This window comes from Archocentrus centrarchus, chromosome 19 (genome assembly GCF_007364275.1).
Source record: "Archocentrus centrarchus isolate MPI-CPG fArcCen1 chromosome 19, fArcCen1, whole genome shotgun sequence".
Taxonomy (NCBI): domain Eukaryota; kingdom Metazoa; phylum Chordata; class Actinopteri; order Cichliformes; family Cichlidae; genus Archocentrus; species Archocentrus centrarchus.
The window spans coordinates 3,730,992-3,802,075 of NC_044364.1; the positions used below are offsets into that span (position 1 = coordinate 3,730,992).

A 71,084-nucleotide genomic window follows, 5' to 3' on the forward strand; every position below is an offset into this window, starting at 1 on the left:
TATGCAGAGTTGAAAGCTGAACTCTGACGTGGATCAGCCACTAGGCTTAAGGAGAGGGGGGAAGGGAGCTAAAATAGCTTGTTTCAGACAGAGCGTGGACTGAGGGGCTGCACCAAGGCCCAGTATGAGACAAATGACAATTTTTAACTGTGGATCATCCAAAGCTCCAAGTCCGAGAATAAAAGTTGTAAGGGCGCTCTAAGTCCTCTTTAAATATTGCTTCTTTTTTTTCTAATCACGATTCTGACATTAAGCTACACTGTGTGTTTCCGTTTGCTTTGTTTTGATGCAGTGAGCAGGGATGCAGAGCATATATGTATGTATGAATGCTGTTTGAGGGTTTTCCCCCTAACTCCTTACCAGACCTCGACGCTGTCTGCACACTGTGGGCCCGGGTAATATAAAGAAACTGCACTCGTGTTTTTGTACATGCATGAGCAAAAGTCATGAGCCAAGTCAATATTTGGTGTGACAACTTTTATTCTTCAGCACAGCCTGAACTCTCTGAGGCAGCTTTCCTGTAATTTCTTTAAGCAGTCTCCAGGAAAAGTTCTCCAGGCTCCTTGAAGGACATCCAGAGCTCTTCTTTGGATCTTGGCTGCCTTTTGTTCTGTTCACTGTCAGGACGATCCCACAGTGCTTCAATAAAGTTGAGGTCTGGGCTCTGGGGAGTCCAATCCATGGCTGATAGTGTTCCATTGTGTGTTTTTCTATTTCTATACTTTTACTGCACTGGCAGTGCATTTGGGATCATTGTCGCGCTGAAAAGCGAAGCTGCTGCCAATCAGATGGAAGATCTCCAACAACACTGCAGCCTCAGACCATGACTGAGCCTCCGCCATGTTTTACAGACAACTGTAGGCCCTCACTGTTACACCGCTCTCCTGACCTCCTCTGGGAATTACCTCAGTGGTGTAAAAACGCTGCTGTCAGACTGGGTTTCTTTCTTTTACGTTTAAAAGTTCATCTGTTCCTACTTACCATCTTTAACAACATTTCTCCATTATTTTTCATTTAAGACTTTGGTGCAGATTAGGTCAGATCTTTTGCTTTCACTGTGACTCAGCATGGAGCCAAGTCGTCATTGTGCCAGCTCTTCCTCATATTTGGCTTCTTCGTTTCTCTCACAGCGACTTGCATTTAGATATTTTACATACAGATGTAAAATAAGTGGAAGTTGATTACGGCTCACTGGCTCAAGCATGCTCCTGTAGTTTGAATCCTAATGATGAAGTTGTTAATATGCATTTTTAGTGGCCACATTTCATGTTTTTATTTATCTAGACAGTGGCAGGTGGGGAGCTTGACTGGGGCGGTACACCTGTTAAACCTTAACACAGGTGTCCTAAGGCGAGCTCAGGGAGGACAGAAACCTCCCGTAGAGCAGAAGGACAAAAGTTCGCTTGATCTCGATTTTCAGTATGAAAGCGTGGCCTCACGATCCTTCTGACTGTTTGGGTTTTTAGCAGGAGGTGTTTAGATGCTTCCTGTTTTATTTATCTAAATGTAGCCATTAATTTGCTTTGGTCTTGATAAATATCTTGTTTCACCAACATGGCTCTGGTGCAGAAGTTCTGTTTGGTGCCTTTTGAAAGCAATCAGAGCTTCTGCAGACTCGTGAATGTTGTGATTGTCAAACTGACTTTATTTCTGATTTAAGACCAGTTTACAGCGGTGAACCAAAGATGAAGGTCCTGTGTTTGAGTCCACCGGCCGACTGGGGCCTTTTCTGTGTGGCGTTCCCAGCCCCCCTCCTGGCTGTGTGGGTTCTCTCTGGGTGCTCGGGCTTCCTCACACAGTCACGCCGATACGATAAAGTGGCGACATGACAGCTGAGATAGGCTCCGGCGCTCCGTGACCCTGGGAAGTGTTTAAGAAAATGGACGGATGGATGTTGATTATCCCGACTGCACCTGTTGTTTTCTGGGGGCAGTGAACTCCTTGTGCTTCTTACTGTATCAGAAAGAAGAACTAAAGGAGAGCGCTTTAAAACAAAACTAACACCTTTTAATAACATGTCACCACATAATTTCCGTTATCTTCTTACAGCTGCTCAACAGATCCTCTCTGAAAATCTCAGACTCATATCTGAAACTATTTATCCCCCCCCCCCCCCCCCCCCCCCCCACACACACACACACACACACACACACACAATTTATCATTGTCTTTCTAAGTGACAGTTTAGTTCTATGCTTATCAAAGTCTCCCTCTTTACTGTTGTCAGTTTGATTAAATCTAATGCCAACTGTGACTTTTATAAAATATTGCTGGCACCTTTATTTTGAGCGTCAGATCACAAAGAGGAAATTACAGCGACCAAACTGAGATAAAGCTGCTCAGGGCTCGAAATATTTAAATCTCTGAGTCAAGTGTGCATTTTTACCAATTTTTTTCAGTTTTAGATAAAGCTGCAAGCAAATCCTTGTTCATGCGAGAACTGAAGCAGAGATAAGAGGCTACAATGACGTTTCGTGCTCAGTGTGGCGTAAAACACACGGTGTGGAACTGCCCAGCAGTTTCACACTGATGCTGAGAAAGTTTAGTCACGTCTTCCCAACAAGTGTCAGGCGCTGTCGGCAGTGCATTAATATCTGTCAACACTGAGTCAGTGTGGGAGCGCCATGTGTGAATACTGGAACTCAGGGCTGCACAAATCTAACTTTTTTTTTTAATGGTTTATTTAATATGTTTAAATTGGCACATTTTTCTAGTTCAAATAAATAAAACAGTCTAATCTGTAGTATCAGAATTTCTGCATTTCACACTGCAGCCCATCAACACACTAAACCCCTAACAGGCAGGCTGGTTACATCCTAGGCCATAAATCTTTTTTTTTTTTTAAATATATAAAAAAAAGTTGTAAAGTGGTGTGTCATATTTTAATGATACAACCTTTCGGTGTATCTTAGTTTAAGTCTGGGATGTCAAACTAATCGTACATTGTGGGCCACATTCAGCCCACTTTGGTCTTAAGTGGGCCGGACCAGTTAAATTCCCCTTTCTGTCAGTGTAAAGAAGTTTAACTACATATTGTATCCCTGTGATATCTTTGTCAGTTCAAAGAAAATGTACTTTTTCTACTACAGACCCACTGTAAAATACCCCAGAAATTTCCAAGTAGATAGGCTCCTGTTTTTTCCACTTTCTCTCATTTAATTGTTTGTGTCTTACTTTATTTGGTGTAGTATGAATGGCCAGAGGGAAGGTCTTTATCAGCAGGAAAAGCTGTAAAACTTAAGACAGATGATGTCCAAAATTTATGTCCATCTTTTTCCAAAGCTGTCCATTGGGCCGGATTAGAGTCTTTGCTGGGCCGAGTGTGCCCCCCGAGGCCTATGTTTGACATCCCCCTTCACCTTCAGAACTGCTTTAATTCTACGTATCATGTGCTGGAAACGCTCCTCGGAGATTTGGGTCCATATTGACACCATCGGGTCACATCTGCTGCAGATTTATCAGCTGCACATCCACGATGTAAATCTGTCTTTCCCCCACATCCCAGGGGTGCTCTCTTGGTTGAGAGCTGGTGACTGTGGTCACACATGGTCAAGAGGACCCTCAGTATCAAACATCCTGTTTACCGCATGGGCTTTGTTCAGCCTCGTAAAAAATACAGACCAAGGGAAAGTGACTGCAGTTTGACCTCCGTGTGTGTGTGTGTGTGTGTGTGTGTGTGTGTGTGTTTTTGGGTGGGAGGATCCTCCTCATGCACAGGGGGGGGAAGTCCCAAATCAGGCACCAAGTTTTATATTTAAATTAGCTTCCATGCTGAAGTACAGACCTGTCTCACACTCATCTTCAAATCAAGGATTCTCCCTCTGCGTCTTCATCTCACTTGGTAAGTGATCTCTACACTCATTATTAACCGCCTATAGCAGAGACCGCAGGAGAATGGACGTGTTTTCTTAGTATTTGTAGCGCAGGTGAGAGTCAGCCAGGTCATGTTTGTAAATGAAAACTGGTTCTCAAACATTTTACCTGGTAAAATAAAGTTTTAGTTTTTTTTCTAAGTCAAATCCATTTAACCAGCGCTGTTCCTAATGAGCATCTTAGTAATAAGCCAAGAACAGATTGTTAGAAGGCTCGCTGAGTTTTCATATTGGTTTAAATGCAGTTTGCTTCCTTCTACAGATTATAAACATCAAAACAACAACAATAACAACAAACCTCCCTAAGTAAACACAAAAATGCCCAAATACGTTTAAAAAGTGCTGGTACTCCTGAAATTAGCCACCGCAGACACACGTGTTTATGACACTTAGAGAGGGAACATATTGTACATTAATTCTGAATCAGACACAGAGCGCTGCTCACTGGGGTGTGACGCTCATACTCGAGAATCAGTCGCGCCACTCTCCGTGAAAGCGGTGCAGGGCGGAGGAGGTGTGGATCTGAGCGCTTTTCGCACTTGATTGACTCAGTGCTCGCTGGAGCATCGAAAAGTGAGAAAAAAGTAAATGATGTCTGAAAGCAAGGGCGTAGGAAACCTGAGAGATCCGTAAATACTCGGAGCAATTGATCTTTTTACTTTCTTCCTTTTTCAAATGTTGCTTGGAAAAATAGGGTTGTGCACACCTATATTATTGCATGTATAATTTACATATGTATATGTTTTATACTCGTAGACGTGGGCACACCACTAAACACAATGGCTTGAGTCTTTTATCAAGCATAATGACCATGCCATTCCAGGGCTGCACGCCTTCTTTATCAGATGGCCGCACTGGTACTAGCAAGCTAAATATTTCAGTAGCACAAAAATAATTTAGTAGCGCACACAAGTGCAAAGTTTGATATGTTTTATTGGTCAAAAACATTTAATACTGGTCAAAAATGCATTTATGTAGGTTGACTGGCAACAGAAGTGGTTCTTTAATTAAAGAACGTTCTGACACTAAAGAACCCTCACAGGTAATGTAATGAACAAATTAATCACTTTGTAATATCAACCTTAAGTTAAAACAAACAAACAAACAAAAAAAACAGCCATTAAAATATGTCTATTCAGTCTGAAACTCTGTTTGGCCACCAAAAATAAAATCTAATAAATAAAAATAATAATCAACAGAAATAAATAAAAGTGATACCTCTCGCCTCTCACAAGCTGTGTGCCTCAATGACAGCACAGTGTCCTGTTGCTCTTCACAGCCCTGCATTCAATAATTGGCCAAACATGTGCAGGAGCACACAAAGGGTTAAAAAACACTGGCCTAGGCAAAAGAGCCAAAATGTTTCTTTTTTCCCTCTCGCAGTGACATGATGCTATGTTGTGCCTTCAAAATAAAAGATTAAAGATTTCAAAATCAAGAATTTCTCTCCTCAGCGGTGAATACCAGACCACCTAAACCGAACTGTGCCTCCAGCTGGCAAACATTTGGCTATAAAGACATGTGCCCCACATATATTTTAGTTTTCACATGGTATCATAACAGAACAGCAGTAACAGACAGTATAGTCGAATAGAGCTTTAAAGAAAGAAAATAAGATGATTTTTTTTGTTGTCCTTGTGTGTGTGTGTGTGTCAGTGTGAGGGTTTTCAGTGCTGATGGGTGGAAGCTGCGCTGAAGGTCAGTACCGGGATGCCTTGGTGGGGTGTATGGACTGTCAGGGGACATGTCAGAAACCACATTTAATCAGCACATGCAGAAATTTCTGTGGTGAGAACACACGTGCATTCACAGACACATGGGCAGATTTATGAGGGTGTTTTTAATGCAAGCTTCCAGAGATTGTGATTTGAAATCTAGCTAGAATTAAATAATCAAGTATGCATGTAACTAAGTAACTACGTAGCTAATTCACCATAACAGCAAAAATTATTACAGAAATACCCTTAAACACACAGTTCAGTTTATCGTGTCTTCTGCTTCTCCTGTCTGCTTTCACATGATGATGTGTCCTCCTACGTCAGAGGCTGTAAATTGTAAGATTCAGCCTGGCCACTACTACGATAAGCTGCTAAACAAATGTATAGCGTGCAAAGACATCTGTGGCACGCATCCACCAGAATGCAACGTGCAGTGCCAGAGTGAGTACTGACCCCTCAGTGACCTTTGCCCTTTGTATCTAGAAGCAGCCAGTCATAAGATCTGCCCTCTTTCTTTCCTAGCTGAATTTACCGTGGGACCCTCCACACTGAAAGACTCTGATCTCATCATCTACTCAGTGCTGGCTGTGTGCCTGGCGCTGCTGCTTTCTAGCTTGTTTCTAGCCCTTGTAGCCTTTCTTAGGGGAGGCAAGGCTAAAACCTCTACCCCAGGATCCACACAGGGCAATAAATCCAAGAAGAAGAGTGAGGGCAGGCCAGTCAAGGAGACCGTCTTCCCAGCTAAACAACTGGGAAAAATCTCTAAAGGTTAGTGTGGAATGACCCAAAAAGCCCCTGGAAACACTGAGCAGTTTAAAAAGGGTCTGAATTCTTCATTTACAGATCTTCTAACATCTCCAAGCTGCTCCGTTAACCTCGAGCCATCAGATGACTCCCTGCCAACAGAGACCTGCGTGTGCGTCCACTGTTTCCCCGACATGAACATGCGAGGCCAGGCCACGAGCAGGCCGCTCAGAGACTCTTCCTTGTTCTACCAGCAAGCTGTCCTCCAAAGAGCCCAAAACCAATACGGGGGGCCTTGCTGGACCGAGCCGAGCTTCCAAACCTACGGCATGAAGGTCCAGGAAGAGGCAGCGGTGGGATGACGTTATCTGGGCTCACTTAAAGAAAAGTGTCTTGCAAGGAAACTGGAATTCATAAATGTGTCCCTGACACATTAGAGAAGGTTGTCGGTTTACTGAATTTTTGTTGGGAGAAGGGAAAAAAAAAAAAAAAAAAAAAAGATTGCTGCAAATACATCACAATATGCAACAAAGTACTTGTAACTGAAATGTGGTCAGTCCATGAAAATGAATCAGTCAGTCTTTCAGCAGTATAAAAGATGGGTTTGAAAATACTTCACTGACCACCAGGGTGCAAAATCGATAAGGAAAAGGCCCTCAGCCCCGACCTCATTAAACACTTTTAATCACTTTCCTGATAATTTTATAAACTCATCACTCATTTGGGATCACATTTAAAAATATTAAGTCCTTTTTGGTGATTCTAAGAGTCACAAAGGAGGATTATCCAGGGCGTGATCACTGGCTAACGACCTGCTGCCCCTCCCCTCATCACACAGGGCTTCTCGAGGCTTCTTAAGGGGACTTCACGAGCTAGTTTTTGACCTCTCGGTGGCTACGCCCATCTTTTATACTGAATCATTTTTACTATGTTTAATAAGACCATGACAAATTTGACCTTTGCCCCTGAACTACATAAGCCTGTCAAAAATTGTCGTTTTTTTAAAGGACTCCTCATTACCTACATTTTGATAGCTGGCTCATCTTCATACTATAAAAATCATCTGATTCTGAAGGAGTCAGTTGGGAATGTTAATTTTTGATTTTTTTCAGATTTTTATACAGATAGACCCAGTTGTGAAAACAGCGAATTAAAGCGAAGTAACAGCAGGATGTTCAGGTTTCCCTTGAGTGCAGGAAGCATCACTGAAAAAACACACTTTAACATGAAATACATCATTATGCTTCGCTCCATATTTTTGCTTATGAAACATGCTTTTTGATTTTTTTTTTGTTGCTTTGCTTTTGTTTAATGACATGAACGTAAAAAATTCATCAGGCTCCATATTGCAATCGCTATAATGAAGAAATATTGACTGTTTTTTTTTCTTTAAAGTCAGCCTCAGAGCTCTTTCTAACAGTAACACAAACAGCTGTGGTGTAGTCGCCGACTGTCCAACCATCTGCTTGGCTTATAAGACCAAAAAGCTGTGGTTCTTCACAGGAAGATAATATTTTTATGCTCCACTCTGGAGACATTTGTTTGTTGCTTAAAACATGGCATGCATAAAAAAAAAAAAAATGTTACAGATTAATCAAACTTTGTATTTCTGTTTGCAGTAACAAGTATTGCAGTTAAAATTTAATGAAATTATATATATATATAAAAAATATATCTTCTGCTGCCACCTCCAAATCATCAGCAGTGTGTCGAGCACGAGTTCTTTCTGAACTGCTGCTGTAACTGGTTAGATGATGGGCTGCAGCTGCTTCTCTATCTCATTATATTTAACACTTACAAGTGCAACTTTGTGACATCACAACCTGTTTTCAATACAATTGTCGATGTTCAGAAGCAAAAAATGCTACCATCTAATAAATCGAGTCTCTGCATGTGTCTCTCACTTATCTTGACAACTGTTCATTCACTTCTGCCAAGACGCAACAACCAGAGCTAAAAAAACCAGTAAACGGTAATGTGGAAAAACTGCAGTTCCTTAAGTGGCCACTTGAGACTGACTCCAAGAGTGAGTCAATCCCCATAGATTTCTATATTAAAATGATAAATTTTACTCTCTTAAAAAGCATGTTTAGAGCCTGGTTAAAGAAAATGTTTTGGCCTCTATGGATCATAACAACTGTATTTTATTTTTATATAACTCATTCATCTGGACACTTGAATTAGGCTTGGATGGATTGCTGTGTGGTACAAACCATCCAAGAAGTCTGTGCTTCAGTTTTGGTGAAATTCTATTTTATTAGTCTGTTAACATTAAATAAGCAGTTTTGGTGAGTCAGTGCATTAACCTGTACAGTTTTTGGAAGCAGCTTGCTAACCAATTATTAATATTTGCTGATAATTTAGTGCTTTTCCCCCCAAATATGGTCACTTCTCGCTCACAAATACAAACTGAAGTGATCCAAACACTAATGCTGAGGCTTCAAAATTTGCAGTTCAAAATCAATGGGTGATGTCACAGTAGCTACATCCCTCTTTTATATACAGTCTATGCTTCAAACCTCCCAGGTGTGATTGCTGTAAGTAACCCCAGGAAAATGGGTCTCAGTGCAGTGTTATTCTGCTGCAGTGCACCCTGGGAACATTTCAGAAGAGTATTCACTCCGCTCTGGGTTTTCTAATAAGGAAATGGAGCACTTGCTGTACGCCAGTCATGTCTGACTGTTGGCCCTGTGCGGCCTGATGTGACCTCTGTCAAAAGCAAAACTGGAACATGTTTTTAGAAATGCAGAGAGCCACTCGGTGACCGTTTTCCCTCCTGTGGGATTCAAGGATCGTCAGCGAGGTTTCTCCCTGTTCTGCTACGACTCGCCGTTACAGCCAGATACCAAACTGCACAAATATGATCCCACTTTTAAAATGTCAAGCAAGTAAAGGCCTTTTTTAAGCTTGTACACAGACAGCAGTTGCAGACAAACTATAATAGCTTTCAGGAATCACAGGGTGCAGTCACGGAGAAACTGCACTCTTGTTCACTTACACTCCTGCATCCATGTTTACTCTTAATTTAATTTAGACACAAATAAATGACAGCTGGGATAGATATTTGTAATTTCAGCATTTAAAAACATTAAGGGATTTAAAGATGATGTGTTTGGGAATTATTTTGTTGATATTTTTGCCGCCTCCTGACAACCATGCTCTTTTTCAAACTGTAGTGCCACGAACTGCTAACTGAGGCCTGCAGAGTCTGATCTGCAGCGCCTGTGTTCCTTGCAATGAGCACTGCACAGTCTAAGCTCGATTCTTTCACAGGAAACTCTCCAAACAGCAACATCAAATTTAACTGTAGCAACTGAAATGCAATAAAAAATATAATATTACATAATTAATGACAATAAGCAGCACACAAGGGTTTTACAGATATAGATTCTTCTTTATTTGAGTGTCTTTCCATCACTGTGTCCAGTTCTTGCAGCAGTTACATGTGTTTGTTTTTTGCGGAATGACTGACTGGCTCAAGACAAGTATTTATTCATTTTATTATGATTTTTTTTTTCTGATTATGACCCCGTGGCTGGATCCAGCAATATAGAAGAACAAGTCAACTTTGAGGTTTCACCATTTTGTCGCTTACATACAAACTGTACATGTATACTTTTACACACGTCATCAACATGTGGAACCAAAAAAAACAAAAAAAAAACCCTATCAAACTGTGATACCCAGCTCAGACGGCATGCTAAATGCAAGTACTGATTCAGTACACGAACATACGCTACATACGCACGCGCACGACACACGTGCATACAAACAGGACACATACGTGCTTTTTTTTTTTTTTTTTTTTTTGTCTCTTTACACTCAATAACACATTTTATATAAACGCACCTATGTTGAGTTATTTTTAATTTTTTTTTAAACCTCCCCTTTCTCGGGCATATTCACGTGCACACATTCACACACATATAAACACACTGAAGTAGAGCAACATGCGGCCGACAGTTAACACTGCAGGACTGAGCCCGTGACCCACTACACAGACTCACTACCCTCCTTTTTTGTTTCATGTACTTTTTCTTTTTTTTTTTTTGCCATTTACCTGAAATAGCATCATTACGACGTGGAGAAAAAATTAAATTAAGCTTTATTAAAAAAAAAAAAAAAAAAAGCAGCAGTGTCGTGAAAATCATCAGCATTATTTTGCCTTTTGTGTTCAAAGAAAAAAAAAAAAAATATATATATATATGATTGACAGCACAATGTAAGACAGACAAACAATGTGAGAGTTCAGGGAGAATGCAAAACCGTAAACAAATGCTTTTAACTGCAGTATGTATAAAAATATATCTACTGTATTTTCCCCTTTGACGAGACAGGCAGAAAATAACTGATCCTTCGTGTCCTTTTCAGGGAAATTAACAACAAACTCACAAGTAATAAAAATGGAATCGACTTCAGACAGAATACTTATTCATCGGGTGGTACTTGTTTCTTTCCCAGTCGTTGCACTCTGAACTAAAATGCATAAGAAAACTTCGATTCTTGAAATATTTGGTCTTTTGGAGGAGTGTAGGTGTGTCAGACGAGTGTGCTTGTGTCCAGAAGGTTGCCCTTGCAGGTTAAGTGAATAAAAAAGAAGAAAAAGAAAGAAAAGAAAAAAAAAAATCACAGCAGAGATTTTTTAGCTCTGCTGAAAGCTGTTGCTTCACTTCTTCCCCTACACGGTACTTTATGCAGCTGTGCAAGGAGCATGTAGCGAGACATTGGTGAAGGTCAGCGTTTGTGATCAAGTGAAGCTTCTCTTCAGTTTGTGTCTGATAAGAGAAAAATGTCGAGACACGAGACTTTTCTTCTAGTATCTGAAAACAGACTTTTAAAGCTGCTTTCTTCTTCATCCCCTGAATTCAAGTGAAAACAAGCACATAAAGTTCCTTTAGGGCCCATCCATTCAGATTTCTCCTGCACAGCAGACACTGTCCTTGAATGTCACACAGAGGAACTAGACTGGCATGTAAGTAAGGGTGGTTCTGTGACAGAGTGAGTGTTGCCAATGAGAGTGAATAAGATAGGCTTGTGTTTCTTTGCCTTTCTCATCACTCCATTACCTTTTCCCGTGCAACTAATCCCTGCATCCTCCCTCAGCTCCTCCTGCAGGCGGTGCTGATGGAGGGACCTATTCGTACTCCAGGAACTGTTTGTGGTAAAACAAAAGGTACCTGAGGAGATGAAAGCACCACAGGATCAGTTAGTGGAAACACAAAAGCAAAAGGTGTAAAGTACAGTTCGGCCCAGTGCTTTGACTTTCTCACCCTTCACTATCCAGTACGTCCTTGATGCTAGCCTTGGTGATGATTGCATCATCACATTTGAACCACTGGTCCTTGTGCTGTCGGATGAAAGTGGTGTAATGGCCGCTCTCTAGTGTCCCCTGGTGGTTCACCACTGCAAACAAACTATATCTGAAACAGGAAGAAAGAAGACCAGGCTGGAGTTTGGCTTATACTGTCCTGCAGCAGTTTCATTTACAGTAAGAATTCAGTGCAGCAGAAGAAAGTTGAACTTTTATTACTCAGTTTTTTGTCATGCAGGACACCAGTGTTGCACTAACCTCCCCCTGAGATGTTCTAACTTTCTACACAGAGCATTTTCGGCCACTTTGACAAATCTCCCGACACCTTTTTCACTAATGCGGCCCCACATCATAACATTTCCACCGTTTCCCTTTCTGGATCCAGCCTGTCTGCTGTGAACTTACAACAGTGAATGCATAGTTCCATCTGAGCTGAAGCTAAATTTACCTTACACCTGTATGACCCAAGAATGTACTCTCAATATTCATCATTTTCTTGTTCTGTAGCAAAATGTTGTGCCAAAGAGCAACTATTTGTTTTTCTAGGTTGCAGTCCATAGAAGTTGTCATCATGCAAAATCTGTCCCTCAGAAACGCAGGTTTCCACTGATAACCCCCGAGAGAAACCTGAAGACCTGCCTGTGTGTGTGTGTGTGTGTGTGTGTGTGTGTGTGTGTGTGTGTGTGTGTGTGTGTGTGTTTGGCAACTTTTTTTTTTTTCTTCAAAAAAGCGATTACTGACAAATCTAATGACTTTTCTGGTGTTATTGGAGACTTTTGGAGACTGCGTGGAAAAAAAGTTACTGTCCTCAGCAAACAGCCAAAAGCTACTTTTCTTTCTGAGGAGTTGGCAACACTGCGTGCTGCCTCAGGAGCTTGTTGCCTTTCTTACTTGTTGTCATTGTTGAAAGGGTCCACAGTCTGCTGGTACTGTCCATTCATTCGGCTTTCTTTACTGAAACATATGGCAGAACAGTGGAGACTCTGTAACAACATACCAGCTGGTTTTTCCCCTCTATGCATCCTATAAATAAACACACACTGCAAAGTGACTGACTTTGACCTGTGTTTAGTCTACATATATAGTACATGTATGTTCATTAAGGATGATATGAGCAGATAATCCACTCTGAAATAATACATGGCAACTATATTGTTCCAGATGATTGACAGGCCCAAAAATGCAGGCACTGTGTCGACTCCGCTACAACGATCAGTCATTAGGGACAGACATGGTTTATGATTGATTTAAAAATCATATGCATACAAATTCATATGAACACAGATATTACTATCAGTGAGGCTGAGCATGCAGACAGCAGCATTTAATTTCAGCTTAGATTATGCTCACCTAGAGGCCATGAATGGGGTCATGTCCAGCTCCAGAGGGAAGGAGACATAAGTCGTGATCTTCCGCCGTAGTTTGGCTGAATGCTCAAATCTCTGAGTGCACACGCACATACACAAGCGTTAGAACAGGTAATAAATGTCGCCTACACTGGCTGTCAAACAAGACCTCTCTTACTTTGAGGTGAAAGCAGGCCACGATGGGCAGCTTCTTCATCGTCAGCTGTTTGGTAGACTCCTGGTAACTATGGCAGCCACTGCACTTGATCTTCGCGCTGCTCCCGAGGTGTTCTGGTCTGGTGAACCTGGACAGGAGAGGAAGGGGTTTGGATCCTGTCATTTTGTGATGATGTCACCAGTGCTGCTGCTTCCTTAGTACATTCAGGAAGGGCAGGAAATCGTCTCAGAGTATGTGATGATTTTGGGCTGACGTTTGAGACTTGTGTGTCTGAGTTTTGTGTGCATGTAGGATTGTGCTGATTAAAAAAGCTGCCATGGTTCCTTTCATTTTAGGACCACATGACAGACAAAAACACCCATTTATCCTTTGATAAAGCTTAATGCTGATATTTCAGATTGTGTCTCTCTGTTATGTCAGTTACCTGCGCAGACAGTCCGTCAGTGTTGTGGCTCCAGTGGTGTGACTCTCTCCATTAAGTGCTGATCCATCTCCTCCGGGGCTGAGAGGCCAGAATGGTGTAGAAGAGCCTGGCAGGTCCAAGCTGATGTCCCAAAACGGGTCTATAGTTGTTGAAACGCCACTAGGAACAAATGTCATGTGACAGGGTCACTTCCAACTCTATATTGTTATTCTTGAACTCTACTAAACTAGCTTTGCATGATTCATAGTTCAAAATAATCAGCATCTTAAAATGGGCCGTCCCAACCCTTCGCTTTACAGCATCTTTCTTTGGATAAGGTGCCCCTCAAAAACGGCAGGTTTGAACAGCGGGTGGGCGGGGCTGACTGAGACGACCACATTAAGTAGATCCACTCTTACTGACGTCATACAGAGAAAAGGGTCAAGAAAAACAAAGCAAAACAAAACAAAAAAGCTGTTTAGAGCAGTGTGAAGTCAGCGTTGACTCATTTGAATGACTTATTCATGTGCTGACCTCATTATTTGAAACTTTGGCCACATTTAATATGAGAATCCACTATGTAACCGTCTAGATATGGTTTAAAAAAAATGAATATGTCCACTTTAACATGAAAAATCTGTCACTGTCTTGAAAGGAGGTAAAAGATAGATTTTAGAAGAGTTTAAGATAAAAGACAGCAAAACTTAAAAATCACAGAGCCAAATAATTCCACTGAAATAATCCGACTTCTGAATGAAGTCTGCAAAACGGTTTATTTATATCTGCAGAACTAAGAAAACAGGGTCTCAAATATTAGTTACCTGTTAGAGTGAAAGACAAAATAACACTGGCAGTAACTATCAGTACCTGCTCAGATTACATTTTTCTGCTGATGAACATTAATTGGAAGTACTTTGGCTCATGTTATACTCGTGACTTTTTTGTACCTTGAACAGATGGATTAAAACCAAAGAGTTTCTTGCTGGAAATGCTAACAGTTATTCTCACAGTGACCAAAAAAGCCCAACACTGATTAATTAATATCTATTTTCCAAAGTACAGCTCTTGCGAACTCTCTAAGAGCTCCACTAAATCATCCGTTGTTCTGCCTATGTTCTCTGTAATGCGCAGTATTCTTGTTAAGCCAAGGGGGCCATCGCACAATCACCAGATGTATCACTGCAGGACTAACTTTGTTACTCCAGCTTTCTGTCAAATTTAGCTCAGTTCCTTTGCTGTAACAATTTCAGTTCCCGGTGCCATAAATCTCCACTCAGCCACCCATGTCATCAGAACAAGCGCTGTATCAAAGGCATGTCAATAGTCTTGACAAGAGCTTTAATAAAATTTGATGGCTGTTTAAGATGACTCTTACATCCAGGAGATCCACATTTGGGAAGCAGCAATCCGGGATCCTGGTTTGAATTGACTTAATCAGTCGATTTAGGTTTGTAGAGAGGGAGGGAAAGTGCACTGCAACATCACTGCAAAAATGAATATATGCTCTATACTGATTATCACAATGTGAAAAGGCAAATCTTCATAAAAAAAAAAAAATATTTAGGTTAAACGATTAACAGCCCAGCTGTACAGGACTTAGAAAGGTTACACCAGGTGAAAAGGTCAGTTCAGCACGTAGCAGATGGACTGCAAAAAGACAGCTGCAGGAAGTTAGTTATTATCAAAAATAAACAAACCAAAACTAAAGACCTATAACTACTTCTGAATGTGAATACGACCAGAGAGGTGGTGATTGCCGCGTCTACCCAGGCACAGGATGTTGATGGGATGGAAAAGTACCTGGGCGTCTACATTGACAACAGGAAGACCGACACTGAGGCCGTACACAAAATGAGGGATGAGCAGGCTCCCATTTTCTAAGGAAGCTGAGATCCTTTCAATGTATGCAGAAAAATGCTTTCTCACTCACACAGTGGATTTGCTGTGGTTCACTGGGGGTGGCATCGGAGCTGGTGGTACCAGCAGGTTAAATAAACTGATCAGGAAAGGTTGGCTTTGTGGCTGGCTGCAAATTTGACACTTGTCATGCTGTAGTGGAGAGGAAGCCACTGAACAAAGCTATCTATCATGGATAATCCTGATCATCCTCTGGACCATTTACCGAACAGGCAGCGGAGCACCTTCTCTAACAGACTGAGTCAGCTCCGCTGCCACAAGCACAGGTAGATGAAATCTTTCATATCACATGATAAAACGCTCTTTAATACAACATAATAATATTACCGCCATATATTATTACTACTACATATTATTATTAAAAATGCCCCTAAAAAAATAAAGTATTTATGTGAAAGTATTTCTTATATGAAAATAAGATGCACAGCAAGTACTGTAGGTGGAGCCACAGGTCCACATCTGAAGGTCTTCCCAGGAGCTAAGAGCATAAACGTTTCTAAGTAAATTAGCAGCTAAATACGTTTTGTGCAACCACAACTTCTTTGACAGCGTTTTGTGTTCAAATAATAGATAAAAGGAAAAAAATGCTGGTCTTGAATATGAAACTCCAGGTCTCGACTTGCTTCCATTTAAGTGTCAACTGTATCAACAAACCACCAGGTGGAACTAGAGACCAACTTTACAGATGGCATGCCATGAAAGGCTTTTCCTGTTGCTGCAGTGTAGCAGTTCACCAAGTGTGTGATTGATGGTGCAATATGTGAATGATGGAGGAGAGTGGAGGCGTTAGGGAGGGGGGAGGAGAGTGGAGGTGTTAGGGAGGGAGGGAGGGGGAGGAGAGTGGAGGTGTTAGGGAGGGAGGGAGGGGGAGAAGGGTCACCTCAAGGCAGGGCATTAGAGATTCTGATGCAGACAAGTGAGGCCTGTTCTGTGTGACTGCATGATGGAACTACAGAATTTAATCTCTTAATACAGATTTTAGTGAGGCATCACACACACACACACACACACACACACACACACACACACACACACACACACACACACACACACACACACTTACTGGCAGACTTGACAGGTGACGTCAGACTGCAGGCCCCCTGTGAAGATTTGGTCAATGATGCAGTTACAGTGGTTCGGGTTGTTGGCTTTTTTCCCGTTGTCATCTGTAGGGATGCAACACACACACACACACACACACACACAAATTAATTAAATAAAAAAAAAAAAAAAAAAAAAAAAAAAACTTAACCTCCTAACTCACAACTATGTGTCTAAGGTCAAACATTCACTAAGCGCACTCTCTCTTCAGCACACCTAGCTCAAAGTCTCATCTCTCAGTTTTGGTGTCCTTTTCAGCTTGTTCATCATATCGTCCTTGTGTGTCTGACCTTTGCAGTGTCTGTGCAGGACGTCCAGTGCTGCGATGAGGAACTCGTGGGCGTCCTGCTGCTCGTAACCGGCCAGGTGACGGGCGTGGGTCCAGACAAGGTGAAGGAGACGGAACGGGATGTGAGGTGAGCGGTGGCCTGAGTAGAACTGAAGGAGTGTGGGGGGGGCAAAAGGTATTTTTAATTGCACTTTTTAATTATCTTCTTTCCAAGTTCTTGAAATAAAAAATAAAAGATGAAGTCACCTCCTGGAAGAGCTGCGACATCTCACACACCAAGCAGGAGTTGCTCTGCATCTCGCATTTGTGGCGGTCGGAGAGGAAAAAGTCCCGCAGCAGTGGAGTGTGTGTCAGCGCCTGGACGATGCAGTTCATAAAGCATGTGTTGCCCAGATTTATCAGCCCGCGCAGGCCTGTGAGTGGAAGGAAAGAAAAACAGACATAAAAGCAGTTACAGAAAACCAAGATTGTGTGGAGGGGAGAAAAAGAAAGGAAAAAAAAAGAGAGAGCTGAAGAGAGCCAGATCGTTCTTCTTGGCTGCTGCAGTGGGGTAACTAAGCTGCAATGCTCTTAACGGCAGACACACACACGTTGCAACGTCCCTAAGGCAACATTGGACTGCATGCAGGGAAACCCTTGTCTGATTAAAGCAGACCCAGCCACGTGCTGAAAACGAGGTGGGGGGAGAGGAAGAAGGAAGCAGGAGAAAAGGCTGAAGAAAGACAGGAAGCAGAAAAGAAGAAAGGTGGTAATGTTTTCATGGCTGAACAACCAGGCCTGTAATAAGACAGCGCCAGGGATGTTACTGGCACTAGAGCACATCCCTGCAGGTTGCTACAAGGTGTTAAACGTATGCCAGCTCTCCTCACTCCCACATGCTGCCAGTTCCCACCACTGCCTCACTCTAATATTCCTCATTACTACAATAAATACCTCTTATACAGCCTGCTGTGTATCACCTCGGGCTGTGACTAATAGCTTCTTATTGTTGACTACTTTTACAAAACAGTAAAAAACCTAAATGCATGTTTAGCTCAACCAAAGACATAATATTCACAACATTATACAAGAGTCAAAACATAAGAGTTTAATTCACAGATATGGGGAAAATCCTCAAATATTAGCTGCTGGAAACAGTGCCTGTTGTTCTATCATTAAATACTGGATGAGAATAAGCTACGTGCACACTTGCTGCAAGGTAACACTAGTGTCACCTCACAGCAAGAAGGTCGTAGGTTCAGACACTCTGGTTGGCTGAGGCCTTTCAATAAACCAATCAGGAAGCCACTGCTCAGCACAAATGTGTAAAACTTTTTTTCCCTTTTTGTGGTTCAGAGAAAAAAAGGTTCAGGCTGATTTCTGTTACTAGCTTGAATAAAATATTTTATGAGAGAACAGAGAGGTGATAATGTTGCACATACATAGTGGGAATGTGTTATTTGATAGTCAAATATACTCATTACTATAGTAAAATAACATTAAGGTTTAAAAGTGTGTGCTTTTAGCCATTTTCATGCATGAATTATGGACAATTTCAGGACAATAAGTTCAGGGTATTTTTCACACTTTTCCTCTCCACAGTCAGGGTGAAACATTCACACCACCGGCGTGAATGAACCACAAAGTCTGCTCTGCTATTAGCACATCAGCAAAATCTGCCATCATGCAGCCGGCAGGTTAAAGAGCGGCTGATGTCCGATCAAACTGTGTCAGACATTTGCATTTTCACAAGTTCAAGGCTGTAACGTACGTCTCACAACGATGGCAGTGCTGCTTCATCTTTATGCCTTTACATCGTTTTTCTTTATCCTTAATTTTCACTCTGTCTGTTAAACTGAGTGAGTGCTGTGTGTGTGTGTGTGTGTGTGTGTGTGTTAAACAAACACTAACCAATTGTACAGTTGGAGGTGATCCTCCTCCTTTTGGGGTTGTGGCGGAGCAGCTCCAGCTCCCTCTTTGTGGGTTCCCACGTTGAGTACTTTTCCCCTATACCTAGAACACATGTAAACAGAGACTTAAAGATTTGCATCTTACCCTCATCTTTCTCTTCAAGCTTTAGGAAGGCAAGGCAAGCTTATTAACAGTTATAACTAATTTAGAAGGCTGCAGCAAGTACGCATACTAAATCAAACAAAACAAATTCCTAAAACACTGCTTTGGCCATAACCAGATTTCTCAACTGTTACATACGTATGAACCCACTTGAACTGCTTTTTAAAATTCCCATTTAAAGAAGGTTTGAAGACATGAATGTTTTAGGAATAATGCGAAAGCATTCAGTATATGACAACACACATTATAGTATGAATCGAAACTGATATCCAGTACCAGTCACAACTTCTCATTTAATGTTTTTATTTTTTTTACATTGTAAATTAATGCTGAAGTCATCCAGACTATGAAGGAATCAGGAAGTAAACTTAAAAGTGTTAAACAAACCAAAATATGTTTAAGATTTTATATTCTTCAAAGTCGGCACCTTTTGCTTTGATCACAGATTTGCACTCTTGGCCTTCTCTCAGCTTCATGAGGTCATCGCCTGAAATGGTTCTCCAACAGTCTTGAAGGAGTTCTCAGAGGTGCTGAGCTTTGTCTTCACTCTGCAGTCCACCTCTTCCCAAACCATCTCAGCTGGGTTTAGATCAGGTGATTGTGGAGGCCGGGTCATGTGACACAGGACTCCATCTCCCTCTTCGTTAAAAAGCCCTCACAGAGCCTGGAGGTGTGTTTGGGGTCATTGTCCTGTTGAAAAACAAATGATGGTCCCACTAAGCACAAACCAGATGGGATGTTGCTGCAGAACGCTGTGGAAGCCATGCTGGTTAAGTGTGCCTTGGATTTGGAATAAATCACCAACAGTGTCACCAGCAAAGCACCCCCACACCATCACACTTCCTCCTCCATACTTCATGGTAGGAACTCCACATGTAGGAACCATCCGCTCCCCTTTTCTGCATCTTACAGAGACATGGTGTTTGGAACCAAAAATCTCAGACTCCTCAGACCAAAGAACAGATTCCCACTGGTCTGATGTCCATTCCTTGTGTCCTTTGGCCCGAGCAATTCTCTACCTCTGGTTGTTCTTCTTTAGAAGTGGCTTCTTTGCAGCAATTCAACCACAAAGTCCAGATTCACGCAGTCTTCTCTGAACAGTTGATGTGTGTGCTATTTAAACTCTGTGAATTTAGGTGGGCTCTTATCTGGGGTGCTGTTAACTTGTGGTTTCTGAGGCTGGTAACTCTGATAAACTGATCCTGAGCATCAGAGGGAACTCTTGGTCTTCCTTTCCTGGGGCGGTCCTGATGAGAGCCAGTTTCATCATAACGTTTGAGGCTCTTTGCGACTGCACTTGAGGAAACTTTCAAAGTTTTTGAAATTTTTCAGATCGACTGACCTTCATTTCTTAAAGTTATGATGGACTGTTGTTTTTCTAAGTGAGTCGTTCTTGCCATAATATGGATTAGAACATTACTCAAACAGTCTCAAACACATTAACAGGGCAAGAACTGAAAGCCATTCCAGGTGACTGCCTCATAGAGCTGACTGAGAAAATGTCAAGATGTGCAAAGCTATCATCTAAGCAAGAGGTGCCTGCTCTGAAGAATCTAAAATATAAAACATATTCTGGTTTGTTTCACACTTTTTTGTTTACTAAACAATTCCATATATATTTCTTCATAGTTTGGATGACATTAGTATTAATCTACAATGCAGAGAATTTTGAAACACCACTGAATTAGGTGTGTCCAATCTTGACTGGTACTGTATCTTAGTAATTAAATACATCTACATCATATATGCATTCATGTGCGATGTGTGTCTAGGCTGTCATATCATAATTGTCCTTCGCGTTGTGGAATGCTGATACATCCTGGTGGTAAAACAGTTTCCTCAGCAGATACATTTAAAGCCAGACTGTTCTCCAAAGTCTGGCTGAGGACGTCATCGTGTCTGTTCTCTTTGATATAATTTACTTAACATGAGCTTGAAATGCTTCATGGCTATTTTTAACTGTTCTGGCTGCAATATACTTTCATTCTCTATAAAGTACAGTAAGATGAGGGGTTTTTTGTGTGCTCCTGTCTCAAGTAAACAACCAAACATACAACATTCAAATACCTAAATTCAAGATCCCCGACTGTGGGTGTTGCTTTTTAACATTTCATACGTACTGACAGAAGCATGGTTATTTGGTGAGATCTTGTCTAGAATCCTTTAGCCTTAAAGAACTGTACTACTAAGATTTATATCAACGACAACATCACTTGGCGCAGTGGGTATGTTGCCACATTATGCGCATGGCTATGAGTGTTTAGAGTTGCCGTACCTTGCATCTTCCAGGCCTTCCTTTGTTCCTCTTTGGCAATCTGTTCCATCTCTTTGTCGTAAATGTAGTCTTGGCACATAAAGCAGTAAATTCCCCCGTACAGCAGGTCGATAGCTGGATGTTGCGAACAAGGAGAAGGAGAGGATGTCATTTTATTCAAATGCAGGGACACTCAGTTTATTAGAGCCTCACAAGACAAAGGGTTGCATGTTGCTGCAAACTGTGTAAACTGCTAACGGCTTCATCTCTCAGTCTTCTTGTATTTAGGTCATGTTGCGATGGCAGGTAGTTGGGTTTATCTGCTGACAGATCAGTTATGTGTGTACACCATCCAGAAATGTTGGAGAGAGCAATGAGGAGTCAAAAGGTGAGGATGCTGCCGTTCTAGGTAATCTCTCAGCATCACAGACTCACTTAAATGCTCACTCAGTCCAAAATGGTCCTTCCACTCCCTCTTACCCTCTCTCTCCTCACCTGCTCTGTACCCTGCGGCAACCTGTTTGCTGTTGCTATAACAACCTGCCTGATGGCCTTTCTCTTGGCTGTCATCTTCTGCAGGTACAGCGGGAAGAATGGAGGCAGGTGAGGAAAAGCAGGTGCAAATATGAAAGGAAAAACAGCAAGAATTGACAGATGAGGGTAACGGTGCCAAGTGAAATTAAATGAAGTCCTTGAACAATTTTGAATATCGAAAGGGTCATCGGGTAACCATGGGAACAAGAGGAGGGCAGAAAGAGAAGAGGACGGAGTGAGCGAGATGAGGTCGGCATGAGGAGGTGAACAGAATGGGGAAAATCCACAAAAGGAGGAGATGAAAGAGATGCAATGGCAAAAACAGGAGGAAAAAAACAGGAAGGAGGAGGGTGAGGAGGAGGAGGGGCCGGGTTTAATGGAGGCTAATTCCACAGGGTTCATTAAAAATGACTTAATTACCTCATCATGAGCCTATTGAGATCTGCCTCCTTTTAAAAGAAAACCTTTTCTCTTCCCTTGTATTAGATGGTTTCTTACAATTTTTGCAGAATTGAATACAGCAGCTAACAGTTACATGTGGGACTCTCCCTCTCTCACACACACACAAACACACAGCAGGGGGTCTTCCTGAGCCGAGTGATAAGGCAAAGCAAAGAAGGCTTGATAAAAACCAAAAAGCAGATTCTCCAACATCTGCCAAATCCAGCCTTTTGTCACCGACGCCCTCAGTGCCTTTGCTGCAGCACCGCTCTCCTCCAAAACACTGCAGTGTGGCGTTCTTCACTTACAGCTCAAAACATAATTCCATTATGTGGAGAATAAAAATGAAAGTCGCTGGGCGGCGAGCTGCTTTCAGACTAACAGGATGATGCCTTTTGGTGCAGATAATATGCTGTTTACGGTGTAATTAAATGTTGCCGTTTTTATATTTTCGGTAATGTCAAATGCAATAAAAGGTTGTACAGCTGTCTATGTGATCATTTCTAGTAACACAATGTTCCTGAGTTTCAAAGCTTAGTACTTTTCCACAGCTCTCGTTTCTACTTTTGTTGATGCAAGATGATTAATTGATGTCGACTGTATGGGTGTCAGAGAGCACCAGATGAAGCCAGTTGTCTAGTCTAGAAAAAGCAGTAAAACTAACTGGATCCCTTTTGGACCCTACAGGTTACATTTAAGACTTTTTTTGGTCAATTATTTGGTCGAGCCTCTCACCAATCACTTTAACAAACACAGCTTCTTAGCATCTGTTAGCATCCAAACTTGATCATCTAATCTTGTCAGACCTGCATGGAAATGTGTGGTGAATTCCAGAGTCCAGGAACACTGCGGGGGATTCCATTGCCTTCATTCCCATTGTGCCACTTGCGACACACTTCCTCCATAAAATACGCCTCGCCTCAGCCACGCCACAAAAATTTGTTTGAAGCCAGTTTTCATTTAATTTGCAATTCCTCAGTTTTCACCAGCTAACGGACAGAACAATCTGGTGTGATCATTTTAGCCACAGAACAAAATAATTTTTTTTTCCTGTCTTCTCGATCTGTTAATAAGAAAGGTGTTCTGTAAATTAATTAAAATAAAACTGATGTTCGGGATTAAGGGCAGCACGGCGGTGTAGTGGTTTGCACTGTCACAGTAACAAGGTCCTGGGTTTGAATCCACCAGCTGGCTGTGTGGAGTCTGCATTAACCGATAAGCAGAAGATGAACGGATGTCAACAATTATTCTGACATTATAAATTGCGACGTAAACAGCACCAGCAAAAATAATACTGCTCCCCATGCTTCATCAATTTAACACTCTTGAAAAAGTGATTGAAGACATCTCCATAACAATTAAGGCCTTATTTTTAGATTAAAGAATTTGGTGCTTTCTAAGACTTGTTGAGGCTCTTGAGGAACCTATGAGCTTGATGATACGCTTGTATTGTTCAAATAATAATGTGAAAAATTCCACCTTGTGCAATACAATTGTTCAATATTGTAATGACATGACTTGCAATGAAGTCTGCACACCAGCAATGAAGTTACAGCATCTCTCAGCTTTAATAGATACAGTGTTAACACAGGCCCCAAACTACTTAATTATACTCAACAAGGTCCAAGGTTAGCATGCCGAGTGTAAATGTAGAAATAAAATAACTGGTATGATCCGCTGTGCTTCAGGCAGTCTTTTGCGGTGTGTTTATTGAGCATGTTCATCCCAATAAAATAGCGATGTATTGGTCAGCACTACCTGAGATCATTACTTACAGAGGAGGTGGCAAAGAAACAGACGTGTCATCATTTTTTCCATTCAGGCAACTTCCACTTCCGATCACTCACCCTTATCTTTTTCCTCTTGCATGCATGACTGTCATGTAAAAGTTCACCGTGACTGCTCATAATTGCTCCTCTTATGTAAAAAAAAAAAAAAAAAAAAAAAAAAGACTGACTGGATGAGGCTGATAAAAATGATTATTTTCCCCTCTCTTGCTATTGTTCTTAGATAAATGTCACAGTCAACGTTGGCATGCACGACATCCTCAATCCACTGGGTTCAAATGGAGGCTCTGCTCTTTGTTTACCTATTGCCACGGTGCCATCTTGGTATCAGCGATGGCTTTCTTTCATTACGCATGAATGCACTTACTCAGAGCTGACTGAGCTAACTCTGATGAGCCTTTCTGGAACTCAGAGTTCATCGACTCAGCGTTTATGGTTTGAGTCAGAGTTTGTTAAATCTGCTTTCTGGAGGAGGGCCCCAATCTCAACTTAACACCGATGGGTATTTCTTGGCCGTCTACAAACTCTCAAAGAACGTCTCGTTAGTACTGCTGCAGGGCACGCACAATCTACACACTGGAGCCGTTCTGGAAGTTCAGGGAGGAAGAACAACATACGTAGTGGTGGGTTTTCCTTTCATTCATCACCTATTTGGACGTGAATACTAGCGATTTTTGCACACAGCAGAGTAGATTCTTTAGCAGCTGTTTATGCTGCCTGAGTTCAGGTACTATCCAGCAATTTTCACAATAATTCAGTCACTTGTGAGCAATGTTTTCATTATCACAGGCCGTGTGTCCCAGTGGGAGTCGAAGCGATGGGCGAAAACCACCAGCTGTTCATCAAACACCCACGTCTTTCTTCAAATCTGGAGCTGTCCAGATCTCGTCTGTTTCCTGTAAATATATAATTCATTGAACTGAAATGCAACTTTCCCATTTCCTACTGTGGGATCTCATGCCAACCAAACGGCCTCCGTGTGAGCTGTTGTGAGAAATACAGTGCGGTTGCTTCAGTTCCTGAAAATAAAAGCCTGCTCAGTCATTTTTAAAAGAGAGATGCAGATTATCACTGAAACCAGTGGTGTGCAGTATTCTGCATTACCTTCACTGACCTGGAATATTAATCCTGTCTAAACAAGGCTGAGACAGATCTCATTGTTCTTGCTTATAAATACCCACACCGGTGAAAACTGCAGAGATTTTGAGAGAAGCCTTGTAAAGCAGGGAGGTGTACCCAATAAAATGCTTAATTTTAAGCAGCCACCAAGACAGACCTCAGTGCCTGCTCATTAGCAAGTTCACTAATGCATACATTCGCTCTAATGGGCTGCATGAGGATAAATACACAGGTGACACTCAAAACCCTCTTGAGATCAAGCCTTTTACGCTGTATTGCATGTGTCTTGCACTCAGTTGCGTTACAGCTCACAGCTCTGTAGCTCTAAATGCCACAATGTGTAACAGGTGAAATATAGGTATTAATATAAGCAAGTCGAAGTTGATTATAAACATAGTCACGTAAACACTCATGCTCTGGTGCCTATAATGCAGTCACACTAGGCTGCAACTCCATTAGCCACTAGCTGTATAATTAGCCCTGATGTTGTTGTGCTGGGGTGTGTTTTTGTGTTCATATCATCTACATTTGCTATAAGGCACGGATCATCTTGCTTCTCTGTGTGTGTGTGTGTGTGTGTGTGTGTGTGTGTGTGTGTGTGTGTGTCATACCTAGGTTATGCCTCTTGCTCTTGGCGTGTTCATGGATATGTTTTTTGGCAAAGCAGGCGAAGAAGACGCAGTAGAGACAGGAGTGGAGTCTGTTGAGGTGGGCGCCGCACATGTGGCAGATACATGACTTGGCCTGAAAGAGAGGGGGAGTGGGGGTGGGGGGGTGGGGGTGGGGGGTGGGGGGGGGGGGGGTGAGATGAGAGAGAGATGAAACGATTGTAGGAATCTTCTGAAACTTAAAAAAAAACAAAAAAAACAAAACAAAAATGTAAACTGTAGCTAGGGTTTCAAGTCAAATTTATCACTACCGCTAACTATGGCACTTTACTTTGATCACTCTCACATGTCAGAAATTAAAACAACAAAGTAAAAACATTTTTTTATATATTTATTTGTTGCAAATTGATTAGAATCAAACCCTGAAATGTATTATTTAGAAATGTTTTCAGATTCTTTGCTTTTACAACTGTGGTGAGATGCCCTATGAGATATATCCAGAACTTTCCTGGAGTCCACCTGTTGCAGCCTTAACAGATTGGAAAGAACCCAGAAAGATGGTAATCGCTGAACTTTGCAGTTCTCTTCAACCCCGATGAATGTTTCAGCATCTGCAGCTCAGGGCTTTCTTTACTTCCAGCTGCTGACAGCTAAAAAAAAACCAAACCTAATGCATGCTGCAAAGACAAGCTAGTAGTAGCTTGTAAAAACAGCGAAGCAATACCATCTAAACAGCTAAAGAATTTCCATATATGATGTATACAAGCACAAGAGCTTAAAACATGTTAATCAGACAAGCAGAAATAAATGCAAATTTTGCTCACCAGATATGCAAAGCTTTGTGTTGCTAACACTGTAACTCAAAGATATGTTCTTAATGTTCCTAACGTTTTTAGCCCGTTCTGCTGCACAGAAGTGACTTTGCAATTAATGTAACCTCAAAATCTTGACTTTCTATTTCAGTATCCAGCTATTGTCATAATCGTAATAATACAAATCATTTATTCTAAAAGGAAAAGTGTGGCCAACATGCACGATTGGTCTCTTGTTTATTTGGCTAATACAAACCAGGAGTTGGTCAAATTAACCTTGCAAAAAGACGGGACTTGCATGTATCATGTGATTTGCTGTAATGTCAGTCAGAACTGAGTAAAATGACATGTTAAAGTGGACTTATTATTTTTATTTACAGCTCCAGATTATTTTTGGACTCTTGGGTACTTTTCATAGTTGTGTATGATTTACAGCTTATACTGGGCCTTGGTGCAGTCTTAAGGTTCAGACTCTGAAACAAGCCATTTTAGCTCCTCTCCTTTTAAAGGCAGTGGTTCTCAAATCCAGGCCTCGTGGCCCCGAGTCCTGCAGGTTTTAGATGTGTTCCTGATCCAGCACACCTGAATCAAATCTGGATCAGGGACACATCTAAAACCTGCAGGACTCGGGGCCTCAAGGCCTGGATTTGAGAATCACTGCCTCATTCACACCAGCCTAGAGACCGGTCAGTTACCCCCAGGCAACCTCTGGTTGCTAGGAAATACGTATTCCCCAACCAGTTGGCAAGCGGTTGCTGGCTATTGCTAACCAGCAATCTCTTTGACTGAAACTGAGCAATTAAGTGTGAACCTGAGTTTTAGGCTCACTAAATGTTCACACGCTTACCTCGTTACTTGAAATTTTGGCCATGTGTAAAACAAACATCCATCATTGCAACAGTTTATAAAAGACACAAAAAGGTAAAAGTCCACTTGAAATGTGTTTTTTTACATATCCTGGTGCCTGTTTATGTCTTATTCAAGATCTTATATTTGAACGCACCGTGTGGAACATCTCCAGGACATGGGGGATTGATGTCCAAGTAGATGCAGTGAGCACATTTATTATTTTACACTTCTGGATGCCAAAACCTATTTTTCAACTACTGTGTTTTCCATTTGGTTAAAAATAAATAAATATATAAAAATCAGATTTTCCTCAGCCTCTTTTCTTCAGTTTCTTTAATGAGGGTCTGTGTGACACTTCATCACTAAGTGCATGAACATTGACTCAAAAACCTACAAGACATTCATGCAGCTACACGGCACGAAGCATTCTGCTTTTCAATTGTATTCTGGCTAAAGTACAGAATGGTGATGATGTAAAATGAATTTAAACTTAAAGTGCAATACACCTCTTAATTATGAATGGTTCTTCCTATACATTCTTTTGACAGTCGCGTTGGAAAGAAAAAAGGGCGGCACGACTGTGGATGGAGGGTAGATAGCAACAGTTCAAAAGCATGCAGATGACAAGCTGGCATGCCAATGAGCGAGCATGAATATGAGGAGGTGAGAAGAAATGAGCAATGCCTAAGAAGAGGAGTGTAGGGAAAATAAGAACAGACAAGAGCGAGGAAAGCGGGTGGAGGATGGTATATGGGAGAGGAACAGACAAAGACAAGAGGAGAAAATGTGAAAGAAAATTAAAGCTGGAATGATGAGGAAGGCTGATATCAATGACACTTTATGAAACATGTTCTGTTTTAGAGCTCTAGACCAGTAAGCTCATAAATATAAAATGGAAGGGCAGTGCGACAGTACAATCTGGTACACTACTTGACAATAGCGACAAATGATATCGTCAATTATGCCTAAAACCCTAAAATAACAATGTCGAGAGAAATCAAATAATAAAACAATCCAATCCAAAAATATGGAAAAACTTTATCAAATTTCTCTAAAGGAAAGTTTCACATTTTAGGAAATAATTTTTTTTTAATCAAATAAAAATCAGGATAGCTTAGCTTAGCATAAAGATAAGGAGAAACAACCAGTTTGGCTTTGTACAAAAAGGAACAAAGCCAAACACCTCTAAAGACAGAGATTCTCATCAGCGTATGGCATCTGGCATCATATGGTTAAGTATTGTAGGACAAAGCATCAGTGTAGATGCCTCCATTCTTCTAAGAGACTATCCCAGAGCCCATGCTAGGTAAGCTAGCCTGATGCTAGTTTATTTTACCAATTTTAAAGATGCAATTTTAAAGATGCCATTCACATGGCAGCAACTCAATGAACTTGGCATTTCTAAATGCCTAAAAACGACTTCCTGAAGTTGCTGAACTGAGCATCAGAATGCGGAAAAAAGGTGATTTAAGTGACTTTGGACATAGCATGGGTGGTTTGAGTATCTGATCTACATGCTGAACATTTAAAGCACTTGGGCTCGTGAGTGGCCAGCAGAGTCAATGGACCTCAATCCATAGAGCAGTGTTTCCCAGCCACTGTGCGGCGGCACATAAGTGTGCCGTGAGAAATCATTAGGTGTGCCGTGGAAGATTTACCCATTTCACCTGATTGGTACTCTAAGCGAGCGACACGTAGTGAGAGGCAGAACAATAACATTCTCTTCTACTCTACTCTAGTTGTACTGCCCTCTTGCTCCAATTAAGAGGGTTGCCAACCCCCAGTAAAACAGAAAAAGACGAAGAAGAAATAGGAAGGTCATGTTGCTAGTGAGACAACGCCGCAGGTAATAGCCATGGATAAATATTTGAAAAGAGAAAGTAGCCAATCTGACCTGGGTGCTGGAGAAAATTATCGTGTCAATATGGACCAAAATCTCTGAGGAATGTTTCCATGAAGAATGACAACAAATATGGGAGTAAAGGGGAGGGAAAGCCAGTACTAGCAAGGTGTAACTAACGAAGTTTCTTATAGGTTTGTATTGTGTAAACCAAATGCAAATCTGTACTCAACACACACTATGTTGTCAAAAGCATTCGCTCGTCTGCGTTCACACGCATATAAACTTAAGTGACGTCCTGTTCTTAATCCATAGGGTTTAATATGATATCCCCCCTCCCTCTGCAGCTATAACAGCTTAAAATCTTCTGGGAAGACTCTCCAGAAGGTTTAGAAGTGTTAATGGGAATTTTTTGAAAATTCTTCCAGAAGTGCATTTGTGAGGTCAGACACTGATGTTGGAGAGAAGGCCTGGCTCACAGTCTCCTCTCTAATCCATCCCAAAGGTGTTCTATCAGGCTGAGGTCAGGACTCTGTGCAGGCCAGTCAAGTTCTTCCACACCAAACTGGCTCATCCATGTCTTTATGGAGCGGCTTTGTGCACTGGTGTGCAGTCATGTTGGAACAAGAAGTTGGGAGCATGAAATTGTCCAAATGTCTTGGTATGCTGAAGCATTAAGGCCCAGTTTCCTGTACAGGAATTATGTCTAATCCTGGACTAAATACTTTTTCCTATTGTGGTCTTCATTGACTTTTTCCTTTTAGTCTAGGACCATGCTTAATTCATAACTGGGAAACCGGCTGTAAGAGTTCCTTTCACTGGAACTAAGGGGCCGAGTCCAACTCCTGAAAAACACCCCCACACCATAACCCCCCCCCCCCCTCTCTCTCTCTCCACCAAACTTTACACTTGGCACAATGCAGTCAAACAGGTACCGTTCCCCTGGCAACCCTCAAACCCAGACTCCTCCATCAGATTGCCAGAAGGAGAAGTGTGATTCATCACTCCAGAGAACACGTCTCCACTGCTCTAGAGTCATCTGAATTTTATTTCTTTTCTGTGATTATTTTATTTCTGTAAAGTGTCCTTGGGTGTTTGCAAGGCACTTACAAATAATAGGTATTATTATTATTATTACAGTCCAGTGGTAGCATGCTTTACATCACTTTGCATTGAGCTTGGTGATGTAAGGCTTGGATGCAGCTGCTCGGCCATGGAAACCCATCCCATGAAGCTCTCTACACACTGTTCTTGAGCTGATCTGAAGGCCACATGAAGGTTGGAGGTCTGTACAGATTGAGTCTGCAGAAAGTTGGCGACCTGTGTGCACTATGACCCCGCTCTGTGATTTTCCGTGGCTGAGTTGCTGGCATTCCCAATCGCTTCCACTTTGTTATAATCCCACTAACAGCTGACGGTGGAGTATTTCGTAGAGAGGAAATTTCATGACTAAACTTGTTGCACAGGTATCCTATCACGGTACCTCGCTGGAATTCACTGAGCTCCTGAGAGCGACTCATTCTTTCACTAATGTTTGTAGAAACAGTCTGCATGCCTAGGTGCTTGATTTATACACCTGTGGCCACGGAAGTGACTGGAACACCTGGATTCAATGATTTGGATTTGGGTGAGTGGATACTTTTGGCAATAGTGTACATACAATCACTAACCTGTTACATCTTTGTCTAATCTGTACGCGAATAGCAGAGCAAGTAGAGCTACTGCCTTCAAGTTTTGTGCCGTTTCCATCCACATCTGTCCAGATCAATATATGTACTTATGAGGACTGAGGACAGTGCCCGTGTACAACTAAACGTGAAATAATGGCGGTTTTTGTGCAGAAAATTATAACATTTGATGCTGACTTATTAGATACTGTATATGAACTCTTGAAGCTTACACACTGCAGGCTAAATATAAATGATAAATATAAATCATGCTTTAATTTAAGTAAACATCTTCTAAAATGACATTTTTACCAGGTTTTCCTGAACTACTGTGATCATAAGAACGATGAGTGTGAGGTCACAGTGACATTGACTACCAAATCCAATCACTTCATCCTCGAGTCCAAGTGCACTTTTGTATCAAGTTTTGTGAATCCCTCAGGGCATTCAAACAATACTGTGTTCATAAAAGTGGCACAGAGGCACAGTCAAAAGCAATAAACACTGATCTAGACTAGCTGTTTCCTTCAGTTTTCAGTCTAAAGCTAAGTAGTAGCTTTATATTTAACCCTCATTTAACAGTTCTGAAAAATGCCAAATATTTGCATTAACTTGATTCATTCAGTGTTTTTTTTAGATCCACACTGAGATCTTAACAGCCACAGTAAAACCCTCTAGATGAAAAACTTTTCATTTCGGCTTACACCTCACCGAGTACCACCTCTGCTCGTTATGATTTTAAAGCATGCTTCTCCTGTGAGTCTAAATGTGGCACACAGACACAAAATTAAAAAAAAGACATTCTTATTCCAGTCACACAGACGCCCCTCTGTGCATAACTGCTCGGACAGCACATGAATTATGAAAATACCCATCAATATGCAACAATCTTTCGTCACTCATTCCTCTAGCTGTCAGTGTTACAGTGTGCACGTCTGTTTTGCTACTCCCCGAGGACGCTGTACTCATGTAGGATTTGTGTCATCTTCTCTGTTATGCATCTCCACATCCCCAACTGTCAGCAAGAGCCAGAGTACATATACACTGTGTAGTTATGGTTTAGAAAACTGCACTGTGTATTAAGAGGCCTTGTGGTACTTCTAACACTCAGGGAACAGCCAGGCTCTGTGTCATATTCCTCCAAATGCTGCGATGTCAGAGACGAGCTGCTAGTAGGCGGGGGAAACCGGGGATGGTAATGGCATGGAAAGCTGCTGGTTAGAAAAGTGTAAAGTGAGTACATTATTACAATGTGAGCCAATGCAGCAACACCTGTCTCATTCATTTAGGGAAAAGGTCTGCTAGCCTGCCATCCAAGGAGGCAACATATGGATATGCATTTATGAAAATCAATTTCTTGATGACAGAGGTGAAAAGGCTTAAAAAAAAAAAAAAAAAAGCACTTCAATTTAAAGCAACAGCTGTCACTGTTATAAAGGGAAATACTTTTCTGACCTTGCTGATTTTTGCCACCAGCTCTGAGTTTGATACTCAAAGGACCTCTTTCACATTAAATCTACTTTGTGTTGCAGTGGCATAACCTAGCAGAATAAAGCCTTAGGAGGACAGAAAATACTGCTAAACCTGCTAAGCTCTGACGTTCAAAAGGAGTGACTCACCAATTTTAAAACATGGTCTTATTTCATGGTGCCTTGAGCAGCCAATACTGGCTGTTAAAAGGGACCATGTCCAGGTCTGTATTTTTAATCTTGGACTCAACTAGTGGGTTTGCAATATTCACAGCTCAAAATAATCCCCTTATCTTATACTGGGCCATGGTGCAGTAGCTCAGTTCTTCCATTGTCTGAAACCAGCTGTTATTTGATGGGCTGCACCTCATGAACAGAGGAGTTAAAGAGTAGGTAGGTGGAGCTTCTGTGCTTATAGCCAGAGCTGCGGCCTGACACGACCATGTTAGAAATGTCCGCTCTCATTGACATCACATGGCCAAGAGCAGGGAAAAAAAAAAACTAAACAACTAGTCTAACTAGCATCAACTGGTCTAACAGTAGAGTATATGACAGAAAATACGAGGAAATCATAATAAATCCCCCTTTAAGTGTTTTATTTCAATAGAAAAAGATTGCATTAGCATCAAAAAGCTGTTTTACTCTGCAGTGGATTGATAAAATCCAATGTGCCTGCCATTCAGATGAGATAAGACACTTATGTGATTGTCATTGAAAGCAGTGAAAGCCTTTGAATTCTCAAGGTGAACCAATTCTTGGAATTAAATCTGCATCTAAAGGTCAGCGGACTGTCTGACGTAGACAGCGTAGACCATTTGAGGCTGACACCAGAGGTAATGGACAACATGAAGCGGGGAGTGAGTGATTAAGGAGTTGTCTGACCTGTTTTTTTGACAGGTAACACTTTCAAGGAGTTGCTGCTTGAAAACTACGGGAGGGGGTGGGGGCTGCTGTCAAAATATTTCTTTTGAATGGCACTGGATTCACAATACAGTCCTTTCCCTTTGTTGCACCCCTACATCAAATCAGTGTAGATGTAGCGTGGGAGCGGCGAGCATAAATATCTGGTTACACCAATGGCATTGCTTGCTGAATAACAATGCATAATAAACTTTAGGGTTCAAATATTGTTCAGGATCAAATTAAAGCACATCGTGGACCTGAAGCTGCAGTGAAAAATGAATATTTGACTTTAAGCAGACTTCTTCAGCTGGGGAGAAAAAAAAAAAAAAGTACATGCAGGCAGAACAGGACCACCAGATGTAACAGTTTTCCCATGAGATGTCTGTGTCTGAATGAAAAGGTGAACCACAATCAGTAAAAATCTTGTGCCACACAGACGTAATGTAAGAAAGGATTATGGCCCTCCTGCTCTTAAGGGTAGTGTGAAGGCAGGGGGACAGGAGACCCTACAGTTCATATACTATACACATGCCTCCTGGATCTCATGTCAGTGCAGTATGCATACAGATCAGACACACATTAGTAATGCAAACACAACATGCTATTATTGTGCATATCTCCTCTGTGCTTACGTGATATGTAAATCTATGTAATAACATGACTATTAGAAAAGGTATTTCATCTTGGAGGCTAACTGAAGTCACATTTTATTGCTTTACCTGTTAAACCTTGCTGATCCTGTAATGCTGCACAAACATGGCAATGAGGCATATGTGTTATTAAAGGTTTAGGAATACAAGAGATATGGAGCACTCTGTGTGGAAAAGATTAACGAATCCTTCGTTGATTTTAAACCCATCAGTGCCCTCATAAGCGAGGAAATACCACCGTGTAACGCTGGCCTGCGGTCTGCCGGTGGGAGGAAGTGGAGCCACTGCAGGCGTATCGCCCGTGCAAACAGATGCACATCATCAGCTTTCTGATCCATCATGCGGACTCTAGCTGTAAGCTAACGTTCAGCGGCGAGGGGGTTAACTGGGTGACATGCTAGTAGTTTGCTTTAGTTTGACCGTACTGCAGCCGCGGTGAGGTGCCGAGAGTGGGATTTAGACTAGTTCGAGCACGACATTGAGACTAAACCAAGCCTCTGAGCTCGGATAGTATCTGAGGGAAAACGGTACTTTGGCATTCAGCGTCTTGTTGTGGAAGGGCGGGGAACTGTCCACACACGCGACGCCAGCTCTCTCTCACTCTCACACACAGTGGGATATAAACACTCGTTACCTTGCGCTTTCTGGTCTCAGCTGAGCCACTCCACACGAAACACTGATAAATAACCCTCAGGTTCTGCTTCCAGTTGTCCACTTTGAAGCCGTTGACATGGGGGCAGCCTGCGGGACTCATGGTAGTCACAGCATCCGGCTTTGTCCTCTGAGCGTTGAAATCTGTTCAAATCCCTCGAAGCAGACCCAGTCCAAACGGGCTCACCGGCTAGCTCTGCCAGGGTTCGTTATCCACCGAGTGCTGCGTTTAGGCTAACTGGACATGTCCTGGTTGCAGTAACTGAGACACACGCAGTAGCAAGCATGAAGACGACTTTTACAATGTACCCGTTTTGGATATTGGTATCATTTAGGTCTTTAGATCCAGAGTACCGCCGTATATGTAGTTCTTCACATTCGCTGAATTACATGTTAGCAAGCTGGCTAAAGTTGGTTAGCATTGGAATTTCAACAGTAGCTTACACGGCGAGAGTCAAGACCCACCTCATTCATAGCGACGGACCAATCACAGGAGAGCGCTGCGTATGATTGACGCGTGCCAACTTTCTTTGAGCGCTTAAGCCCTGCCTCCAAGAGGAAGAGTGCTGCGTTTCAATTGGTGGAATTATCCAGCAAACCACATCCGCTTGTATACATGCGTTCATTGGCTGAAGCATACAACAGCTTCGGCGTATCAATCAAAAATGATACAAAGTGACAGTCCATGAATGGATAAGAATTAAAACACACCGGAAAGACGAAGAACCGTGTCGAAGAGAATCGTTCTATAAAGGCATGAAACCCAGAACTATATTCTTAAACAATTTATTATTAACAGATCCACAATCGCAAAGCTCAAGCTCCCAAATGACATGACAGTTTGGTTTCATCTGTTGACTTCATCTCTTGTAATAACAAGCTGTCAAAACGGGTTTCTGTACAGTGCTCTAGCGACCTCTAGTGGATCCGACCTAAAAAACAAAAACAAAAACAAAAACAAACAAACAAACAAAAAAAAAACAACCAAAAAAAAAAAAAAAAGAAAAACAAAACAGTGCACCAGATTGTGAATGACTCCTCCATTGTGCCGAGTTTGGTCAAGGGCATGTCCATGTGTACAGGTTTGCTATTGATGATATCTACATTCTAACCGACAGGAGTGAGAGGGAAACGATCGTTGCAGTCTTTACAAATGTAGAATATAGTCAGATTCATTCCTCATCAGCCACAGATGTTTTACCTCAAATGTAATGCCCTCAAGTTACGGCCGTCATGCAGCAGAACCAAAACAAACAGTGAGATTATTCACATACGTTTGGAACAAATAAGTCCAGTTTTTATTAATGTGATTTCTGTTAATGTAGCAGTGGCGCTTCAACCTGAACATTGATAAATAAAACACTGACAAAATTGTAATCTTTTTTTTTTTTCCTTTTTCTCTAAGGATCTTTGTTATCCTTAAGACACTGTGAAGTAAGAATAACCAAATTTATCATCATTCCACACAATTAGATTTTCCTTGACCAATGTCCTTATGCGAGATAGAATGTTTATTTTCCTCTTAAAAAAATCCAACTCATCCTGGGAAGAACGTGTTGGGTGGCTGCAGCGTTCTCTCCCCATCCAAGGCCCCTCAGGAATAACTAGACGTTTTGCTACCGACATCATCCTCCTGCGATCCCATACTCTGAAAGAAAAAAACAAAACGTTTGTCAAATGTGACCTCTTAAAGCAGCAGACCAAGCCACTGTTGCACACCAGTTCCTGCTGCACTGCTAACAATGACTGTTTTGTTCATTTCTCTTTCTCTCCCAACATGCCCAATGTCGACACTTTAATTACAACTGCTGTTCACTACTTCAATCACGTAGTGAACTTCCACATGATTAAAACTGAACAATGATACATGCAAACAGTGACACCATATCGTGATGCATCGTTGATGATTCCCTTGCAATGCGTAGACTAATTCAGAATCACTGTATCGCAGTGCTGTCATTATCATGGGCAATATATTGTGATATTATTGTATGGTGAGCTGCCGATGTCGATAATTTGAGGGCAGGTTTTGTTGTTATCCAGTTTGTGTTGGTATATATACCAGGGATGTGCGGTACTAGTCGACTAGACATTTAAAAGTTGCTGCTCTTGCTTACTTGCACTAGAAACACACGTCAGTTAAATTACTTTAATTTTTAAGATGTCACAACACAATGTACCACACTAGCCAGAGTCACCCCCGCCCCGTGATGGGAAGGTGTAAACAAGCGTAAGGTGAAGCGTAAGCAAGATGGTAGCAATGGTATATAATTTGTAATTAATCTAAGTAGCAAACCACATTGTGTTAAAAATCTATTTTCTTTGAGGGAGGGGAAAAAAACAACAAAATAAGAACAAAACAAAACTGCCAACTCTCCTTTGAGGTCCTATCTCATCTGACAGTGCAGCAATGCTTCCAGTCCTCTGTTGTTTCTTTGGAAGTCTCTGTGCACTTGTGACTCTGTGATAGGCTCCAACAGGAGCTCAAAGTGAACAACCCCAAATGTACCACAAACATAGACACACAAGTGTACAGTAGCACTACGACGTGGTCCAGAGTGGCACAGCTGGAAATGTTCCTGAAGGGGAGATTTAAAATTTGAGTAAAGGTATGGTTTTGGTTTTTCATGGATTAACTTCGACACTGAGAAGGGAAAATTATAGTCAATCAAGTTTCCAGTAACGTGTTTCATGAAATGGATAGTGACTGAAGACACCATTTGACTCTGCTCCAGAATCTGCTCACCCGTGATGATGACCGCTACATGTGCAGCAGACACTGATCACGCTGTTTCTGAATAACCCTAAGCACCTCATGCTCTGCTTAAAAAAAAGGTTTCATACTGGGCCCTTACCAGACAACGTATACACCAATACCAGAACATGTATGAAAGGCTAATACTGACCCGACTTTAGTTTGGCTCTGCTGACAGAGTAATCCACCTTTCTATTATCATTCTACCAAATATACAACATTAAATCCACTGTCAGATAACTACCATTGATCGTTTTAATTAAATAAATGTTTTAGTGGGAAGACTTGGTTCCTGATATTCTTGTGGATGTTACTTTGTCACCTACCGCCCACCTGCACATTGCTGCAGACCATCCCCATGACTTCCCAACAGCTGCAGTCTACTTCAGCAAGAAAATGTGTCCCATCACACAATTTAAAAAAAACTGCTCTGGAGGGACATGAAAATAAATAAATAAATAAGAAGACACTCAATGCATTGACTCTGAATGCATCAATGGTATTCACTAAAAGAAGCTATGAACACTCCACCCCACAACCAGCCAGCATTTAATGTTATGGCTCATTGGTGTAGGTGCCATCAACTGTAAAGTGAAGCACAGGGCACACACAGGTTTTTACAGGCCAGCGTGATCGTAGTATGTGTGTGTGTGTGTGTGTGTGTGTGTGTGTGTGTGTGTGTGTGTGTGTGTGTGTGTGTGTGGGGTCCCCTCTCGATACCAACTGAATGTACCAAACAAATGCTTGCTAATGGCAGCGGCGTTAATTGCTATCGTAACAGCTAACTGTTACGATAGCGATCTGTTCTGGTAGCTAACTGCTGAAATTCTCAGCCCAGCACAACAGCACCAGAGCAAGGTGCAGCGCCGGGCGATCAACTGCTGGCTAGAACCCTGCATACACAATGGCATTCCTAAGGGAAAAAACCGCTTTATGCCGTGCAACAAAAGTACAAAAGTCTAAAAAAATATACAGTGGTATGAAAATTTACTAATTTTGTTTAAATAATTATTGCAGACTTTCTGTAAAGCCTATAAACCTCATTTCACTTCTCAAATATTACTGTGTTCTTCTGCTATATGATATATTTAACTGGAATTACTGATCCGAACAACCAATGATTTATAAAGTAAAATCATGAAAATTATCAGGGGTGCCCAAACTTTTTCATACCACTGTATATAAGGAAATATGGTGTGGTGTTGAACCCTTCCTCACCTTCTGCACAAATTGTGGGTTTACTGTGATTTCCTGATCCATAGACTTTAGTTTCTCATCCAGCTGTATACATTTCAACATCTGAAAAGAGAAACAGGAAAAAAAAAAGAAAAAAAAAAAAAGTTAAAACCCAAAAGAGACTTGTGTACGGCAATTGGAAAGAATCCATGCATAGTACGAGAACACTGAAGACAGATCTGGGCCTTCACACCTCTTGGTCAATTTTGTGGAGCATTGCTGGGTTGTTGTATTTTTCGGGGTTATCATGGAAGCAGACCATACCATCTTTTTGGTTAATGCTAGCATAGATCTCACCATCTTCAATCTGCAAAGAAGAACACAAGAATGAGGAAACAAAGCACAAAGTATTGCTATAGAGCAGCGTAAGGCTTTCCAGGCCAAAAGGGTTCAATACAGTAGAAATAAGACTGCATAAAGTACAACTACTATTAACAACAACTACTATCACTTCAAAAACAACACATAAAATTTGACACGGTGATTAAAATATATATATTCCCATCAGAATCAACTGAGTTGGCTTTCTGTGCTTGGGTTTCTCTAGAGAACTCACCATGTGTAAGACGTATTTCTCTGCTTCCTGGGGGCCTGAAAGCTGCACTCGACTCGCCATGTCTTGCAAAGACAGCGTCAGGAAGGTCTGTGGGGTTTGCACGAAGCAAAAACTGTTATCAGATCTAGTGAACGTGCAAGTGTAGCTTCTGCAAAAACTTCTCACCAAATCATCTGAATGCCAATTTGCTCCAAATATAGCCCTCAACCAGTCAACGAAAGTTTCTTTAAACTCAGTAAAGATGTTCTCAGAATTCCAACTCTCTTTGGATTGTCTGGCTTCAGCATTAACTTGTCTTTTCTGTTGCCAATCTGTTAGGTAGCCAATGCTGAGGAGGTGTGCCCGACTGTTTCATTTGGCACGTGCACGGTGCTCATCGCAGCAACGACTGGGCAGGCCAAAATGAACCTAAACGAGAACCTGAAGCAATATGCAGACAGCATCATGTGTTCCTCTAACTTCAGTCAACTGTGAGTAAATCTAGTTACAAATATAAACATTTTATGACAGAAAATTACTGGTAATGTGAATAAGATGACCTGACAGGTAGAGACAGAAAGCTTCTTTTCTTTTTAAATCTCATTTTTGGAAAGATGGGCCAAAAGCTCGTTATCAGATGCCAACATCTGTCTTCACACCCCACCCATGTTTTGGCCATGTTTCCTTTCATTTTGGTGACCTCTGATGAACTGCACCACAGTTCACTTGGAAGACTAAGAGACATTTCTAGCCTGAATAACTCCGCCCCATATGCTCAGCCTAAAGTACCAAAAGCTACCACGTGAAGGCTTTTCACTGAGGATGGGACACTTTCTCTTGAAGGCATCAGGCGCGTTAATATCAAAAGCAAAGAGCACACAGGCAGAGCCCACCTTTGTTAGCCTCTGGATATTTTTCTTGTAGAGAGAGGAAAGGCACTGTTTGACCAGGCCTGTGTTGTTGTCTCGTGTGAAGGTCTCGCTGTGTTTGTTGACCAGGCTGCGCAGCTCGGCCGGGTTGTTGGTGGTATAAACCTGAGCTAACTCGTGGTATGCGTTGCTCAGGGGCTGAAGGCAGAGGCAAAAACAAAAAAATTATAAAAAGACAGCAGATTGGCAGCAAAATAAATAGGATGCATGCACCGATGTCCTGAGGGGTTCACACTATGGCTCCAACCAATTATTCAACTGTTCCAAATATTACTTTGTCAGCAGATTTAACCACTTTCCAACCCCACAGGATATTTTTTTTTTTTTTTCTTCCAAACACAAGAAACCTCTGAACAGCTCTGTGCTGCTTCATGGCAGCATCTTGAGCTCCTTGCACAGGAACAACCTTCGCTGGCTCTCTAATGTGTTCAGGTAAGCGAGTGAGCGCTTCAGTCATTGAGTGAGCTGTGAGGCTATAAAACACCCGTGCACAGTGTGGGAGGAAAAAAAGGCTTTCCAACCTTCAGAGTGATTGACACATAAATGTAGCCAAAAATCACAGGTGGGCCTTTGTGTTTGTGATGGTGAGTTTACAAAATTAAATAAAATCACAGCCAAGATTCTCATTACTCTGTACTAGTAATGAATAATTTTTCAATCTTTTAGGTGCTTAGAGGAGTTTACTTTCTAATTACCATAAAACAACTAGAAGGGCATTCTGGGAGTGCATCCTACACCTAATGCCTACACCAATGCTGAAGCCCCCACTTCAATACTTTAAAGAGAAATGTTAATGAGCTCTCCCTTTGCCCAAGCTCCACCTTTCCATCAAGTTTCATGAAATTCAGCTTCTACATAATCTAGCTAACAGAGAACTAATGGCAGTGAATTCCCCCCCTTATATACAGGACATGCAATCTTACCTTGATGAACCTCCCTACTATTTGTGAGGTGTATTTGGGCAGCTGCTGCACTTTGCCGTGGAGAATGAGTGACACCAGAATGTATTTTTTATAGGCTTCCAACATGATGTGGCTCACTGCCATGGCTGGAGTGGTTATTGCCTGTCACAGAAAATAAAAATCATTTGCAGGGACACCTCTAAGAAAGTTCAAATTTAGGACAAATACTGATCATGCTAGCAATGAAAGACCCTTAAGAACATAAGGCAGTACCTGTTCATAAAAATACAGTGCTCTTTCAAAATTTTTGAGGCCCGTGTAGATCATGCCACCATAGTAGTAGTAACATAAAAAGTGCTTTGCGTCGTAGGCTCCGTTCTCCTTACAGATGTCCATCATGTCCACCTCCAAGAAGGGCAGGGCAGGCTTGAAGCACTTTGCTAACAAGCACAGCTAAAGAAGAACAAGAAGTGAGGATGAATGAGTGGGTGAACTGCACAGGGAAAGGAGATCTGTTTGAATTATTTAACAGGAATATTTCAACAAATACACATCTAACATAAGATTAAAAACAATGAATGATGATTACAGGAGATATAATGGATCACAGCTATGGCGTGATGCCAGTGACTCACCTGACACAGGTCTGCGTGAACTGAGGTAAGTTGGTTTGTGTTCATCTGCATTTTGTCTATTGCCTGCTTTAGGACTACAACACCCCTCAATGGCTGTCAGAAGAGGAGAGATTTTGAGTTATTCAGCTGCCCTGAGACATCCAAACAAGCTGGAAACAGTCGGGCCTGTAGAACACTAAAATATTTAGATCAAGAAGGCAAAGGAAAACATCCTCCACTTTGGCACTGAAACTCAGCGCTGCTTTAGTGATGGAATGACTCCTGTGAGCTCTGTGATGAAAAATGATTATGACTGACTAATTTCACTGTGACCAAACGGAGGAAATTGGTTTGTGCTGCAAGGTAAATGCAACATTAAAAACACACACACACACACACACACACACACAGAGGCAGATTGTGTAGGCCACACACAGGTGGTAAACACTAACATAATCATTCAGGTGGAAGGAAGTGGGTGGGTGGGGGGGTTGCTTTCTGTATTAGACGACAGAGGTTAGGGTCACATGACTCTCCAGCTGTGCGTGAGAGTGTGGGTAAATATACTTGCAGGTTTTTTTGTTTTAATCTCACAGAGACTTTATTTGGTCATCCAGATTTATTAACCTGAGCTCCTGTTTGTGATGCATTTTCAATTTCTCCCAGATATTTGTGATTAGATGGACCTGAAATGTGTTTATATACTAAGCTTCCTCTTTGAACAGGAAGTTGTATTTTGTTACATGCTTTTTTGAGAAAAAACATGTCCTCAGATGTGGACACTGGGATTAATTTATAGCATAACACAACAAAAACAACATGACTTAAAGTATAAAATACTATTGAGCACATGAAGTATAAGCTGCAGCAAAGCCAAAATGTAATGTCCCCATATGTAGACGCAGGGTCTCAGGAGGTTAAACACCCCTGTAAACATTTTTCTGTTTTTATTTGTCATCTGTGGGCAACGTCCTCGCCTTTATTTTGAAAGTTGTGTTGCTGTAATCCAGTTAGCTGCAACCCTTCCCTGATATCACTCTCCAGAGTCTCACATCCACCATCATGAATGCAGCTGATGGTGATTCTAGTTCTTGTTCTGTTCTGCAAATACCTGCAAGTTGGAGAGCCACTCTGACTAGAACTTGCAACAGGTTGAGAGCTTGTTCACTGAAGCGAAGGAGCACAGCCATTCCTACCGTTCAATGGATGACAAACTGACTGGAAAGGATTATGCCTCTGATACTAACTGCTAAAGAAAGCATGGGCACCTGTTGCCACAGGTAATCTAATTCAGTGGGAAACGCTGACGAGTGTACGGCAATGATGGCACGTGGTGATATCAAATCAACTGTTGACAGGAAAAGCCCAAACCCCAATAGCTTCAAGAGCTACCTCTGTGTGCAAATGACTACATCATCAGCCTGTAAATAAATACACACTCTGTTCAACAACATGTAGCCTCTGACAGCAGCTGAAAGCTCAGAAGTGACAAAGTAAAACCAGACTGAATAAGTGTCAAAACGAGTTACTGAAGCACCTGAAAATAAATAAACGCTGTTTGTTTTCCATTCTTTCAACTGATATTAAAGCTTCTTGATCTTCATTAGCAGCCACAGCGGCGCAGCCTGCTGCGCAGGCTGAAAACAAACTGCTTGGCACAAGCGTAACAGCATTAAACACTGCATAATCTACACAGAGGCAGACACCGCAGAGGACGTTTTCTTCTAAGGAGATGGATGTACAGAAAACAATTCTTCACTGTTTTCTTACAGCTCTCAAAGAATGAAACTGTTACTAACTTGCATTAATTTTTACTACAAAGCTCTACTTTTGCCTTGTGGTATAAATCAAGCGTCTCCCTAAAAGCCTGATATAAATCACTGTTTACTTTGATTAGACTCAAAATGACAGAAAGAGATGTGCTGGTCAAAAAGATTTATCAGAGTCAAAGTCATTACAGTCAGAAGGCCACGTCTCACCAACCACCCCCCCCCCCCCCCCCCCCCATTATGTATTTTAGTTTTCATTTGAATGTTACATTAAAAAAAAAAAAAAAAAAAAAAAAAAAAAAAATCCACTAAGAATATGTTTTGTTTTTAATTTGATGTAATACTCAAGTTAATAATCACAATTTTTCCATAACTGAGCAGCACTGACTCACTAAAAAAAGGCACTCAGTCTTACCTGTTTCCGCTCTACAAGTGCGTTTGTCAACTGGTGGCAGAGACCAGCAACTGTGACAGGAAACAGAGGAGTTATGAATAACTATGTGGATTCTAGTCAATCCTTAAAATGCACATAAGAAATGTCAAACCACTGACACAGAGTGTTCTAAGCTGTGACTGACACCAGCAACATTTTTACAGTTTTTGCCAACAGGTACCTATTAGTGGGCATGATAGCGCTGCTAGAAACATATAAAAAAAACATTTCTAGCTAAACAAGCACAACAAACAATACAAAACAAGGTTACTGAACTTCAAGGATTCAGCAGCTGGCTAATTGGGACTTACAAGTGTCTGTTGCATATCTAATGTGCTCCCCATTGCAGGTGCTGATGAAGAGCTGGACTTGGGAGAAGAGCGTCTCAAAGTCAGGGATGTTTGGCATGGAGAACTTCACAAATCTGGAGCAAAGGAGGAGGGGGGGTTAGCCAAAACCTTGCAGTGGATAAAGTGGACATTCAGGCGGTTCTACCTTTACCATTTAGAGCTAAAGGGTTGAGTTTTTGGTTTAAAGGGAAATGTATTGTTCAGGCTGAATGTTGGGTAAGCAGAAGCAAACTTGACTTTCTAAACAGAAAATAATCCCTTTCGTTGTCAAATTGTACATGCAACAGATAGCCTTTCACAGTGTCATGGCTATGTTAGATTTGCTACACCACAAAGAATATGTTAAAAAAAGGAAACAACTATAAGAAGTGAAAGAGATGATTTCATTTCAATATAAACACAGGAACAGTTTACTTCCCACCAACATTTCATCTTATTTTCATCTAAAAACAGAGCTGGCTCCAACATTCTCTGCACGAGACATCTTTCAAGAGACTTCCCCCAAAGCAATACCACCTCTTCCTCATTCAATGCAAGAAGTACAACGTGACCTTTAGCAGACATAACACTAACAGAACATCTTGGCCAAGAAAGAAGGAATGGAAGCACAAGTGTAGTGGAACACCAAAATGGACAAACATTTTGCAAACAAGTTAGACCAGTTAGAGAAACAAATGTAACAAGGATAAGAAACAGTTCTTGACTTGTGGTAAGTGAACCAGAAGAAAGTTAAAGTGGAAGGAAGTGGAAACTTACAGCACAGCCAGCACACCTAGGGAGTGCTCCTGGATGTCCAGGGCCCCAAGCACCGTGTCCAGGTGGGACAGATTTTTGGCCAGCAGCTCCCCACTTTTGTTGATCAACTCACACAGCTGAGTCATCTGGCCTGGAGGGATGAAAGGAAACAAACACTGAGAAATGTAACCAAACTGAACTTAAATGCCGTCCTTTAATGTCTTTGGGAAATCCAAACTAATGTCTCTTTCAAGGCCGCTTGTTTTGCAGGTCTAGATGTAGATTAAGGTTTCGGAAACCAGCCAGCTCATTCAGAATTAAATCAGACTGCTATAATGGGATTTAAAATCAACAGGTTTCAATTTTAAATTCTTATTTTTACATTGCAAAACACACGAGACATCCACAAAAACTTAGCTGCAAGGGCTACCAAGACTAGACAGTCATTATAACCTACAGCTATTATCATTAAATTTGCTGTATTAACATAGTGAACAAATTAGAAAAAGGCAAGGCTTTTTTTTCCCCTTGCATAGTGAAACATTTTCTTTGTTTAAGTGGTTAATTAAGGATAAAATTGGTGTTCTCCTTTTTTCCGAATACTAAGAGGCTATTCTTTATGAACCTAGAGGACACACAGACTTATAAAATTTTGTATAACCACCGCGCTGCGGATGGGTATTTCAATTGAAATCGGCTGGCCAAGTGTCCTGTCAAGGCCTTGCAACAGAGGTAATGCAAGCAGGATTGACGGATGACTTCGAGCCAATAATATTCGTTAATTCAGTTCGGTAGCCAATCATATAGCGCTAGGGCGGGACTACCGGTAGGCAGTCCTCAGAAATTATTTTCTAGATCAAAAACAAAAAGTATAATTTTCACATCTAGATTGATGAGGTACCTAGTTTGCGGTTATCCCTGGAGTCCCCGTGTACTGCCGCATCTTCTCATGATAGTTTACATAGGTACTGCAGCCGCATAAAGTCGTTTTAGCGGTGTGTTTACATGATAAAGCAAAAAGAAGGCTCTGACCAGTTTGGCTGCCTAGCTATCGGCAAGGCATTGGATAGCATATGCTAGCTAACTAGCTAATACTTCCCACTCCAATGAGTTTAGCAACCCTACCTTGAGCGGAGAGCTGCCGCACATTGTTCACAAACTGCTCCAAGGCTGAAGCCATTATTTCCTGGGTCCAACGTGGAGGTAATTTGCACTGTATTTCATTCAAACGTCAGAAACAACTCCGTCCGGACTGAGACAGGGGGGCCACACAGCCGCCACTGAGGTGAAGCTATCGCGAGATCATAAGAACGGAACAGACTGCAACGGGGTTTAGGAACCGACCGTTGAATTCTTAAAGGGCCAGCTACCAGATTTGATGGCAGCATTGAACCACAGCTGCCTTTACTTCCACCATAGCGCTTTCATAAATAAGCTACACACACTGATGTAATATGGTACGGATGTCTATTTCAAATTGCACTGCCGCTTCTCTCTTTGAGGACTAGGAAATGCAGGAAATGACGTAAACAACGAGTTTTCAACATAGACGTTTTATGAAGCGAGAGCTCCTAAAGGTTCCTTAAACCAGGCCCACTAAAGCGCCGCTACTTCGAGAAAATCAAAAATATTATGACACAATAAGATTTGAATTAAGTTTTTTTTTTGTTTTTTTGTTTTTTTTAGTTAAGTTGATAACTAGCTTTAAGATGACAATTATTCATAGGTGGTTTAAGAAAGTAGCTACTCTCAGTTTCAGTCTTAGTTTTTCAGGTTTTACAGGATAATATTGCATCTTTATATTTTGTCTGAAAGATTTAAAGGATTGAAGCCTAATATATGATGTTCATCACAGTTTTGATAAACAAATTTTCATTGCTAGTCTCAGCATACACAGTGTGTTTATGTCTGGATCACAACAAATAAAATGGAATAAAGATTAAGTGCTCAGATAATAAAAATAAGGATTTATTAATCACCCCAGGTTGCATTCGATCATTTAGCATTTTGCTTCTTTATAATATCACAATCTTAAAATTATAAGTTACCCTCAGTGTGTACTACAGTACGGTCATCGGTTAGGGTAATTTCATGTGACCAGTTGTAAATGCTGAAAATCTCAATATATCTGAAGAAAAACAAATATTGTTGTTGCTATCTCCATTATTATATTTGTAGGTGCAATATTTTCAATGTTTAAATGTTAAAGTAATCTCAAAGTATTCAGATTAAATTTTTTTTGTAGTAATTACCAGAACAGTCCATGCAAGTTGTATTCAGTTACCGATATTTCAAAGTAATCCGACCTCTCTTCAAATATATCTTCTTTTTCTTCCTCTTTCGGCTGCTCCCTTCACATATACGCAGGTATTTCATGTGGATCTCTGGCAGCTCACCTGTCTGATGCAAAATGCTTTACCCCCCCCCCCCCCCCCCCCCGCGCGCCCCATTCAGAATTGGCTGTCACATTTAGCCCAAATCAACACATGACGGTTCTGTAGCCAATAATCACATACGCAGCACTAGTGGTGGTGAAACCTTTGTATTGTTGTAAAATTGCACATTTTTACTGTACGTGGCTCTTGAAAACAGCTTAGGAGTGGGCCATCACGCTCATCGAGCATCTTGGTTGCTCTCGGAGCACAGTTTGTCCTCACAGCTGAGCTGGGCTTCTCCCTTTGGTGCAGCAGCAGCAGCATCAATTGTTTACTTCTCGTTTCAGTTCAGACTGCTCTTGCAGCCTTTATTACATCTGCTGTGGATTTAATAAATGCAGGTGCTTTATGCCAGCCAGCTAATACACACTGACAGCCGAAACAACCAGCTCTCAGTATATTGTGGCCAAAGGCATGTCACATTTGACCTGCCCGCCGCTGCTGCTGCTGCTGGGGCGGCGCTAGCCTGTCAGCTAGCCGCCGGCCGTTAGCTCAACTGCTGCGGCCGACCGGCAAAGTAGCCGCCCGGCAAGTTGGACAAAAATTCACAAAAGACAAATAACACTGTCGAAACCAAATACTCAAAGGGTTCATCCGCAGTGCTTGGAACTTTTTTGAGTCTCATGCCGACTTTATTCGCTGTTTCCACTCGCTGTTTGGAAAGGGTACTGACTGCTGCGGTGCGTCAAAAATGTTACTGCTCAGCACAAACCGCCTACTAGGAAGAGGAAAAACTTTGATCCCGAATCCCATTAAGAGGATTTGCTTAAACATGTCGTCCACCGCTCCTTCGGGTAAGAGACTGCGGGTCCTGGTCGACATGGACGGAGTCCTGGCAGACTTTGAGGGTGGGTTCCTGAAGAAGTACCGGACCAGGTACCCGGGGGAGCCCTACATCACCCTGGAAGACAGGAGAGGGTTTTGGGTGTCAACGCAGTACGGGCAGCTGAGGAGTGACCTCTGTGTGAGTGACACCAGCACTAAATATAGCTGAAATTCAATTTAGGTTTCCCTAATTTGGGATTTATTATATTTAATATTAACAGCCTTTAATCAAAAAGATTCTCATTTAGATGCGGTTTATGGTCAGGTTTGCAGCTGCTCCCGGCATTTCCGAGATTTGTTTAAATGGGGTGGAGCAGGAATCAATCGCCTCAATGCATAGTTGTGAAAAAGTTTTTATAGACATAATCATAATCCTACTTATAGCATGGTGGTGTCCTACAATATTTTCATGCAGAATATAGTGACCATTAGGGGGCCAGTGCAGCCCCTGCTGCCTGTCTAGACGCAGCCCTGGACACATATTCTTAAATTCATTTAAAAAAATGATTTTAAAAATATGCGATCTTTTGTGAGTGATTTAGCAGTGCCTCAGTGTTGAGCAGTTCACTCACATTACCATTTGATTGTGTGTTTTCCTTCAGTGTCTTAATTCACTCCAAACAAAAACTAAACTACTACCTTCATAATCCTGTCCGCAGAAACTGACCTTTTGGACTTCACTTCAATGCTCATGAACACTCACGTGGATACGCATACTGTGCATGCACCTGATTAACATATACTGCTGCAGATAACCTGTAGGCATGTTTTTTGACTCCAGGAGAAAGCTATCAGCATCTGGGAGTCCAAAGGTTTCTTCATAGACTTGGAGCCGCTGCCAGGAGGAGTGGAGGCAGTCAAGGAGATGGCCAAGATGGATGAGTAGGTCTTAAAGCTGCAGTGCACTCATGTCATATAAACCAAGCATTGTACTTAACAGTGTGAGATAGTGTTGAGTCTGTGGTTTGTTTGTAATACCTATGAAACCCCGTATTAACATGGTTTAACAAGACTGAATTTTTGCCTGTGTACACATCAGTCATTTTACATTATGATGTATATGTCAGGTCTCTGGCATATATTAATCATCTCCTGAACTGAAGTCAGGGCTCTAACACACAAAAACGTGTATAAAGATGCTTATTTATTCACAATATTGTCACAATTACTCATAAGCTAACATTAAGCCAGCTAATGTTAGGCTCATGTGTCCTAAAAAAAAATCACACTTTCCCTCTGATAAACAGTTTGGTTACATTCTTAAATCCTGCGAGAGTTTATTCGCTAAGTGTCTGAGTCCAACAGTGCATGAACCACTTCAAGGAAAAGTTCTCCAGGCTTCTTGAAGGACATTCAAAGCTCTTCTTTGGATCTTGGCTGCCTTTTATTCTGTTCCAGTGTCAAGATGATCCCACACTGCTTCAGTAACGTTGAGGTCCGGGCTCTGGGGAGGCCAATCCATGACTGATAGTGTTCCACTGTGTGTTTTTCTATCCAGGTGTGCTTTTACAGCATTGGCAGTGTGTTTGGGATCATTGTCATCCTGAAGAAGCTGTTGCCAGACAGATGCTGTCCAGTTGGTATTGCATGGTGGATCAAAATCAGACTTTTTTGTGTTCATAATTCCATCAATTTTGAAAAGGTCCCTAACACCACTGACTGAAATGCAGGCCCAAACCATGTTTTACAGATACCAGTAGACACTCAACTGCTGTACACTGTATTGCCAAAAGTATTTGCTCGTCTGCCTTCACACATATATGACCCTGATCCAGAGGGTTTAATATGATGTCGGCTCGCCCTTTGCAGCTATAACAGCTTCAGTTCTTCTGGGAAGGCTTTCCACAGGTTTAGGAGTGTTTATGGGAATTTCTGACCATTCTTCCAGAAATGCATTTGTGAGGTCAGACACTGATGTGGGAGAGAAGCCCTGGCTCACAGTCTCTGCTCTAATTCATCCCAAAGGTGTTCTATCAGGCTGAGGTCAGGACTCTGTGCAGGCCAGTCAAGTTCTTCCACACCAAACTGGCTCATCCATGTCTTTATGGAGCTGCTTTGTGCACTGGTGTGCAGTCATGCTGGAACAGGAAGGGGCCATCCCCAAACTGTTCCCACAGAGTTGGGAGCATCAAATTGTCCCAAATGTCTTGGTATGCTGAAGCATTAAGAATTCCTTTCACTGGAGCTAAGGGGCCGAGCCCAACTCCTGAAAAACACACCCACACCATAACCCCCCCCAACACCAAACTTTACACTCTGCAGACTTTTTGACTCTGCAGAAAGTTGGTGACCTCTGTACACTATGACCCGCAGCATCTGCTGACCCCACTCTGTGATTTTCCATGGCCTGAGTTGCTGTCGTTCCCAATCGCTTCCACTTTGTTAGAATCCTAACTGTGGAATATTTAGCAGTGAGGAAATTTCATGACTGGACTTGTTGCACAGGTATCATCCTATCACGGTACCACGCTGGAATTCTCTGAGCTCCTGAGAGCGACCCATTCTTTCACTGATGTTTGTAGAAGCAGTCTGCATGCAGAGGTGCTTGGTTTATACACCTGTGGCTGTGGAAGAGACTGGAGTTCAATGATTTTGATGGTCGAGTGAATACTTGATCTGTTGCCATTGATTTAGTCCAGTTCTTGTGTAATTTGGCATGCCTCAGCCTTTTCTCCCTGGTTCCCTTCCTTAAGAATGGCTTCCTCACAGCCATCCTTCCTCTGAGACTATTTCTGATGAGGCTTCAGCGAACTGTAAATGGATAAACTGAAAACGCATCTCTCCGGTCCTTTGTCAGGTCTTTGCTGGATCTTTTTTTTTTCCCTATATCTTAAAGTTGTGACTTTTAGAAATTGATGTAAATCTTTTTTTTAGACCTGCCACTTCTTTTGTCCTTCACTTGTTCATCTTCCTCAGAAATTTAAGGACACACTGCTGAAATATGCTGAAAGTTTTTAGGTCTTTGAGAATCAACTTGGTGCAAAGTTGATTTCTGTCTGTAAAATGTCAGAAAGTGTGAAAACACCCATAATCCTTCCAGCTGCTTACACAAGCCAGCAGACAACCAGATTATATTACATACACTTAAATTTGATATTTATGTTTGGAGTCCATTTTATTTGTTTTACACGTGTAAAACACACCGATTGTGTGTTGGGCTCTTAGCCCAACCTGCCACTCACTGCTGTGCAGACACACAGAGCACTGAGGCTGCCTTAAAGACTCCTAAGCCTGGCATCAATAGTGATTGTGATAGTCTGTCTGTGTGATCTTTTTATGTACTGCAGTCAGTGACAGCAGCAAGCCATCGGGACAATTACCTGCCCTCCATGTTGTGTCGCCACACCGCCTGTCTTTGTGTGCACCGACACCACGCTGTGCACCCGTCCACTTCCCCTCGCTGCTCATTATGCTGATCTGAATCTTACGTGTGATCTGAATCAGCATCAAAGAGCAGCATGCCATGAATACCATCTAAAAATATCAAAGTTATGAACTGTGTTTATATTTTCTCTGCTGGCTTTCTTTAGCCACCGGTGCACGAACGACCACGTTCTCATTTGTAACATATGTGTGATTTCATGTTTTTTACTTCGTGCTCTTAACTGGAAGTTTCCCAACATGAATTCCTGCCATAAATATTCATTGTGTCTCAGGCCTAAGCTGCTTGAAGGTAAATATTGTTATTATTATTGCATGTTTGTAACTTTTCCCCTCTGGTCTGTTTGTTTCCCTTTGTTTCCGCAGCACAGATGTCTTTATTTGCACCAGTCCTATAAAACATTACAAACACTGCCCACACGAGAAGGTAGGCTCGCTGCCAATCAATAACATTTATGCTTTTCTCCGTGGAAATTACAGTGTTCCATCCTTTCCTAATGTGTGTTTATGTCCAGTATGCCTGGGTGGAGAAGCATCTGGGCCGTGATTTTCTGGAACAGGTCATCCTGACCCGAGACAAAACCTTAATCAGCGGTGACGTCCTCATAGACGACAAGCCTGACATTCTGGGTGAGGCCTCTGTGGAACTTTGTGTGGGTGCACTTGCTGTGTCTCTGTCCTGTATTAACGTTAATGATTAGTTTATATTAATATTGATGCAGCTGTCAAACCACTTACTATGACCCACTCTTATTGTTTTTTTCAGTCTACAAGCTATCTACTCTAGCACAGCCTCTATGCCATTCATAGAAAATTGTACCAAAATTTTTTGAGCAATAAGTCATTGATTTCCTCATTTTGCAAGTTCCAACAGAGCTTGGGAATCGCAGTGCATTCTGGGTAGTCAACGCCATGTTGTTGTTCACGTAAAATCAAAACAAATCTAGACACCAACATGTTTCATTACAGCACTTTGTGTTGTAGTGCAGCAGCAGGTGCAGGAGGTTGTTCTCCACTGACAGCAGGCAGAAGTAGCCGCACCGACTTCAGTGTGTCCGAGGTGTAGCGATGGTCATGATCACACTGTCGCATTCAAAAGCTGGCTTGCATAAAACAAAAGTATAAAGGTTTTCTTTGCCTTAGCTATGTTGTAGCAGCCTGTTACCATGTAACAGATGTGTGCCCGAGGTGTAATGATAGCATACTGTCACTTTTTTTTTTTATTTAAGCATAAAGGTTTTCTTTGATTCTAGCTGTGCTGCCATGTAGTTACAGCAAAGATAACTACCACATGTGAGGTGTGTAACCTCATAACAGCTCTATGTAACAATGTAACAGCTCTATGTGACAATGTAACTGCTCTATGTGACAATGTAACAGCTCTATGTGACAATGTAACTGCTCTATGTAACTACAACAGTTAAATGTGGTACTTACTAGTGCGACAGTGCCGAGATCACACAAACATATTTTCTGAAATGTTGTTTAAGGTGATGTTTTTCTTCTTCCAGCAGCTCCTTGTCGCTGCTTCTAATCTGGAAAGTGCAAAAATCTAAAGGGCTTCTATTCTGGTCATATGTGCAGTTTTATCATTTTACAACACAGAAGCTCACCATTCTGATGAGTTTCTAATGTCCACAGTTTAGCTTTCAAACCCCAAATCTCTGTATATTCCATATGTAAATCTTACATGAACAGCGGCCCCACAATGCATTGCGTTAGTGATGTCACAATCCCGAGCTCTATAACTAATATTAACAGCTTCCTGTCTAATTAAGTTAACTTGAAAAACCTCTCAAAGTTGCATGAACTTTAGTGGGTATACACCAAAGGGCACCCTCCAGGGCTAAAAAATGAATCCATTGCAGAAGTGCCAAAGTTCCTCTAGTTGCCGCTTGCGGCTGGTTCCAAAAGCCGACTTGCCTAAATTCTTGTCCAGCTGCTCCAGTGCCTGTTCTCTGATCGGAGTAGATGAGCGGTTACAACTGAAAATAGCGACATAACAGGATTAAAATGAAGAACAAAGCAAAATCTTCAAAGACGAGGCTTGTGTAATCCGGTTTGTGAAACGCCATGTGGGTGTTATAATTATTTGCGTTTGTCATCTCTTGAGACAGTTGCTGCAGTGTTCCTTCTGTCTTTCAGGACCTGCTGAAACAATCTGTATACTCCACACACTTAAATACATGTGGCTGCTACTTAAATAATGTTTATGCCTTAACATGTGGCTTGGACAGGTGTGGAGTCCAATCCAGCGTGGGAGCACATCCTATTCACTGCCTGCCACAACAAGCACCTGCCGCTCAACCCCCCCCAGAGACGGCTCCTGTCTTGGTCGGATGATTGGCGGGCCGTGCTGGACAGCAAAAGGCAGTGAGGAGCTCCTTCACGGCGCAGCCTCAGCATCCTGGCGTCCTGGTTAGTGGAAGATTTGGGGCTCACTGCTATGACCTCAACATCATTGTCCCCACTAGTGGGTGCGGAGGCTTGAGAGGGATCAGTGCAGTTTACGTTTCAGGTTTAGAGGAAGTCGTGTTGCACACGGAATAGGCTGTTGATTCACTGTTAGATGATGTTTACTTGACGACCACAAGGGGGCACTCTAAGACTGTATGTACTTGTGTATGCGACTACATTTTGAACAATTTTACTGAAAGAGAAGGACAGTTGATGCACGGTAAGTCAAAAAGGACAGACTGTGTTGAGTGACCCTGATGGTTATGGATTCAGTTTGCATTCCAGATGTTTCTGTGGTTCCTAATTTGTATTTTGAGTAAGGCAAAATGAATTTCAGAGCCACTGCGTGGTTTATCTGTGGACTGCATCACAAAAGGTTTATCAATATTTCACAGCACTGTGTTGCACCAGTGACTCAGCGTAATGTGATTCACAGCAGGGCACTCCGCTGCACTCAAAAATGTTCAAAAATACTCTCTGAGGTGCAGGTGCCTGAGAATACTTGCAATACGCAAACGCAGGAAAGTGACTTAGACTTATAATTACTCTTAACGGTACTGTTAGGTCGTCTGTGTGGGTATGTACCAGGCCGCTGTTACGTAAATACAGATGTACTGTGAAATCCACTCTGGTTTTTAACAAGATTAAAAGCCTACATAGGTGCTGGGTTTTTTTTTTAAATACATATTTCCTCAACACTTCACTGATACCCGGATGTGAGAAGAAGTTGCACACGTGCATGTTGCCAAACATTACTACTGTAGCTTATTGTAGTCAGTGAAGATATGAGTGATATTGGTTAAAGGGGACCTATTTTGCTCATTGCCAATTCCATATTTTATTTAAAACTCTGGTAAAGGAGCTTCGCATGATTCACAGTTCATTATAAACATCAATTCAATCACACTGGACCTTTCTGCCAACCCTCGGTTCATCTTCGGTCCTGAACAAGTCATTTAGCTCCCTTCCCCCTCCCTCAGAGCTAACTGTGTTCTGATTGGCTGTCCCTCACAAACAGAAGATTTGTAGCAGGTGGCTTTCTGAGAACTACACAATAGATGCTAAATATGTGTTAATGGAAGATGTATGTAGTGCTTGTCTTATTGTGCCTAGCTTGGTGTACAAATTCAAATGTTCATTCAGTTCAGTCACTGTTTCAATGCTGTGTTCTGCTCCCTCTCTGTTCAAACTCATGCAGAAAACATTAGCATGATGATCTGGGCATTTTAAATGGTTGTCTTTTTTAATCAGTGCTATTAAAAATAAAATTGCATTCCATTGGTTTTGGTTGTTGTTAAATTTTTCCACACAGATACATGTTGGTAAGTCACATGAACTCATAATGACCCTACGAATGAGCACTTCCCGTCAGCAGGAAGGAAGAAAAACTCAGCTTCATGACCTCTGTTTTGTCCATCTTTACAGCTGCTTCCCACTCATTCCCACTTATTATTCTATCTTGTTTCTACTGATTTTCATTCCTTTTTTCTCCAGTGCATGCCTCCACCTCTCCAGGCTCCCTTCTCTCATTACAGATCACAGTGCTGTCATACTATCAGATATTTAGAGTGGCCCCAGAGGGAGGAATATGTGTGTAAACTAGAAGGGAGTTTGGGGAGGTGTTGCTGCTAATAATAAAACACAAGCACTTTTGAAAGCATGGTTTGTAAAAGTGGATAGAATATTGAAGGTGTTTTATTTTTTTTGTCATGCAGTTTTGTTTTCATGCATCGCGCAAATCATCAATAAAACATTCTGCTGTACAAACAAACAGTGGCTGCCTCACTTTTTCTGTTCAGCGGATACTTTTTATCAGTTTTCTCATTCTTATTATTCATATTCTTCAGATCAAAGTAATCCACAACGAGTGGAGCACGTTAGGGCCACACAATGACACAGACATTATTGGCAGCTGCCTTTTGCACAAAATGTCATGTTGCAGTAACATTATCATCAAAAGCAGGCTTTATATTAAACAATTGCTCATTTGGGTTGCCTGTAGTTTTATATGTTTGTCTGCTTGCTAGCCACTCATCCGGCAGCAGTAAAACTTGGAAAAAGTGCAACGCAGATCGGAGCGAGTTTGTCTTCAAACATGTTGGCAGCAGCGCTAAGGCACACCTTTCTCCATTTCAGGTTTGTGTTGCACTTTTTCCAAGTTTCGGAAAGTAGCTGATCATTGTTCATAAACAAGTCTGTCAGTCCATGCAAACTGAGCAACCACAGCAACATGCAACCAACTAAGACAATCACAGAGGTTTTTGCCAACATACTGGGTAATACACGTTTTTCACTAGTGACAAGTAGTTGCCAGGGGATCGTTGACTGAGACTTTAGCAATCATTTTCCCAGCAACTGCCTTTAACCTCCAGCAACCACTTACAGCTAGTAGGAGGATACCCATTTTACCCTCATAACCGGAGGTTGCCAGATGGTTTGTGAACCTGTGTGAGTGGGGTCTCATTCACTTGATCAAAAAGCTGCAACCGCAGCGATGCAAAACTCTCTTTCTTGTTTTCTTTCCAGTTAGATACTTTGTGTTCAAGTGTGATAAAAATCACTTTTTACATGCCAGTGCTGCACAGCAGATGGTGTTGCTGCATAGCCAATGGTGTGCAGTCATCCCTCACAGTGATCTGTCAGAGGAGAGAACTTAATCTTGAATCTGTCTCACACAGCGCTGGTTCCTCAGTTCGTTCAGGTGTTTTTACTGATTTTAAAACACGTCCACCTCGATGTGTACCTTATTTCTGCTCGGTTGTGCTCTGGATCTACAGTTATTCATAATAACTGTATTAACGCTCCAAAAGCAGCTCCCACAAAAACTGGATTTGAACTTCAGCTGGTTGTCTTGATCATCACTAGGGGTGGGGGGAAAAAATGGATACATCAAACTGGCTCAACAGAAAAACCAACGCTGGACACACTTCGCTCACCTCCTAATTCAGAGCAAGCTAACGGCTCAGTCGCACGAGTGAGTGGATGTAGATGTGTGCAAATATATTTTAAGGCAGCTGAACGTGCATTTCTACCGCTTTGTTGATGTGTCATCCAGACACAATGTGCTGCATCATTTCATTATATTTTATTATTTTTCTCATGCTTATGTTTAATGTCAGTATATTCCACATTGCCTATAATTACCATAGGGAAGAGTCATTTGCATGGCGTTTCAGATATGGATTGGATGAATTGGTATTTGCAGCATTTTTTTTTTTTCCCCCCACATGAATATTTTGTGCTTGTCAAAACTGGAGCTTATGTAACATAATCAGATCATAATGAGAGTTCATTTTCAAATCTGGTTGGTGATTAACCAGATTTTGTTTCTGGCGGAGCTTTCAAATGTAGCTGTCTTTTCGGATTAGGTGTAATTTTATTTATTTATTTTAAAATCGCACATTCTCACACATCCAAACACACATTTCGGGTGACCTTTTCTTCCCCCCTCAATTATCCAGTCTGCCTCACCGTGGAGTATAAGGACACAAGGTCACAGATGACTCACCGAAGCCAGAAATCCAAGGACGTATTGCTATAAAGCTTCTGTCAATTCCTGACTTCATTTAATGCCTGTTGCTTTAGCGCCGGCTCTACAGGAAGCCCAGCTTGTTCTGTGTGCAACATGATGCTGCACATGTCTCAGGCTTTTCATGTAAATCTCAAATCACATTATAGTTCATCACTTTTTATTTATTTTTCATTCAGTCTGATTGATGCTGTTTGTCCTGCTGAGTGAGGTTGTAAATGTAAGTGCAGCGCAAGTGTAGGCGCAGTGGAGGTGTTTAGAGTGTTTGTGGAGGGGGTGGAAGTGAATTGCAAATCTTCTGGGAACATTGCTGGTCTGTCTCATGTCAGCAGCATGCTATAAAACAGCAGAAAAAGCAGCAAAACACAAAATGCAAAGCAAAGCCAGATTGGTAAAGCTTCACGTTCTAGCACAGTGTGTGTAAAATCAGCGGTAATCTAAATCTAAACGTTATGGGATGACATATCTGTGTGATTACAAAACAAAGTGTGTGCTTCCGCAGGCGTCATCACACCAAAAATATATCAGGCCTCATATGTAACCTCTCAGTCAGTAATGATAGGGTAGGCCTTCAAATGCAATGAGACGTCACTGCAAAAGGACAAACAACCGGGGAAATCGGTTAAGATTAGATCCTCTGGAACACTTATTTTTGTGGTCCTCCATACGTCTGTGCGTGTGCATGGAAATCATAAGGCTGTCAATCGGCACACGGTGGCCAACTTTCACCCATAATACCGGCTCAGTGTACACCGATGTTTGCTCTCTGGCTTAGCAACCAGATCCGCCAGCAGCCATATTTCTTCTGTATGTGTCATTTTACCTGGAGACAAAACGGTGTGGCGTTCTAGGTTTCATGACTGGCCTTGGCCCGCATTTCCTTTGTAGTCACCACAATATTCTCTGGCTGTTGTTGCTGGGTTTTTTTTTCTTTCTTGCATCTTTAAAAGTTTACATGCCCCACACATCAAATATCACAGGGCACCAAAACAAAGACTAGTTTCATTTTTTAACATTGCTGAGTTACTAAGAAGGGGAAGATATTTAATAAATGACACCTGCCAGTCTGCTTTTTAAAATTTTACACGTGACATCCACTGCGCTCCTTATCTTGTTGACTAATTTAATAAAAACTGCTGACATTGCTCTAACCAGTGACGCACACTGCAGACAGGTACCCTGCAGGAGGCCGACTCTTGGTGTCACATAACCTGCTGGCTGCTGCTTTTCACGGCTGATTTCCTCACACTGCTGTGTAATCACATTGCTTATGTTCAATGCCCGCTGCCAGAGGAGGGCACAGAACATCCTCCAGGACCCCTCACACCCTGGACACTCCTTGTTTCAGCTACTGCCATCAGGCAGACGTTTCAGGACAATGAAGGCCAGAACAAACAGACTGAGGAACAGCTTTTATGCCAGGGCTATCATTGAACTGAACTCTGTGTGGTTTGGACAGTGATGTGGGGTGGTAGTGCTGACTGTGTGCGTGCGTTGGTGTGTGTATTGGGGCTAGATTCGTCTTAATTTACTATTGTGCACTGTATTTTAGTAATCATTTTTATCACTCATATTTTTATTATTTTATTATTTATTGTCTGAGGCACCTAGAAAGGAATGCATTTTAAATTTCGTTGTGCAACTTCTGTGTACAATGACAATAAAGATTCTGATTCTGATTCTGATTCTATGCAAACAGTGTAACATGATCAACAGTGGTATTAATAATTTGTGATAATTTATGTTGTCAAAACTTCAGTCATGTTGTAGGCACTGAGTTAGAGGGTTTAACAATAGATAAAGTAATGTAATATCATTAGATCATTGTAGTGCTGGTGTCTGAGTAGACCCTTGGAAATATTGGGGGGGGGGGGGGGGGGGGGGGGGGGGGGGGTCACTTGGGAAGGACTCAGACTAGAGCTGCTGCTCCTCTGCACTGAAAAGGAGCATCTGACTAGGATGCATCAGGCATGTCCAACAGGGAGGACACCCTGGGGCAGATCCAGGATACGCTGGAGAGGTTATGTCTCTTTTGGGTGGCTGGCTCGGTGTCCCCTGAGCTGGAAGAGGTGAGGGAGGTCTGGAGATCTCTGCTGGATGCAGTTATGCTACATTTATTTTCCTAAAGAGGATTAAAAACAGGATGATGTAGAAAAGGGAGAGCTCAAAGCTCCAAAAAGTCCAGGAACGACCCTGAGCTGGTTTGAGTTTACACTTCTTCATATATTTTTGCTTAAACTCAAATGTAATTAATGCAGAATTCATTACTTCATTAATAATTAACAGGTATAGAGAAATTTAAGTTACAAATAATTAAAGTTAGACATTTGAACTATTTATATAGGGGTTCTCAAACTTTTCTGCAGCTCTTGTGACTCCTGTGGTAATCCCTTCTGTAGCTTCTGACATCAGCTGCCAGTTCCTCCTTTGGTCCCAAAATCTCATTGCTTATCAGGAATAGCAATTAAAAAAAAAACAAAAAAAACATCAATATGTATATAGACTTATCAGGACTGCCCTGCTTTGTACAGAAGTTTGTCTTTATCGGCCGAAATGTGTCACAATCCCAAGGAAATCCCAACTGAGTCATAAAACTGGGGCAGATCAGGAATTTGTCTTTAAGATTAAATAAGCAGCCTTATGTCAGGAAAAGCCCTTTATAGCCTGTGTTTGTGCAGATATGTTGTACAAAATGTGCTCGACAGGACAGCGCGATGTTCAGATTAGAGTTACGGTCAACCACATGCTGCTGTATGTGCTGTATGTGGAAATTAATAGTGATGCAGTGGCATATCATCCATGGAAGCGTCCATGCTTGTCAAAAGGAACATGCATCACTGTTTGTTTGTGCATGTGCCAATGATTTATAGAAAGTACACTCCAAGGGGAACAAATCCAGGACCGAGGTGCTTTTTTTTTCTCCTTCCTTTAATCACAGCCCCGCGACCACCTCCCCCTCGTGTCCTCACACATTGCTATTATGTTTGTATTGCCCTCCTTCTGTTTGTCTGATTGCTTTATGGTACAGCAGGAAAGTGTAACCTGTGGCATATCACAGCAGACGGCCTGTGTGGTTTACTGCCTCCTAGTTCCTTTTTTTTTTAACGATGCAGCAAAGCGCTCTCACAATAATCGTCCCCTTTGTTTGCTAAAATGACGATTAAAGTGATGCATTAGTAGTTGCACAAGAACTCTTTGTGTTACCTTTTCACCCCATCAGCAAATTGTGGCAATTATTAACACGGTGACATAACTTTGCCTAGAAAATTTCAGAGGTCAATTCAAAGGAAAGTGTTGCAGTTTGAGAGAGGATGCAGAGAATTATTGGCCAGATCTGCAGCACCCTTCAGAGAGTTTTGGTGTTGTTTTATGCTGCGTGATCTGCATGGTTCCTGTTTTAGTTCACTTAAACAGCTGTTTTCAGCCATAAGCTGTATATAAAAGACTGATGCAGTATCTGAGTGTCACGATGCGTCACCGGGCTGTGTGTCTGTGTATGGAGGTGAGGACCCAATTACAGGACGGAGGAGACGGCAGGTAAGAATGATGGTAAGTGAATGCTTATTGAGGGAGAAAGTGCAGTGGCAAAATGAACCAAGATACAAAGCAAACTGACAAAATAAACCTGAACTGGGAATAAAACTAGAAACACCAGGGAGCCATGGAGTAGAACACAGCCATGAGACAAGGATCCGATAAGAGACAAGGGGAAGACTGAGACAATAAATACACAGAAGGGTAATCAGGGAAAAGGCAACAGGTGAGGGGCGCAGCTGAAACTAATTACACAGAGGAGACAAGGGGAAACAAAACTAAACACAAAGCACCTGGGACCAGGGACTGTCAAAGTAAAACAGGAAACAACTAGATGAAGACAGAAACGCAGACTTGACACAGTGCACAGGAAATAAACAACACAACAAAACAAAACACATGACAGAGGGACAGGACAGACACAGGGGTACCACCCAGGGAGCAGAGAAACACCATGAATAACTATAACTAACAAATATGGAACATTAAACAAACTAAGACACACCATGAAACCGAACCATAAGAGTGAAAACCCAAAATGCAGCGCGGTGCTTAGCACTGCTGCCTCACAGCAAGAAGGTTCTGGGTTTGAATCCACCATCTTGGCTGGGGCCTCTCTGTGTGGAGTTCTCCCCGTGTCTGCGTGGGTTTCCTCCATGTACCAGTTACTCCGGTTTCCTCCCACAGTCCAAAGACATGCAGTTATGGGGTTAGGTTAATTGGTGATTCTAAATTGCCCATAGCTGTGAATGTGAGTGTGAATGGTTGTCTGTCTCTCTGTGTTAGCCCTGCTGGTGACCTGTCTAGGGTGTATCCCACCTCTCACCCTATGACAGCTGGGGTAGGCTCCAGCCCCCCTGCGAACCTAAAAAAGGATAAGGGGAAGAGGATGGATGGATGGATGGATGGATGGTGAAATTTAAATTCACAAACCACCTGTTGATGTTACAGTTGTTATATAGCCCATATTTTAAGCTAATAAAAGGCTTTGGAGATATCTGCTCATCACCAAATAGCAGATAGACACAGTTAGTGAAGTTGTGAAAGAAGTGGAATATTTAACAGCTGCTCCACTGAGTAGGTTGAGACCAAAACCAGAATTAAAAGCACGAATTGTGCACCTCTCTGGGTTCTCTCTGTATGTACGGGCTTGACTGTGTTTCACTTGCTAAAGAATCTCGTGCAAGTGAAACTGCTCAGATGTAATTTTTGAGTCAGAAGTTGGCGTGTTTTTGCCAGAGTCAAGCTGAGTGAGTCATCCTCAGGCAGGATGGTCAGTTTGTTGTTGTTGGCTTCTTGTCATCTGTTGGTCGGTCTGTCTGTCCATCTATCTGTGTGGCTGCGGGAACAGGACACTGTGTTTTGCTGAGCTGGTGTTATTACAGCAGTAATTACTACACACACATACGCACACCCACTCATGCTACAGTAACAGTGATAAGCTCATTTGATGATCATGTTTCAGTCCTATGGTGAAGTGAGTTTTCAGAACAATGCTGGGTATAATATATTTGATTTCATAAACCCACTCCCACTTGAAGAGGATGAGGGTAAGATCTGAGGGACGGATATTTCATCTTTCATTGGTAGCTTTCATGCAGCCTGCAGAGACACGCAGATGAGGACACTGGGATTTATCACCAGTGCTGAAGCGGCGTTGAGAGACTCTGTATAATATTTGAAGTGCATCAAGTATTTAGGAGAATGGGTCCAATTCACATTTCCAGATATCTAAATATTTTACAGGCACTGGAACTATGTTTCAGCATTCTAAGAAATAAATGAAGAAACTTTTCTCTTCATTTATTCATGCTTTGTGGGCAGCGGAAACAAACTAACAAAAACAAATCATCATAGATACCATCAGATTTACTCTTTTGATACATTTTTAATATTTAAAGTGCACAGACAGCAGCCTCTTACCCAATTCCAAGTGGGCTCCACTAAACTCAACGAGAACCCTGAATGACAAGAAATGAAATAGATGATAGCATGTTTAATTTTGTGGATAACGAACAGTATATTATTCTAACTTGTTTGCATTAATTGAAAGCAAATTTACAGTCAATCATTAGGGTAAGTGGGGTGGGCCAAATCAGTGATAGCGTTTCTCCTCCTTGTAACTCTCGCTCAGCCCTGGTTCATAAGGTTTTCTGTGAAAAGCTGCTGTTAAGACACTGTTAATGTATTTCAGGCTTAAAAAAAAGGGGGGGGGGGGCTTCATTTCATTTCAGTGAAAGACGCTAAAATTGTCATTAATATCTAAGTGGAACAGGCTTTTAAATAAGTGCAAAATTGTATTCAAAGCACTTTGTTTCATACACTTCACACGTCACTAATTGTGAGTGGGACATGGTCTGGGATGGATCATTGGAAATCTAATTCACTTCTAAGGAAGCCTTAATGAGTTCTGCAGAAGGAAGAAAAATAAATGAAGGGAAAATAGATTGATGTGTGGGTGACAGATTGTGTGAATTATTTCTTCAGTTTTAAAACCAAAAGGTGGAGCTGTATAAACCCCAGTGGGAGTTGTCCCCTTTGGAGGTGGTCGTTGAGCCATTAATAATCATGTGCAAAATGTGAACACTGGATGAAGGTCACTATTTCGAGAATCCCAATGTTCACATTTTGGGCTGGGAAGGTTTGAAGCCATCTATGTCCGCCTTTGAACGACCATCACTGAACAGAGGTGGTGGGTTACGATACAATGCAGTCTTGAGATCCCTTCCCAGGCGCCTCAACCCCCGCTCACACCTCAATACCTCGATAGTTCACATGATAGGGTTTGGCAACGTCTCACGGTGGTTTCCCCCGAAACCCCTGGTGATAATGACCCACGCCTTTTTTCACACCTTGGCTCATGTGATGACGCACATGATTAATGGTGGGTCAACGACCACCTCCAAAGGAGACAACCTCTATTAGGGTTTAAAAACCTGGGGCTCTCCACCTTCTGGCTTCAAATCTGACAAAGTCTCTCGGGTGAGAGCTGAAACATCTTCAAATACTTAAAGAAGTCTAGTCGCCTTTTTATTTATTTATTTTTTTCAGGCTGGAGTGGATCAGGTTTGTGTGGTATTCTGATTATGATTCATTTCCTGTGCGTTTGGTGAGTCTGGGTAGAACATTGGCCTGTTGTCTGTTTACACCTGCTGTCATGTACTTTGTGTGCATGGGGAAAAAAGGGAAAGCAGGAACATTTCCACAGCAGTGCTTTACCAGACCACCACTTTACGCTGCTATCTGGGTTCACTGAAGAACAGAGATTACTTTCGATGGCTGTGGAGGTAACATCTCTTTATAGAGCAGCTTCATTTCCAGGCACAGAACTGAACTGGAAAATTTCCACATTAGTCTGCTCACGTCACACGTGGACACGTGCTTGTGTTCATTTCATCTCCCATTCCATTGTTAATTAAGTTTTGGCAACTGAATGGCCTCTCTGTGGTAACATGTTAACCTTATTAAATCTGACACTTACTACCAGTAGACACACATTTGCGTAATCACAAAGCATCACTGTTTGTGCACTATTGTGTTTCCCATTAAACCCTCGGCTTCCTGTCATAACACCACACTCTCCATGAGAATTTCTCTCAAATGTGAGAGCAGGTTTTAAAAATAGCATGCAAGCTGCTGACTGGGAAAGACGATTGGCCGGACTCCTACTGATAACGACAAGCAGAGAACAGGAGACTAGACAACCGTCATATGTTACTGTGTAACAGCAACTTCTTTAGGGTTCATTGGAAAGCTGTAATGCTCTTTTGCCAAGAACAACTGGGATCAATGGAACTTCTAACTTCTAAAGCATTCGTGTTTTTTTGGTCACCTGATCAATCAAATGCTGTTATTTGTTCTGTTTTTATCTCTTTTTGGACAACACAAGATGTGCCAAGAAGAAGTATTTGCCCCTCCTTGATTTCGTAGTTTTTTTTGAATATTTCTAGCACTTAAATGTTTCAGATCATCAAACGAATTCTCGTATTAGACAAAGAAAATTTGTGATAATCTAATAGTCTTTCACATCACTGTGGAGGAATAATTGTTTTATTTCAGCCACATTGGAAAGTTTTCAAGCATGAACAGTCTGTTTGAGGTCAAGCCAAAGTATCTCAGTTTGAGTTTAGTCCGGACTTGGACTAGGCCACTCCAAAACCTTAATTTCGTCTTTTTTGAGGTGGACTTGCTGGTGTGTGATCATTGTCCTGCTGCTTAACCCAAGTGCACTTGAGCGTCAGGGCATGAACCGATTGCCGGACATTCTTCATCAGGTACAGAGTAGAATTAATGGTTCCATCAATTACAGCAAGTCGTCCACGTCCTGAAGCAGCAAAGCAGCTCCAGGCATCACTCTACCACCACCATGTTTGACTGTTGGTATGATGTTCTTTTTATGAAATGCTGTTAGTTTTACGATAGCTATAACAAGACTCAAAACTTATAATATATCTGCAATAACAATAACAATGAATAATAACAATAATATCTGCAGTCGTCTGATTGGCAAAAGCCTCATCTTTCAGCATGACAGTGATCCCAAAAACACTGGCAGTGCAGTAAAAGCGTATCTGGCTACATCATGGATGAGCGACCCCAGAGCCCAGACCTCAACATTAGAATAGAAGAGAATGGATCCCAAGAAGAGCTTTGGAATATCTTCCAAGAAGGAAGAACTATTCCTGAAGACTACTTAACTTAATAATTTTTAAAAAGTTCACCTTCAGAGATTTTAGGCTGTGTTGAGGACCATAAATAACTTTGTATGTTTACACTGACTTTCAAATATCATAGAATTGTACAAGCTCTGTTTTTGCCTTGTATACTGTATTTCTATGTATGTTTACATGTTTCAATAAGTCCCTTTTCCTATTTCCTATTTTCCTAGCAAAATATAAAGAGACACTGGGTGGCTCAAGACTTTTGCACAGTATTGCATATTGTGCATTGTTCCTTTTAAAACAACAATGGGGAAAGAACAAAGTGATTTTTTGAGCTGCTGTAATGTAAAAGTGAGGCTCGATGATTGCGCTGTCGAGCATTGATTTGTCTCATATGTTGCGCGCCATCTGAGTCAACAAGCTAGTCGTGCATTTTTAATATTAGTTTGTTTCTCTCATCTGGTCATTTCCCCAAAAACTAGGTTCAAAAATTCTGCACTGAATACAAGAGAACAAATAATTCAGTGCGCTGAGAGGCAAAAAAGGAGACTCAGAGTGCATCAGAGCAGGAGCAGTGGAAAATAGAAGATGACGCAAACAACACAGCGCGCATCTATAGCTCAGTGTGTGTGTGTGTTCGTGCGTGTGTGTGTCCTGAGAGCTGAAAGGATAAAGAAGGAACACTCGATGCCTGCACAGATTGACTCACAACGTCTCTCTCCAGTGTGATATGTGTGTTTGCGTGAGGGAGGAAGTGCTGCCACCACTTATCCTGACTCACTCACTCTGAAGTGAGGAAAAAAATGCTAAAATTAGAGAGAGGTAATTAAAAAAAACAAAAAAAAACAAAGGCTTGATTACAAAAATAGCTTATTCTTTTCCTTTTGAGGAAGATGAATCATGTTTGGTGTGAAAATATGAACGGATGCGGATGAAAGCTGGTAATAAGGGGGTGGATTTTCACAGGGGTGTCCTGTGGATTTTGGGCGGGACGGAAGGTGTGAGACCGAAATAGCAGCTTTTGCTAATTGCTGGTTTGGAGTGTTTGTGTTGCTTCGGGTTCTAAGGTGTGTCCTGTAGCTTCCCACTGCTGTTGTGGTTTAAAACTGTCTGTGGGACCATTTAACAGCATCGATATTACTCTTTTTATTCTAATTTGTCTACATCACTCTGACGCATATCTACGTTATATTTTTATGTTTATGTCACATGACTTTACTGTCTATGATATATTTGTTTTAATATCACGCAGCAGTTTCTTATTATAATGAGAAAATGTTGGTTTAAAAACACTTTATGACGTATGTATGTAAATTTATTTATTTTTGGGGGAGATCGAGCTATCAAAATGAGAGTCATGATAATGTGAAAATAAAAATAACAGATTATTGCTTTCAAGCCATCTATTCCACTATCTGTCAGTTCTTTCATATTAGTGTACTGTGAGGTCGTGTGTGTGTGTGTGTGTGTGTGTGTGCATGTGTGAGATAGAGTGATGAGCATCCTCAGGATTTTCAGTGCCAGGAAACTTCACACATTGACGTCTTTGCTTAACAGATTGAGGCTGCTACTCTGAGGAAAGCTCACAGTATGATGCTGGCAGATGATGCAGACTTGTCAGTCACAAATGCACGTGTGTGTGTGTTTGTGTGTGTGTGTGTGAGCGTCTCATCGGAGTCATTTTGTTAATCCATGCATGGCCGTCCTGGGTGTTTTGTTGTTTTTAGACACAGACTGACGCCGTGTGTCGTCATCAGACTGTGGGAAATGGGTGAAGCCACAACACAAAGCGTGTGGATTTGTATGAATTATACACTAAGATACATACCAGAAAGGGAGCCTATACCTACACCCCTGACATGACATAACATAATCTAACTAGTATCAGGCTAATAGGAGGCATTAATTTCACGTCTGGGTTTGTTTAAAAATAGAAAAAAAAGTGACATTTGTGTTGTGTTATGATGAAGTTTAATTTAAGCCTCTGCAGTGTGTCAAATCCAAACTAATAGAAATTTCATAAGGACATTTGATTCTGTGTCTCTCTGGTAAGAGGTTGTAAATAGCTTTGTGTGTAATATATGCAAGTATATTTATATCTGACTTGCAATACACTACATTCTCGATTTCTCTGGAGACTTCACGTTGGCCTTCATGTCTGTCATCATGTCTGCTGGACGTGCTCACGGCTCCCTCGAGCTTTAAATGTTGACTGGAAATATTTTCAAGCACTGGTATTTAACATCAACGTTTCCAGTTATTTATCAGCCTTGTATGGATTTACACGGAAACAAATAGTACGTTTGAGAACATTTGGACTCTAGAGTATGAGCAAAAGTCTTGAGCCACCTGTAATTTCCTTATGATTTGCTTCCAAGGAGCCAGGTTTTCTGAAGGTCTTTCAAGGTCTTTCATTGGTCACTTGCTGCTTTTTCACTCTTTGTCAGTCCAGTCCTGGTACCTGACCATATTCAGGGGAATGTTGGTTTTTTTGTGTTTGTTAACCCACTTAACACTGACCTATGAATCACCTAGCTCAAGGGATGAACCCATGTCTACACATAACAATGTAGCAAAGAACCCATGGTACCTTTAAACACAAACTGTACCTTTAAATACTTTACTTACTGTTGCAAAAACACACAGTGTGTTCTCATTTGTTTTGTTGAATCTATGAAAAATGCCAACGATGACACAGTTTGACAGGCATTAAAAATAATATCTTTGCACCAACAGGATGATTCCCAAAGAGCTGTTTGTTGAAAACTTGGCATATCTCAGCATGGTGTGCAGTTCATCCTTAAAAAAGGCGAGGAAACTGGACAAGAAGACAAATGTATAGCAGATGAAGAGAATCTGAATCATTACTACCTTAAGAAACCTTAAAAAACAGCAAAAATCTCTCACAGGAGGTATGCCAAATTACACATGAACTGGGCTGAAAATCAGCGGCAGCAGGTCTTATGCAGGTTTTATGAATCCAAATTTTGAAATTAACCAGTATCAAAAAAATAAAGAGGTAAGACATTTTCAGAGCAAGATGTGCTTAAAGGTCAGACGTATGTGAAGAAAAAGATGAAGATTGCCTCATACTGAACTGGACTTTTAGTGAAAATGAAATCTAAACTGGCCCGTTAGGCTGTCAGGCAGCTCCAAGTTTTATTTACTATCAAGGTAACAATTAACATGATTCACTGCACAGACACAGCTAAGGCTCAAAGTGGCCTACACAACTTACACAAACTGGGTTTCTGATGTGGATCAGGCAGCGACTGAGCAGGTAGCATGAATGTAGATGCTTAATCTTGCTATTATGTACCCAGACCACTTTGGAAGTAACTTTTATCAGCTTGTTGATTTAAGCATTTAGCTTTAGCTTTAATCATTTGTTTTTAATAGCATTTCTTTTACAATTTCTTGTGTGTGTGTGTGTGTCCCTTGACCCGAGTAACTACCTGCATACAAAAGCCTCTAAAGCTGTATTGAATTAAATTACCATTTAGATGAACAGTTGATGGAACACATTCATGTTAGCACTGCCAAGCCTCCCACCAAACTGCTGTCTGAAGATCAGAAACTGTAATGCATGGAAATCATCACACTGTCAGTCATCAGGGTTTCACCCTTTATGTTGTTTCACAGCTAGATGTCCATTCTGTTACATGCCTGCCAATCCATCCCAACACCTCCTGTCGGATATCGAAGTGTTTTCTGTTAATGCAGACAAGAAATCCCACCAAGGGATCAATGAGGCCAACCAGCTCTTTCACATGTCAGCCCATTCTTGTGTGTTCAGATTGAGCACACAAGTCAGTTTACTCCCATTTAATGGCTGTAGGGACATGCACACATACCCATGATCATGATCAAAAAGGGAAAAATGATGCTCTTATTGCCAGTGTTTGAGTGCGTCATATTGCTTGAAATGATGACTGTAACAACTGGTATAGTTGGGAAGACAGTTTTATTGGATCAGAGTTTTGAAAACAAACCAGCAGCAAATGCAGGCATGTGAAAAAGAAAGTACTTCCTCTTCCAATTCTAAGTTTTTAATTATCAGGGATCACTGTCCCTGATAAATGAGCCAAATTTTTGGACAGTTTGGTCCAAATTGTTGGACAAATGGCCTCACATATGATCGTAGAATAATTTGGCAGTTGGTATGAGGTGTTTGTGTGTTATGCTGTGCTTCACTGCCACCAAATGTGCTGTGGATTATGGCCAGATATCTCCACTTTGGTCTCGTCTGTCCAAAGGACATTGTTCCGGAAGTCTTGCAGTTTGTTCAGATGCAACTTTTCAAACCGAAGCCATCCTGCCATCTTCATTTTAGAGAAAAGAGGCTTTCTGCTGGCAACCCTTCCAAACAAGCCACTTGTTTCAGCATTTTTCTAATTGTACTTTAATATTTAACAGGCTAACTGAGGCTTGTAGAGTCTGAGATGTAGCTCTTGGGTTTCTTGCAGTTTCTCTGAGCACTGCATGGTCTGACCTTGGGGTGAATTTGCTGCGACGTTGATTCCTGGGAAGAAATGCAACTTGAGTGTTCTACACTTGCGAATAATCTTTCTCACTGTAGAATGATAAACTTCAAATTGTTTGGAAATGGCCTTATAATCCTTCCCCGATTGATGGATAGGAACATATGCTTCTCTGAGATCACTGCTGATGTCTTTCCTCCTTGGCATTGTGTTAACACACACCCAAATCCTCCAGACCTGCAAACTTTAGAAACATTAGCCTTTATAGAGGTGCTCACATGATCGATTAATCAAGTGATTAGCAGCACCAGGCTGCTACTTACCCTCTTAATTCCTGTGGGAGCAGTAAGGCTATACAGTAAAAATCGCCTAAGTCAGATTGAAATGGCCCGTGGAATTTCATCCGACTTGTAAAAAATCCATTTTATGTGTAAGTTTGATAAAATCTGATTCTTCAAAATTGTTTGCGTAGATCGTAGATATTGGGAGTGGGCGTTACCGGAGCTGAAGAGGACTTTAGCGCTAAACCCATCCAACTTATGCGATCACATTTAATGGGAAATGCATTACAGTGAGACCAGATTTTTCATCCAAGGACGTACATGATCTGATTTAGGTGATGATTTTTATTGGAATTAATGTCGGGAAAAATCGGGACCTGCAGAAACCATCCAGCTAGAGCAAAAATCCCATTTGTCCGATTTTTTCACAAACTGCTTCTACATTTTGGCTCATTTATTTATTTTTTTGCTGTTAAATAAACAACAACAGGGTGTAATATGTCATATGTTGCAGTTCATCTGAGGTTTTGTTTACCTGATTTTGAAATCTGCTAAAGACCAGATAATTATTTTTTTTTTTAATCTTAGAACTGAACTGTATTTTATATTTCAGCTTCTTGTTTGCTGCACAAACCAATATTTTTATACTAATAGTCCGCATCAAAGCATTTTAGGGTTTTTCAGATTTGGAACCTATACAGTTTCATTCTATCCACTCTCATTAAAT

At 41.6% G+C, this 71,084-nt stretch overlaps 4 protein-coding genes across 5 annotated transcripts; 2 read left to right on the forward strand and 2 right to left on the reverse strand.

Annotated features, from left to right (window-relative positions):
- The first annotated feature begins 3,747 nt into the window (after positions 1-3,747).
- tnfrsf13b (TNF receptor superfamily member 13B) lies at positions 3,748-8,212 on the forward strand. Of its 2 annotated transcripts, none has more exons than XM_030755595.1 (5): positions 3,748-3,841; positions 5,529-5,660; positions 5,915-6,031; positions 6,113-6,358; positions 6,434-8,212. In XM_030755595.1, exons 2-5 carry the CDS (start codon positions 5,549-5,551, stop codon positions 6,694-6,696), a joined length of 738 nt encoding a protein of 245 aa, XP_030611455.1. In that variant the 5' UTR covers positions 3,748-3,841; positions 5,529-5,548; the 3' UTR covers positions 6,697-8,212. The 2 variants fall into 2 exon arrangements, with proteins under 2 accessions (XP_030611455.1, XP_030611456.1); XM_030755596.1 differs by having other exon boundaries at positions 3,814-3,841; positions 5,529-5,570.
- A 1,910-nt stretch (positions 8,213-10,122) lies between these two features.
- On the reverse strand, positions 10,123-34,993 carry usp22 (ubiquitin specific peptidase 22). The gene is made up of 13 exons (XM_030755890.1): positions 34,499-34,993; positions 25,678-25,810; positions 21,207-21,320; positions 18,770-18,871; positions 17,126-17,292; positions 16,881-17,028; positions 16,553-16,655; positions 13,594-13,752; positions 13,170-13,296; positions 12,996-13,087; positions 12,537-12,599; positions 11,605-11,754; positions 10,123-11,511 (listed from the first exon to the last, which is right to left on the reverse strand). The coding sequence occupies exons 1-13, from the start codon at positions 34,616-34,618 to the stop codon at positions 11,469-11,471; spliced, it is 1,521 nt and encodes a 506-aa protein (XP_030611750.1). The 5' UTR covers positions 34,619-34,993; the 3' UTR covers positions 10,123-11,468.
- A 793-nt stretch (positions 34,994-35,786) lies between these two features.
- On the reverse strand, positions 35,787-46,284 carry cops3 (COP9 signalosome subunit 3). The gene is made up of 12 exons (XM_030754863.1): positions 45,899-46,284; positions 44,795-44,924; positions 44,000-44,112; positions 43,671-43,720; positions 41,508-41,600; positions 41,146-41,325; positions 40,894-41,034; positions 39,935-40,108; positions 39,063-39,149; positions 38,700-38,813; positions 38,489-38,569; positions 35,787-36,163 (listed from the first exon to the last, which is right to left on the reverse strand). The coding sequence occupies exons 1-12, from the start codon at positions 45,951-45,953 to the stop codon at positions 36,110-36,112; spliced, it is 1,272 nt and encodes a 423-aa protein (XP_030610723.1). The 5' UTR covers positions 45,954-46,284; the 3' UTR covers positions 35,787-36,109.
- Positions 46,285-47,398: 1,114 nt separating this feature from the next.
- nt5m (5',3'-nucleotidase, mitochondrial) lies at positions 47,399-55,149 on the forward strand. The gene is made up of 5 exons (XM_030755858.1): positions 47,399-48,172; positions 48,815-48,915; positions 51,781-51,841; positions 51,930-52,044; positions 53,652-55,149. The coding sequence occupies exons 1-5, from the start codon at positions 47,900-47,902 to the stop codon at positions 53,789-53,791; spliced, it is 690 nt and encodes a 229-aa protein (XP_030611718.1). The 5' UTR covers positions 47,399-47,899; the 3' UTR covers positions 53,792-55,149.
- The last annotated feature ends 15,935 nt before the right edge of the window (positions 55,150-71,084 follow it).

Excerpts from the sequence above, each read along its gene's own strand:
- tnfrsf13b (XM_030755595.1), top strand. The coding sequence starts at position 5,549 with ATGGGTGGAAGCTGCGCTGAAGGTCAGTACCGGGATGCCTTGGTGGGG. Across the intron at positions 6,032-6,112 it reads ATGCAACGTGCAGTGCCAGA|CTGAATTTACCGTGGGACCC; the intron begins GTGAGTACTGAC and ends TTTCTTTCCTAG. Across the intron at positions 6,359-6,433 it reads ACTGGGAAAAATCTCTAAAG|ATCTTCTAACATCTCCAAGC; the intron begins GTTAGTGTGGAA and ends CTTCATTTACAG.
- nt5m (XM_030755858.1), top strand. The coding sequence starts at position 47,900 with ATGTTACTGCTCAGCACAAACCGCCTACTAGGAAGAGGAAAAACTTTG. Across the intron at positions 48,173-48,814 it reads AGCTGAGGAGTGACCTCTGT|GAGAAAGCTATCAGCATCTG; the intron begins GTGAGTGACACC and ends TTTTGACTCCAG. Across the intron at positions 48,916-51,780 it reads GAGATGGCCAAGATGGATGA|CACAGATGTCTTTATTTGCA; the intron begins GTAGGTCTTAAA and ends TTGTTTCCGCAG.
- cops3 (XM_030754863.1), bottom strand. The coding sequence starts at position 45,953 with ATGGCTTCAGCCTTGGAGCAGTTTGTGAACAATGTGCGGCAGCTCTCC. Across the intron at positions 41,326-41,507 it reads TTCACGCAGACCTGTGTCAG|CTGTGCTTGTTAGCAAAGTG; the intron begins GTGAGTCACTGG and ends GTTCTTCTTTAG. Across the intron at positions 38,814-39,062 it reads AGAAATACGTCTTACACATG|ATTGAAGATGGTGAGATCTA; the intron begins GTGAGTTCTCTA and ends TCTTCTTTGCAG.
- usp22 (XM_030755890.1), bottom strand. The coding sequence starts at position 34,618 with ATGAGTCCCGCAGGCTGCCCCCATGTCAACGGCTTCAAAGTGGACAAC. Across the intron at positions 12,600-12,995 it reads ACCCCATTCATGGCCTCTAG|TAAAGAAAGCCGAATGAATG; the intron begins GTGAGCATAATC and ends CATATGTTTCAG. Across the intron at positions 11,512-11,604 it reads GACGTACTGGATAGTGAAGG|GTACCTTTTGTTTTACCACA; the intron begins GTGAGAAAGTCA and ends TCATCTCCTCAG.